General features: G+C 42.1%; 1 protein-coding gene across 1 annotated transcript; it reads right to left on the bottom strand.

The window, feature by feature from the left end:
* Window positions 1-32493: 32493 nt before the first annotated feature.
* On the bottom strand, window positions 32494-45305 carry LOC124712398 (chymotrypsinogen B-like). Its single transcript, XM_047242695.1, has 2 exons — window positions 45139-45305; window positions 32494-32881 (listed from the first exon to the last, which is right to left on the bottom strand). The coding sequence occupies exons 1-2, from the start codon at window positions 45303-45305 to the stop codon at window positions 32494-32496; spliced, it is 555 nt and encodes a 184-aa protein (XP_047098651.1).
* Window positions 45306-72089: the final 26784 nt, after the last annotated feature.

Genomic DNA, 72089 nt, shown 5'->3' with positions numbered 1-72089 from the left:
AGGAGACTCTGATGCAGGTGATGTATCTACAATTCCTGCACTTTCAAATACTGCTAGTGTAACTGATGGTTGTCTGGGTAGCTCAGTGCCAAGTGGGTCAGTGGCTGAAACGTATATATAAAAGGCGCAGCGAGAGCTTTCTCATTACAGTTGATGCTAGTAGCGTTGGAGGAAAACAGCACTTTGTTGAAACTATTCTTTCTATTTGGTCTATTGTTGAGTATTGTGTTTCTGAGGAACAGTTTGCTCAAGGTAATGCAACCCATTTGCACTGTTATATTAAGTTGAAGGACAAAAAGCTGTTGAATGAAGTTAGAAGTGGTTTAGAATTTATGTTTGGTAGTATTAACGGTGTGTTCGATATTCAAAATTGTAGGAGTCAAAAGTCGGCACTTATTTACATTACCAAATATGATTCTGTTCCTCTTTCCAATTGTAATGATTCGGCTTTGTCATTTAATGTTCGCTTGCGTAGGTGGGCCGAACGTACTAATGTTATAGATTACACGGATCCATTCTTAGTTAATAATTGGTCTCGTATACGTTTCATTGAGAAATATTTCGACTCTTTTCAGGCAAATCGTTTGGTCGTCAGGTCTCTAACTGAGTGTCATTTAAATTATAATGGCTGGGCGGACCGCGTTGTACGTTGGTATAACAAGGCCTTTCGGTCCACGGAGGTGCGTAAGAAACAGTTATATCTTTATGGTGATACAAATATTGGCAAGTCAACCATAATTGAGAAAATTCTGTCTCGTAAACAGCATGTATATCTACCGTTTTGTTCCGAATTTGGATTTGGTGGATATGATGCTCGTATTCATAATGTTATTGTTTTTGAGGAATTTGAGTGGTCTAGATGGAGGCAGTATGCATCAATTTTGAAGCGTCTAGTTGAAGGACGGCCTGTCTCTGTTAATGTAAAGAATAAACCTGGTATGGTTATTAAATGTAACATATAGGGTAGATTGTTTGCCTGTGCCTACAGATTCATTTCATGAAAGTCGTGAAACTGAATCTGGTACTGAAGTGATTGCAAGTATGGGAATATACAGATGGTCTTAAGTTGGTTATGAATCCCAGGCCTTTGGGAAACGTTGAGCGCATCTGGTTACGAAGTTGACATTGCTTATTTCCTACAGACTTTTTCAAACGTTTTTGTTATAGGTTTTGGGCTCCTGATTTATTAGTACGAATATGTACCACCCCGTAATTCATGATGGGCAGAAATACACTTGCATAAAAAATTAGTACCCCAGGAAAGACGATGTCGATTTTGATCCGATGATGGTACATGCCATCGGGGGGGACAGTAAGTGTACTGATAATGGTTTCAGCGTCATGTGCCAACAGACAGCGTGGTAGCATAGCTACCAGAGCGCCATATGTGTCAATTCTTTAATGGGGAATGCTCACAGGCAGAAAACTCAGTGTGGGACAAACGTGTGAAGCGATCAGGTTACCATACCATGGAGACGCACGCGTTCTTCCTGCAGATGAGCGAGTTTGTGAGGGGTCAAATTGTGGTCTTCCGAGTAGCAGGATGGTCCCTTCGGAGAATTGTTACATAAGTTGGACGTACTGCGTAAGTTGTGCGACGATGGGGGTATCACGTGAATGTTCTCGCACCAGTAGATGAGGTTCCGGATGTCCACGCAGCACAGACGCTCACAAGGATCGTCGTATTGCAAGGACAACAGTGTCATATAGCACAGATGAGAGGGTTTCTGAGCCCAGACGTGTCAACACAAAGTGTTTCGAACAGGTTATAATCAATGGGACTACAAGCACGCAGCACCTCTAGCCCGTCCACCACTGACGCCACAGTATCGACGTGTACGTCAGAGTATCACTTGGAAGATGGAACGAGTCGCCGTGGTCTTAAGCGATGAAAGCAAATTCAGCCTGCACGTGAGTGATGGTCGTCTGCGGGTACGACGTAGATCTGGTGAGCGCAGCATTGTAGAGCGTCCATGTCATACTGGTACCAGCCCAGGCCTTATGGTCTGTGATATGGTAGGCTACAAGTCTTGTTCATCTTCGGTGTTACTTTTGCAATAGGAAGGTGATGTTACGATGTGATGTGTTGCCTGTCAAACTGAACATCCTCTGCAAGACGTGCAGAAACTTCCCCGGCCAGCACAATCTCTGGACTTCTGTCCAATCCAGCAGATGTGGGATATGACAGGCTTAGAAGTGACTCGTGTGGCTCGTTAGCCAACAACTCTTACCGAACTACATGAACAGGCCGATCAGGCGTCCCATAACGTATCTCAGGACAGTATTCGGCATCTGCACGATCGACTGTATGCCAGAGTCAGCACCTGCATTGACGGAGGACACACTACGTACTAATATGGGTGTTTCAGAATGGGTCGATACCCGGTGCCTCAAAACCTCTTCTACTATTGAACTGTAAATGTAATCATTTCATATACTCTATATTCACTGTTGCAACAATAAATCTTGAGTGAAATGGAAACTTCTAACAGGGTGTAGGGGAAGGTGAAGTAAAGTGGCCACTCTAAGTGAAATTGAATTTTCATGAAACCATGGCTATTAACTGAAGTTTGTGGCATATACATCTCGAATCTACATACTGTAAAGTATCACACCAAATTTTTATACTTAAGGTAAGAATTATTTTACAGGATACATAAACGATTTTCTGAATGTTTGCACAGTAGCCACTTTTCCCTACCTAATGGGTTAAAGTGGCCAGACCTTTGCCACCAACTCCAAACAGACTATTTTCTTTTAAAAAATGGGTAGGCTTATAATTTTATTTCACCATTGATTATTATTAGAAGAACAATTATAAAAATGAGAAAGAAAGGTGTTTCAATACATTGTTGGCACAGTAAGGCCAACAAATCGTTATGATGTAAATAGAGAAGTAAGCGATTAATTATGGGTTACTATTTCAGTCTAATTCATTCACAGTTCATTCGCTCAGAAACAATATTAAGCCACGTACAAAATTCACTCTTGAAATTGTCATCGTCCTCATCACATCCAGAACACAGTTCATGAGCCCAGAGTTTACAGTTCCGACATCTTATCCACCCAGGCTTTGTCCGTCATTTCAGACTCTTTGTTGAAACGGTGTGGTGTTTTGTTGTGCTCTGTTAACTGGAATACTAATCGCCGCAGTTCATTCGCTGTAAGTCTATGAAACTGCTTTTCTATTTCAAAAATGTTCTTCACTGAAAACCGCCCTTAAGCTAACTATGACCGTTTTGCTGCCACGAAACCTCTATTTTTCCCCATAACTCTCTGTTTTAGCGTATTACCTGGAATACTGAATTGTTTAGCTGCTGCTGAAAAAGCCATGCTATCTTCACGTTTCGGCATGGTGGCGTGGTCAGCGACCATTTACAAAGTAAAATTAAAGCAATAATAGCAATGGGTCGCAAAAATTAAGCCCTTTGACCTGGTTTCGACACCACTGCGAGTGACTTCATCAGAAGTAAAACATTCATACTGGCCTATAACACAAGTGTTATCATTCTTTACTGCTTCAATTACCTTTTGCAGCTTAACATGGTCCCACGTATGTTGCTCTCTTTTCTGGATGTATTTCCTTGCCATCTTGAAGTTCAAGCAAACCCTTGGAGTAGAGCAGTACCACGGGTATTAGTTTGGCCACTTTTCCCGACGTTTAGCGAGGCCAGTTTTCACGAGCGAACGCCATGTCTGTATCAGTGGCTCACTCGCGAAACAATACAACCGAAGGAAACGACAGTGACTTATATTTGTAAGCTAAAAGGCATTGCGTGAACCGTGATATCGAAAAAAAACCTATTTCTTTAAATTAAAGTGAAGCAAGTAAAGTAATGTGAGTGACTAACCTTACTGCAAACGATTGAAAAACCTAAATGTTTTCATGGAAAGATAACGGAGAAAGCTTCCTTTGTCAACGTCACTGACAACATTAATGATGTCGATTACAACTAGTTTGGCCACTTCTCGGCAGGAAGGAGACGGCTGAAGGCGTCAAAGAATCAGTGACCACTTCTCCCAACCTGGCCACTGTATCCTTCTTTTCCCTACTAAATTTTCTCCGGTCGCCTATAAAAATTGGGCATTTTTATTGATCACTATTCTGAAAGAGGACATATTGACATATATTTCGTTGTTATGCTGTATGAAAATATATTGCCCCTTAAAGGGTCGAATGCCTGAAACCAAATTTTGTTAGCTATTTCCTCTGCTTATTATAGGAAAGTAAAATAATAGGCCTAAGTTTTAAAGAATTGCGCCATGTTGGATAATGCTGGCACCATGGCTGATAATTATTTTGTGCGCTACGCGATGTCAAACCTCACCATAGTAATTGCAGTCGCTTTTGAGTAAGATTATAGGCCCACTTCGCACTAATAGCAAGGGTTAATCAGTGTTACAGCTCTGCAATTACACAGTCGCAGACACGTCTGGAACAGTAACTTCTCAGAGAAGGCCAAAATTCAATACAAGGTGCGTAGCGATAACTGGTCGTTCACAACATCGAAGGCCCATCTGACGAAGGTCACCCATAACTCTAACTACATACAGAAAGTAGTGGTCCTGGTACTAGAAAGCTCTTCCCTGATGTGCTTTTGACTTCTCAGATACAATCCGTAGTGTCTCCTCGTTCGAAACAATAATTAATGATGAATTAACGGCTTTCTTGTACGTAAATCCACAGAGAGGCACTGCCATGATGCCGCTCATAAGTACACTACTGGCCATTAAAATTGCTACACCATGAAGATGACCTGCTACAAACGCGAAATTTAACCGACAGGAAGAAGATGCTGTGATATGCAAATGATTAGCTTTTCAGAGTATTCACACAAGGTTAGCGCCGGTGGCGACACATACAACGTGCTGACATGAGGAAAGTTTCCAACCGATTTCTCGTACATAAACAGCAGTTGACGGGCGTTGCCTGGCGAAACGTTGTTGTGATGCTTTGTGTAAGGAGGAGAAATGCGTACCATCGCGTTTCCGACTTTGATAAACGACGGATTGTAGCCTATCTTTAGCAGAATATGGAATCGGTGGATTCAGGAGGGTAATACGGAACGCCATGCTGGATCCCAGCGACCTCGTATCACTAGCAGTCGAGATGATAGGCATCTTATCCGCATGGCTGTAACGGATCGTGCAGCCACGTCTCGATCCCTGAGTCAACAGATGGGGACGTTTGGAAGACAACAACTATCTGCACGAACAGTTAGGCGACGTTTGCAGCAGCATGGACTATCAGCTCGGAAACCATGGCTGCGGTAACCCTTGACGCTGCATCACAGACAGGAGCACCTGCGATGGTGTACTCAACGACGAACCTGGGTGCACGAATGGCAAAACGTCATTTTTTCGGATGAATCCAGGTTCTGTTTACAGCATCGTGATGGTCGCATCCGTGTTTGGCGACATAGCGGTGAAAGCACATTGGAAGCATGTATTCGTCATCGCCATACTGGCGTATCACCCGGCGTGATGGTACGGGGTGCCATTGGTTACAAGTCTCGGTCACCTCTTGTTCGCATTGACGGCAATTTGAACAGTGGACGTTACATTTAAGATGTGTTACGACCCGTGCCTCTACCCTTCATTCGACACCTTTGAAAACCTACAATTCAGTAGGATAATACACGACCGCACGTTGCAGGTCTTGAACGGGCCTTTCTGGATACAGAAAATGTTCGAAATTTTCGACTGGTGCCCTGGGTAGCACATTCTCCAGATCTCTCAACAATTAAAAACGTCTGGTCAATGGTGGCCGAGCAACTGGCTCGCCACAACACGCCAGTCACTACACTTGTTGAACTGAGGTATCATGTTGAAGCTGCATGGGCAGCTGTACCTGTACATGCCATCCAAGCTCTGTTTGACACTTTCCCCAGGCGTATCAAGGCCGTTATTACGGCCAGAGGTGGTTGTTCTGGGTACTGATTTCTCAGGATCTATGCACCCAAATTGTGTGAAAATGTAATCACATGTCAGTTCTAGTATAATATATTTGTCCAATGAATACCCATTTATCATCTGCATTTCTTCTTGGTGTAGCAATTTTAATGGCCAGTAGTGTATGAAGTTACTGGACTCTCCGAGTACCTTAGTTCGACGTAAGAATTTCATTCTCGTCATTCTAAAGCGAGAAGTACTGAACTGTAGTTTTCTGCACGTTCAAAGTTTATGGCCGTCAAGTAATGAGAAAGTGCTGCGTATTTCAAAATAGTTACTTATTTGAAACACGTTGTTCACTAATTGTCGACATTCCTTTCATACAAGCGCGAACCTAGGATCTGAGGTAGCGGGAGGTGTAGTGGTAGCTTACCTTGAGACATGGTAAGGGGTGGTGTGGTGGAATAAAGTAATCGTCACGTCAAAGCTACAAGAAAATAATATTTTTATTACCAAATGTGTACATCTACAGCCATACTCTGAAAATCATTGTGAAGAGCATCGCAGGAGAAACTAATGCTGCCATTAAAAATAGATACCTTCTACGAATAACGCAACTAACCGACGTAATGTTTTAGATGAACAAAAATCTCGGTTTCAACAAATCTTTTTATTTGTAATAAGAACAGTGGCGAACCGTGAAATAATCTTGGAGTTCACGACAAGTGACTCTGGGTAATGAGAGGGGATTGACTTTTGCTGCGAGATGAGAGGAGCTTTGTGTTAACCGCATCCGTTTACGATGTAGCTGATATATAGTGGTACCTAGCGTATAACAGTAAGCCCCTACTACATCTACGGGCTGGAAATGGAAGTTCTTCAAAAATAATATGAACTTCTGAACAGGCGGGGTCCTTCTAGTGTGTATAACTGTAACTGTTCGTATATAACCGGAAGTAATCCAATGAATGAATAAGAGTTGAATGTGTTTGCCGTCTGAGCCAGTTTATGTGATCGCTCTTAGCTTGTTGACACCAGTGCCTACCAATTTAAATTGTATATTACAGCACTGAGGATGGTCACTAAGTGACCGAAAATCGATTTTGCTGTTAATAAAACAAAAAAATACGACCAATGCTGCCTCTCCTTCTAAGTATATTTAGACATGTTACTATACATGACGTTCTGTGTAATACACAAGCATAGAACACTCCATAACTAACACACATCACAATTACTCTTCATATCGCGTTTATTGCTAACCTCACATCATACAACAGAAGGCGAAACATATTTCGACATTAATCCGCATAATACCTCCTCCATAAATCATACTTCGTCAACAAAACTTCAAATACACTCACTTGGTCATCTATCGTACTCTCTGGACCCTACCTTTTGGAAAGACGACAAAGGGCATCTGCTATTATATTCTCCTTTCCACTTATATAAATGACGGTAAAATCATATTCTTGCAGCGATCTATCGAGTCTAGGATATAACTTTAGACATTCGAAGAAAGATCTGCAGTTGATGGTTTCAGTACGTTATGGTTTTGTTTCCACACAAATAGTAATGAAACTTCCAGAACGCCAATACACAATTCCAAATTCCACAGATATAGAAATTGAGAAACGCCTACCATGGACTTCATTGCTTCAAACGCCTTCTGTCAGTCAGCTGTCCACTGATAACAAACGCCTTTTCTTAATAATTGGAGCAGAGGCTCCTCATTCATAGACTGAATTTGGATAAATTGATGGAAAAGCCTAAGAACGCTTTCAGTTGGTTTTTAGTTCTAGCCATAAAAAAGTTCTTAATTACTCATATCTTCTCACTGATGGGCAGAATACGGTTTGAGTCGATACGATGAACAAGAAACTAAATTCATTCTAACCCAAAATGTGACTTTTGAAGATCAGCTGTGACTTCACTTTGCCTGATTGTCTCAAATACTCGTGCTAACAAGTTAATAGGCTGAAACTTCCTGGCAGATTAAAACTGTGTGCACGACTGAGACTCGAACTCGGGACCTTTGCCTTTCGCGGGCAAGTGCTCTACCATCTGAGCTACCGAAGCACGACTCACGCCCGGTACTCACAGCTTTACTTCTGCCAGCATCTCGTCTCCTACCTTCCAAACTTTACAGAAGCTCTCCTGCGAACCTTGCAGAACTAGCACTCCTGAAAGAAAGGATATAAGGGAGACATGTCTTAGCCACAGCCTGGGGGATGTTTCCAGAATCAGATTTCCACTCTGCAGCGGAGCGTGCGCTGATATGAAACTTCCTGGCAGATTAAAACTGTGTGCCCGACCGAGACTCGAACTCGGACCTTTGCCTTTCGCGGGCAACGCTCTACCATCTGAGCTACCGAAGCACGACGCACGCCCGGTATTCACAGCTTTACTTCTGCCAGTATCTCGTCTCCTACCTTCCAAACTTTACAGAAGCTCTCCTGCGAACCTTGCAGAACTAGCACTCCTGAAAGAAAGGAGTGCTAGTTCCGTTGTGTGCCATAACTTCAAAAACCAGTCGCCTGATCGTTGCTCTTCGAATGATTTCCATTCATTTTGTGTACCAGCTAATTATTATCTCTCAGATAGCCAGGTCCAACATCATTTAAATTATGTCTATTATTCGAGAACGAGCTCTCTCATCTTCTTCTATGAGTGAAGGGCCAAAATAAATTCCTCTAAATTACTGTCGGGCACATGCAACTGATTTGGCCACATAGAACAGCTTTTCCTTTACTTTCATCAGTAGCATCGTCTTTAGAATTCTCAAAATATCTGTGTGTGGCAACGGCTGAATCCAGTACTTTGACTTTCGAAAGTACTTTTGTAGACTATCACTTCAAACTGAAAATGGCTCCGGACTGTTCTTCCTTAGTTTCTCTTGTGTACGACGAGACCAGTACATGTTGAGGAATGCCGCCTGGATAGATTCGTACGTAGTATGTAACCCCGTCATTTTAGTAGTCGACAGAGCGCATTCCCCCAGCTTGTAGCCTGACATGCAACATTTGCTTCTCATCATTCCAGGACTATGGCAGGATATTTTTATACCCTTTATAAAGACTATTGGTTTCACGGTTTTCTTATCTGATACAAAGGACTGAAACTGCCTATGCTTCAGGCGTTTTTCTTTCATGAGCATACCATCCAGCAGTATTGTCATCCGCCTAGAACGTATTACTGTTGGTGCTGGTCGACAAGGATAGGTTTCTCCAAAAAATGATGCGGGGCTTGATGTCTGTGGCTGCACAGAAATGCATACCTCTGCTTGACTGTCATGTATAGCTTCCCGGACTTGCTCAGCTTCTTGCAAGACTTTCTCTACAACGGAAACTATTTGAGAGTTTTCCACTGTCAGAAGTTCGCACCGATTTATTGTTTAAACCTCTGTAGTTCCCTCCTTGCTTTTGAACTCATGTGACGTTAGAGTGAGGTAAGTTCGCTACTGCTAACTTAATCAGTTCTTCAAAATAATGCGTAACTTCAGCTACTTTTACAGCTGCCCAAGCATTTATCTCTTACAAAAATGCTGACAATGTTGATCGATCTAAATTTTCCTGTCGTTTTATCACTTCCAGAGTTAATTTTGAACCCTTGTACAACTAATTCAACAACGGTTCAATCTTTTTTTCCGGACGAGTTTTCATTCCTTGTAATTCATTAGTTAATGTCCGCAGCTCGTGGTCTTGCGGTAGCGTTCTCGTTTCCCGAGCACGGGGTCCCGGGTTCGATTTCCGGAGGGGTGAGGGATTTTCTCTGCCTCGTGATGACTGGGTGTTGTGTGTCATTCATCATCATTTCATCGTCATTGACTAGCAAGTCGCCGAAGTGGCGTCAGCTAAAAAGGACTTGCAATCCGGCGGCCGAACTTCCACACTTGGGGCCTCCCGGCCAACAATGCCATACCATCATTTCTTTCATTTCATTAGTTAATAATGGCACCTGCTGTAGAAATTTCTCCAATGCCTTCTGCAGTTTTGTAACGTCACTCGCTAATTCCGTGACTTGGGTAGCAAGGTTATCATATGGAGATTCGGTAAGCATTTTGACAGGCTTGTTTTATTCATTTCTAGGTTCCGAAGTTATGTGCAATTACAGACGGTTTCAACTTTTTTGGTTACGACTCGGATATACTTGTGAAGGTGTCAGCTGTTCGTACGGAAACGTCAGATACTGAGTCAAGCGAAAACCTCTCAATCCTCGCTGTGAGGTTATCTGCTAGTGGCGGAGTTACTTGTAAAGGTACAGCGCCTTGTTCCGGAGTGTGCATTTGTGTTGCGGGAGTGCGCAGTAGAATTGTATATCTTGAGCTGTTACCCAAGATTCCTTGTTCCGCGTCAGGACAAAAGCATATGTGTTATCTACACAGAAGTATTTATTTCCGATACATTTTTCATAGGTTATTTGCAGAACTGTTCCATAAGCGGCAAGTGTCTTCCGGAATTGAATCAACGTTACTTCAAATGGCACGTTGAATATTCTGACTGCCATAATCCCTAGACCTGGATATCAGGTACATATCATACTGACCACTGAGTTTGAGTGTGTAATGTCCGCAGTTCCTTGTACTCTATCCACGATCCTATCACAAGTTTCGTCAGTACACATTTTATCATATATGGAATTTGCTACAAAATCATACTGAAAACCTAGAATTTTATTGTCACGAAACTAGTCATTCAATTTGGATATTTTAGGATATTCGAAACCATATTAGAACGAAAATTTCAAACTGCATTTCCGAATATGTTCCTATCAGTCACTGTATTCGCAGTAACAGTTCCGGTGTGCTGTAAATATCTCTGCGATCGTGTTGCGGAGCTGCAAAAGAAGTCCTTCCTCGGTCGCGCCTGCGACGGAACTGACTACATAGCCATGCTGCGTGTCGATTAACAGACGTTAGTACAGGATATTTAAGAGACTGAGAGAACTTCTACTTGCCTTTCGTGGGAAATTTTGATAAACGGGGCGAATTGCAATTAATATTTGAATTATGAACGTCATTTTAAAAAATTTAAAAAATTGCAGAACTTAGATCGACGTGTGGTCTCGTGGTTAGTGTCTGTGGCGACCGACCGGCGGCCGAGTTTTATGTCAAAGACTGTATGTATTTTCCTTACATGACCCTTGTGATGTGCTTTTTAATCCAGCATACGTTATAGCCACAACGAGTGATAAAAGTTTGAAACTGTGTAGTTAAAGTGCACTGCAAGCTAGGTCTCCGAACAGAGAGTTTGAGTGCGATGATGAACATTGGCGTTTTCACTGTAGTGCGACTCACGCTGAGCAGCCATTTTAAAGTGCCTTAAATAAATATCAGATGGATTGTAACTAAACAGAACTTGCTTACTCACAAGGATATATTGGGCTTGGTATTCTGCTATATAATAAAGTACTAGCCGAAGTAAAAATTGATCAGTTTACAATAGGGGATAACACCATTACTAAATTGCATCACTTTAAAATTAACAACGTGACGTAAGTCCTACTTGGGTAGCTGTGACGTTACGTATCACTTATAATAGCGTACTGAATTAAAAATGTTGCAATAACTCACACGTGCAAAGGACAGACATTCGCTATGTGATCAAAAGTATCCGGACATCTGGCTGAAAATGACTTACAATTTCGTGGTGCCCTCCTTCGGTGATGCTGGAATTCAACAAGGTGTTGGCCCACCCTTAGCCTTGATGACAGCTTCCACTCTTGCAGGCATACGTTCAATCAGATCCTGGGAGGTTTCTTGGGGAATGGCAGCCCATTCTTCATGGAGTGCTGCAGTGAGGACAGGTATGGATGTCAGTCGGTGAGGCCTGGCACGACGTCGGCGTTCCAAAACGTCTCAAAGGCGTTCTACACCGTTCATGTCAGGACTCTGTGCAGGCCAGTCCATTACAGGGATGTTATTGTCGTGTAACCACTCCGCCACAGGCCGTGCATTATGAACAGGTGCTCGATTGTGCTGAAAGACGCAATCGCCATCCACTAATTGCTCTTCAACAGCGGGGAGCAAGAAGGTGTTTAAAACATCAGTGTAGGCTTGTGCTGTGATAGTGCCACGCAAAACAACAAGGCGTGCAAGCCCCCTCCATGAAAAACACGACCACACCATAACACCAGCGCCTCCGAATTTTACTGTTGGCACTACACACATTGGCAGATCACGTTCAGCGGGCATTCGCCATACCCACACCCTGCCATCAGATCGCCATATTGTGTACCGTGATTCGTCACTCCACACAACGTATTTCCACTGTTCTGTCGTCCAGTGTTTACTCTCCTTACACCAAGCCAGGCCTCATTTGGCGTTTGTGTGACTTACGAGCAGCCGATCGGCCATGAAATTTAAGTTTTCTCACCTACCGCCTAACTGCCATAGTACTTGCAGTGGATCCTGATGCAGTTCGGGATTCCTGTGTGATGGTCTGGATAGATGTCTGCTGATTACACATTACGACCCTCTTCAAGTGACGATGGTCTCTGTAAGTCAATAGACGTGGTCGGCCTGTACGCTTTTGTGCTGAACGTGTCCCTTCATGCTTCCACTACACTGTCACATCGGGAACAGTGGACCTAGCGATCTTTAGGGGGTGGAAACCTCGTGCACAGAAGTATGACACAAGTGGCACCCAATCACCTGACCACATTCGAAGTTCGTGAGTTCCGCGGAGCCCCCCATTCTGCTCTCTTACGATGTCTAATGACTACTGAGGTCGCTGATATGGAGTACATGGTAGTATTTGGCAGCACAATGCACCTAATATGAAAAACGTATGATTTTGGGGGTATCTGGATACTTTTGGTCACATAGTGCAGAAGGATGAGAGGTTACGTTTCATAGGTGATCATAAGTAATTTTAAATTGTCCTGTCGTCTTCACAACGCTGAGGGACGTAATGAATACAATTACAGGACGCAGAGAGAAAGTTTTCCGGTGACGACATATTTCTTACTAAATTATGTCACAAGATTTGTCTGCAGAGTTCAGTTCCACCATGAAACACATCTCATCAGTTGCTGATAGTACCAAGACCGTCTTTCTGCAGCACTAATACAAGGAAACTGATGTTCGATAAGTTGAATATGAGACGAAGTCGACCCATAGCTGCAAATTCTTTGAATATTGCTTAACAGTGAAATACAAATTACACCTAGGCAGTGTCATGTAACGCATAGTAACTGCGTTTAAAATTTAATGTAGGTTTGTGGCATTGTCATACGTTGTGATGCTACAGCGTACTTCCTCATCTTCGTGTGGACTTCGAATATGACTACAGTGCGTCAAAGACCTGATGTTCCGCAAATCCATTTAAATAATTAAAATTGCTTATAGTAAGGTCGCTAGTAAAATCAATTACATTCGATATTCGTGCATAAAACATATATTCGTTTGGATAAAATTCTTCTGTGTCCGTCATAAAATAGCCTCTATAGATAAAGTTCTAGAAAACCTCCCGATTCACAAATCTGTCCCTTCTTTAACAAAAATGTTTTCTTTGTATCTAATTTTGAATCGCTGATTTACGTCAGATGTGTTATAAATGTAAGTGGATTATTCTCACTCTGTCTTATATGTTAATTAAAATGTTTATTGAAATATCACCCGTTTTGGCTAATATAAAACTTGTCATGGTCTCCTCAATTTCAGAATGAGATTTTCACTCTGCAGTGGAGTGTGCGCTGATATGAAACTTCCTGGCAGATTAAAACTGTGTGCCGGGCCGAGACTCGAACTCGGACCTTTGCCTTTCGCGGACAAGTCCTCTAACAACCGAGCTACCGCAGCACGACTCACGACCCCTCCTCACAGCTTTACTTCCGCCAGTACCTCGCCTCCTACCTTCCAAACTTTACAGAAGCTCTCCTGCGAACCTTGCAGAACTAGCACTCCTGAAATATGTCATACACTGACAGAAAATAATGACAATACGAAGAAGGAGCTGGGCGAGATAAACGAATTTTGTAGACATGTATCGAAATACAAAAGATGACATGTGTTGGAATTTGGCACCAGTCAGTTAAGAGGGACGCTAGCGGTTCCCCTATGAGGATGAAAACCAGGTTACCTTTAAATACACGCTGTAACGGTCGTGACCGATAGCTACCTTAGAGATTAAGGTGAGCTGATGAAACTTCCTGGCAGATTAAAACTATGTGCTGGACCGAGACTCGACCTCGGCTTCTGTAATATTTGAAAGGTAGCAGACGAAGTGCTGGCAGAAGTAAGGCCGTGAGGAGTGGGCCTGAGTCGTGCTTGCGTAGCTCAGTTGGTAGAGCACTTACCGGCGCAAGGCAAAGGTCCCGAGTTCGAGTCTCGGGTCCGGCACATAGTTTAAATCTGCTATGAAGTTTCATGTCTCCTCAATTGCTTGAATGACTACCATTTCCGTGTTTATCGTCGTTGATGTTATTTATGACCTTATCGGTATGGAAACCAAACTGAGCGTTTCTCTTATGAAACTTGTGTGTCAGTTACCTGAAATCTTTCAAATGTGTGACATGACAGTGTATTTTGAATGTTCCTTTTTATTTGTGTAGCAAGCATGATTTGATCATTTCTTAGTGACTGTTTCAGCTCCAACTTCTGATATATGTAATTAATTATGCTTCAGTAGTAACCATCATTTATCAGTATGCTTCTAATACGCTTAGTTCCTTATCAGTTTCATCTTTAGTTAACAGCGGACTCAAAAGGCGGCTCAGCAGGCTCATTTTTGTTGGTGAAAAATTCGCGTGATCTTAAATGTTTTACCTCGTCTACATAACGTAGTTTCCTTTAAATTCCTACCTCGCTCACTGAATACGATCACAATACACGTCTGAATACCCAGTATACGGTTTAGATGGATATCTCACAACCATATGTTTAAGGAAACGACCTGTTTTTACATTTTGCTCACAAATAGTTTCATGTATAGCAAAACATACAGTATGTACGGAAAGACATCGCTTGAACATGAATTCCGAGTATACTAAGACCATCTACGAGGAGAAAATTTTTCAAGTACGTCGTAATTTTCATCCCATTGTTTGTTGCACAGTTAGGTCTTTAAGGAAGGAGTTACAGAATGCTATATATATGTCTAAGAAACAACACGTTCCAAAACAACAACAAAAAGATTAATTACAACAGAACAGGGCACTGAGAAAACAAAAATAGTTCTTGCAGAACTTAATACCAAACTCTCTCAGTCTTCTATCAGGCGCTCGTTGGAAAAAAGGCTGACCCAGAGCGCTGACGGAGAATTACCGATTTTTTTTTTTTTAAAGCCCCATCGCTTTTTCAGCGATGTCCGCCTCTCGGTGATGCCGATGAGTGCAGGTGCGCAGCTATAAATAGCCGGTGTGCGGAGATATACTTGTTGAACATATTTCCGTGCACGTGACTCGGCAGAGGGAAGTAGATCCCCAGCGAGCAGGATCTCTGGTGGTTCTTGCCCCGCCGTCAATCGGGTGCCGGAGGCCGAAGTGCTGGGTGGCGACGCCTAAGAGTTATGCATGCATGCGTTGCCTCTCTGTCTACCGGGTTGCAGATACGTCAGGCGAGTACTGCTTGTATACGACACATTCATACTTGATAGACTACATAAGTTTGTCGGAACAAACTGACAACAGGCATCAGACAACATGGTCGGAATTATCAAGAATACTGATTATGAAACAAAACCGTCTGCACATACACATGAATATATATTGCCCTTACAACGTAACGCTATGGGAATACCACAACGGAATTTACATACATGAGGACCACTACACGGTGGAGCACTGGGAAGCAATCCCATGAAGGTCAGATATGAAAAAGACAAGAAAGTGCTCCGATATATGAACTCAACCATCCAATACCATGCATTTTGTATCTCTCTCTGTAAATTCTCTATATCATGCATATTCGGATGTGTTCAACATGTTTTGAACATATGCTTAAATTTTCTGTTAGTTCAGAGCACAGAGTTCCGATGATCTGATGACAAGCACGTGGGATTTCGATAACATGGGAATCCAGTTTCAAGCAGTCTGCAGTAATATAAGCATTTCGTTATCTACATCTACACTCTGGCTCTCACCTTACGGATTGGGATATGAGGCACATGCGATACCTCTATCACTTTATTCCTTTTCTGCTGCATTCACGAGTGTAGCGCAGAAAGAACGACTGAAGTTAATAGTCCTAATGTGTTTGATTTCCTCTGATTTCCTCATCACAGCCATTTTTATATGAGTCTGGTAATAGCTGTACATATGTAAGAGCATATAGAAGTATATAAATACGACCTGAGCATTTGGGGTGGGTGGACGTTAGTGGAAAGGTCTGCCAGTTAACGTTTTTATGGTGTTTACTAGCTGATTTTGTAGTTTAAACAACGTTGATAAGGTTCACTTGATGGTCTATTTCTTGTGGTTACTTTGCGAATTTTATATTTCTCGTATAGTTGACGAGATTCATCCAACACACGTCACCTATCATTTCTATAAATCAGGGTAAAATTAATACAGCGAGAATTGTAAATAATTCCGACATGTAGGTGTCCTGACGACTGTCACAGGTCAGCTGGCAATTGTAACACTGTTTCCACTTTTACCTTACGCTTTGTGTCGTCAACTACCTGTATCTGTACACACTTATCCATGTCATTATTTCCGTATGTGTCATCACACTGCCATGACCGTCTTTCGAGTCTGCAGGCGTATTGAGAAAGCGGGAAGATGTAAATAGAATTAATATTTTGCTTGATCTTGTGCGTAAGCCGAACCGAAAGGAAATTTGGTGCAATACAATTGGTTTATCTGAAGTATTGCAAGGTATACCTATCAACAAGATTCACAGCCGTCAGTGATTAACAAGCTGTATTTCTCAACACCTGCATAGCATCAATGATTTCCAACGATAGAGTAAATAACATGGGCTCAGTCAGTTTCTTCAACAGTTGTAAGAAATAATGTTGTAGACATACAGCTTCTTTTTTGTGTGTATCTCATAATAACTGTACACATGTTATCGCCTGTTATAAGGGTATTAAGTAAGACTAACGTAGTTACTGTAAAGTAAATATTAGAAATAGATTGTCAATGATTTATTGAATACAATTATGTACGTACATAATATCAATCTTGGCTCGTGTTCATCCTCATAACTATGTTGACATTGACTGAGTAAATAGAACAATATAGAGTGTCCAAGTGGAGGCACTTCTGCGTGGAGTCTGGATAGCTGTTGGGAAACTGTGAAGGGTCTTAGATGCTGGTAAAACATTATAAGTGTTGAATCACTCATTCACAATGATGTGATTCTTCAGTTTTTCCCGGCGTATTTGTTGCTCGAAACAGTCCACGGGTATACTGCCGGTTCATAGTGCCCAACGGGCACAACATTTCGGCGATCAGACGCCGGCCACGGGGGGAGGGGATTTAAATCGGCGGCCCGCCCTCAGGAGCTCAGTTCGTCAGCGCACCTGACGATGGCGACATGTCTGATCGCCGAAATATTGTGCCCGTTGGACACTATGAACCGGCAGTATACCCGTGGACTGTTCGAGCACTCATTCACAATTTTTGCAAGTCGTCGTTCTTCTGCACCATCCTCGTCCGCAGTTCGTGGTCTAGTGGTTAGCGTTGCTGCCTTTGGATCATAGAGCCCTGGGTTCGCATCCCGGCCGGGTTGGGGATTTTCTCTGTCCGGGGACTGGGTGTTCATGTTGTCCTCATTTCATCATCGCCATCAACATCATCACTTGTCACGGTAGCTAGATTGAAATGTGAAAAATTTAACTGTGTAACAATTAGGACTTTGTATGGGAGCTGATGACCGCGCAGTTGAGCGCCCCACAAACCAAACATCATCATCATCTGCACCAGCCTCGGCTGATACTTCATATAGCCGTGTGTTGGTCTCTAGCTGACACCTCTCGATTCAGCTCAACATTTGCATGCCAAGGCGAGATGTTAGCGATGTCGGTACCATGGTGGGTTGCCAGTGAGTATATGTGGCTATTTCTCAGAGCAAAGTGATGTGCTGGTTGCTAGAGTGTCCTCAGTCCCATTACAAACTCTATGATGACCCCTGATGACCCATCAGCGGTGTACCTAGTGTCGGTATTCACGTGGTCGGTTGATTCCCTCCCGACTGGCCTGGTAGGTTTCGGAACATGGACGCTTCTGGATCTCGAATATGAATGTGGACCCCAAGATGTCCTGTTGCTCACTTCCACATTGAACTTCAGTACTGGCAGCACCGTGCGATGTGGTGTTGTCGGAAGACAGATACTTTCTAAATCAGTAGATGGTAGGCGGCGAGCAGCATGAAGTTCATCAGCTGGAGACCATCACCTCAGGTACATCTTTTGCTAGTTTTGTAATCATAGAATTGAGTGCTATTACTGCAATTACCATCGATTCCAATGGCCAACTGCTGGAAAGCCGGAATATTTAAAGGAGCTAGCTTGAGGCTATAACGTGATGCTCGGTTTGTAACGAGCGCATGTGGCCTCCCTATTCTCCCATATTCAATTAACAGGTTGTTAAATGCTGTGTCAATCCCACCATCATGTCCACATGTGTAAGAGAGAGTTTCTTCCACCATGTCTTCCAAGCTGACGAATATGCTTTGGATTTCTGCCACAGTCTTCTTTCTGTTGTATGTGTAATCGCACTTGCTAGAGGGTGTAGTAATATTTCGATGGCCTCACCCACTTGCGACATACCCGGTCACTTCCTACTTCCACCTCAGTCTCTAGCATGACCTGACATATTAATAAGTTTTGACAAAAATTTATAATTCCTGCACCTTATTATTCTGTGCCATTAAAACATCAATATTTGTTAATATTTAATCCAGCCAAACATTCAAACTCAGAACAATACTGATGTTGACTGACTACAAAGTACGAGTACATCAATGAATGTTAGAACAATTATTGCTATATTGTTGCGTTCTTATTTACTCAACTTTTCTCTCTCCTACCTTGTTCATGAAATCTTCATATCAACATTGTTTATGTAACACATCTTGCTGTACGGGAAGAACACATGCTGACACTGGTAGAGAAATGAGTACCAGTGTAAGCGTCCATTGACTCTCTCTTGATATGCACTACAACTTACTGACAGGCCTTAGCCGAAGAGTTCAGAACATTCAGGCCGGCCTTAAACACAGGAGTGCATCAGAGCTTTTGCTATCCCTTTCAAATAGGGTGGATCAATGAACCTCTGAATATTATTTGCAGAGTATCCATGTAGATGTAGATGTTGATCTACAGACAATTTCGACAGCTAGTCTATGACGTAAATCTAAGACTCCGTCTAAAGTGTGAAATCGCATACTTTCTAAACATTAACGTGCTCTGTTATAATGATGCATAATCGATTGGTTTTTCAGTGCTGTTAGCTTCGGTTCTTGTTACTAACATTCTACTGTACAGAGTGCAGGGTGTTAAATCAAGTGCAAATGATATACATTTAGCCAACCGCTGTCGACTGGTTTGTTAATTGTTTGTAATAATGCATGCATGTGAGCTCTAAGCTTGTGCACACATGCCACAGCAGCTTTCTTAAGTAGTACGCTGTCGCTCCAATTAGAATTTGATACACTGTAGATGTAATCTAACCAACTAGTACATATCATCAAGTACGTCGACTGGTTTGTTAATTGTTTATAATAATGCATGCATGTGAGCTCTAAGCTTGTGCACACATGCCACAGCAGCTTTCTTAAGTAGTACGCTGTCGCTCCAATTAGAATTTGATACACTGTAGATGTAATCTAACCAACTAGTACATATCATCAAGTACGTATGATACAATTCTCGATGTTTTAAGAGGTAAAGAATACATAGACGAGTGATACTTGAGGAACCATTCGCTTCGTTGTACATCGGAAAGATATTGTGGCTGGCGAAAATGCGAAAAACTGGTTTGTTAATTGTTTACAATAATGCATGCATGTGAGCTCTAAGCTTGTGCACACATGCCACAGCAGCTTTCTTAAGTAGTACGCTGTCGCTCCAATTAAAATTTGATACACTGTAGATGTAATCTAACCAACTAGTACATATCATCAAGTACGTCGACTGGTTTGATAATTGTTTATAATAATGGATGCATGTGAGCTCTAAGCTTGTGCACACATGCCACAGCAGCTTTCTTAAGTAGTACGCTGTCGCTCCAATTAGAATTTGATACACTGTAGATGTAATCTAACCAACTAGTACATATCATCAAGTACGTATGATACAATTCTCGATGTTTTGAGAGGTAAAGAATACATAGACGAGTGATACTTGAGGAACCATTCGCTTCGTTGTACATCGGAAAGATATTGTGGCTGGCGAAAATGCGAAAATGCGAAAAACTGTAGAATGAATAAGTCCTGTAGTGTGAATTGGCGACAACATGTTTTACATTTAGAGTAGAATTCATTACAGCCGTTCGCTTCCCAATTACCGTTATGTACCTCCATAATAAGAGCCTGAAGGCTTTCACAGGGCGATCGCTGTGTCAGATGCACGTGTGTCTACTATTTAAATTACAGAAAGTGCCATTTCGATGCACAAACTGACTATCGCCGAGCACTGTCACTTCAAGTGTTTAAATCGACCAGACCGTATTGGAAAAGTTGAACTGCATTCGCATATTTAGTTTATCAAACCAATGCGCTAAACAGCAGAAGTGGGGGTGACTACCGCCTTATTGCACTGAGTTTTGAGTTGACATCGCCGTCGGGGACCCAAGGACGATGGCGGAGATGGGATACAGGAATTGCAATTTTAGAACAAATTAATTATTGTTAAGAAATTTCGGATAAAATTTAAGAAAATTCTCTATGGCGAGAGCAGAACCTTCCGACTCCAACACCGATGATAATAGTAAATTGCGCTCTTTATACACTGAAGCGCAAAGGAAAGTGGTGTAGGCCTTGTGTATTCCAATACAGACATATATAAACAGGCAGAATACGGTGCTGCGGTCGGCAACGTCTATATGAGACAAGTGTATGGAGCAGTTGTTAGCTCGGGTACTGCTGCTACAATGGCAGGTTATTAAGCTTCAAGTGAGTTTGAACGGGGTGTTGTAGTCGGCGCACGTCCGATGGGACACAGTATCCCTGAGGTTGTGATGAAGTGGGGATTTTCCCGTATGATCATTTCACGAACGTACCGTGAATATCTGGAATCCAGTAAATCATCAAATCTACGATATCGCTGCGGCCGGAAAGAGATCCTACAAGAAAGGGACCAACGATTGAAGAGAACCATTTAACGTGACAGAAGAGCAATCCTTCTGCAAATTGCTGCAGATTTCAGTGATGCGTCATCAACCAATGTCAGCCTGCGAGCTATTCAACGAAACATCATCGATATGGGCTTTCGGAGCCGAAGGCCGACTCGTGTACCGTTGAGACTGCATGACATAAAACTTTACGCCGCCTCGCCTGTACCCGTCATTACCGACATTGGATTGTTGATGACTTGAAACATGTTGCCAGGTTGGACGAGTATCGTTTCAAATTGTAACGAGCGGATGGACGTATACGGTTATGGAGACATCATCATGAATCTATGGACCCTGCTTGCCAGCAGAGGACTGTGCAATCTAGTGGAGGCTCTGTAATGGTATGGGGCGTGTGCAGTTGGAGTGATATGTGATCCCTGATAGGTCTAGATCTCCCCAAACAACAACATTATTGAGCATATCTGAGATGCCTTGCAACGTGCTGTTCAGAAAAGATTTCCACCCTCTCGCACTTTATCGGATTTATGGACATCCCTGCTGTATTCATGGTGTCAGATCCCTCCAGCAATACTTCGGACATTATTCGAGTCCATGCCACGTCGTGTTGCGGCACTTCTCCATGTTCGCGGGGGAAGGTGTACCAGTTTCTTTGGCTCTTCAGTGTAAATTGCATGGGGGCTTGATTATATATGATGCAAATAATTTTAATTTTTTGATTTAGTAGCTGTCTGTTCGGTTACGATGTCTCGTAAACGGTTGGCGCTGACTAGTTTTAGTACGCAATCTGACTGCATAGAATAACAACAAAGAATGAAAGAAAATTTCCGTTAACACAATTGATTAATTAAGTCCCCAGCAACTATAAAACGTACGAAACCAAAGCACAAGTGTAACTGTTCTGTGTGTGGAAGTGTGATTCAACGTACACATCTGGCACGGTTCTTTGTCAATAAGACAAGATATTTTGAACACCATTTATACTGAAGCAATTAAAGTAAATAGAAATACTATAATTGCGTAAGGAAACTGGAATTACACTCTAATACAAGAACACAAGCCAGATGCTTTGTTGACTGAACCTGTAATGACGCATTATTTAAGACATTGAAATAATGAAAAAAAGGGAATTTTTTTACCTTCATATATATTGACGAAAAGCACTCTGATCATTACAATATCTACATTCGAACATCTGCTGTCTAGCCCATCAAATACCTGCATACAACTTGGCCACAAATAGCACAGCTATCAATATCCTCTCAGCAAGATCTGCACAAGCACTCACTACGACGACATCTCAACAACGACTTGACTCCTACTACCTCTCAACAAACACTGACTACTGCCACATCTCGACAAGCACTGCCAGTGGAATAAAACTCTTTGGCGCAATCTCTGGCGCTGTGGCTCAGAGTAGCCACCTTTCATATGCCCTTCCTCCACAGGCCAGAATTTGATGGTATTTTTGCAGCATTGGTGGTGAAAATACCACCAAATTCGTCCACAAAAATACAGACAAAAATAAAAGATAATATTAATACGTAAATATCACATAATTAGATAAAATTTTGGCTTTGCACTGACCTTTCAATAACCTAATATATAAAATATAGTAAGCAATACAAATTCTTTCATACATGTGACTTTACATAATAGTTTACACAATACACAAAAAATCAGTTTATACAAATGTTCACATAAAATGCTTTCAATGATTCAAAAAAACAAGTAGTTGATAGTTCCAGCAGTAGCACCCAGCAATGGTCAACAGGTGCAACAGCAAGAAGTAACATCATTTCAGTAGAAACAGTTCCAACAGTGGCACCCAGCAATGTTGAGTAGGTGCAGACACCGACAAGTGACATCATTTCAGTAGAAGCAGTTCCATCAGTGGCACCCAGTAATGTTGACAGGTGCAGACACCAACAAGTGACATCATTTCAGTAGAAACAGTTCCATCAGTGGCACCCAGTAATGTTGACAGGTGCAGACACCGACAAGTGACATCATTTCAGTAGAAGCAGTTCCATCAGTGGCACCCAGTAATGTTGACAGGTGCAGACACTAACAAGTGACATCATTTCAGTAGAAACAGTTCCATCAGTGGCACCCAGTAATGTTGACAGGTGCAGACACCAACACGTGACATTATGTCAGTAGAAGCAGTTCCATCTGTGGCACCCAATAATGTTGAGCAGGTGCAGACACCAACAAGTGAAATCATTTCAGTAGAAACAGTTCCATCAGTGGCACCCAGCAATGTTGAACAGGTGCAGACACCAACACATGACATTATTTCAGTAGACGCAGTTCCATCAGTGGCACCCAGTAATGTTGACAGGTGCAGACACCAACAAGTGACATCATTTCAGTAGAAGCAGTCCATCAGTGGCACCCAGTAATGTTGAATAGGTGCAGACACCAACAAGTGACATTATAGAAGCAGTCCATCAGTGGCACCCAGCAATGTTGAACAGGTGCAGACACCAACAAGTGACATTATGTCAGTAGAAACAGTTCCATCAGTGGCACCCAGTAATGTTGAGAGGTGCAGACACCAACAAGTGACATCATCTCAGTAGAAGCAGTTCCATCAATGGCACACAGCAATGTTGAGCAGATGCAGACAGCAAGAAGTAACATCATTTCAGTAGAAGCAGTTCCAATAGTGGCACCCAGCAATGTTGAGCAAGTGCAGACAGCAACAAGTGCCATTATGTCAGTAGAAACAGTTTCATCAGTGGCACCCAGCAATGTTGAGCAGGTGCAGACAGCAGTCCATAATATTCACTATCACTAATCACACTGTTCATCAGAGTTTATCAGCAGAAATTAAACATTTCCAAGTGGCACACATCAATGTTGAACAGGTGCAAGCACGAACAACAGTTTGAATGCACACACAATTGCTTTTACAAAATTATTATCAATGCTCTTACACTGAACATACAAATTATAAGAAACACACAAATGATATCAGATAATTGTCATATTAACTATTACAATACACAAATATCAGTAAACCTATAATATTTATGGGTGCCAGTGCAAGCCACAACAAACAAATAAAATAATATTTAGGAGGTAGGTCGGTACCAATTATCTGGGATTAGGAAGGGAAAACACACAAAACACACTCACTCATCTTTCGTCCACATTAGTGCTACTGTGTAATTGAATAGTGTTAACTGTGTAAATGCAATTCTGTCAAAATTTGATGTTCATCATGTGTATCAAGTAGTAGTGGCAGCAATGTATAACAGTCAATAATAGTTAATCAACGTCATAGTCATCATGTCAAGACCAATGTTTGCCAAGCCAAATCAAAATGAACGGTTGCTGAACAACTGTCAGTGTGCCGAGATATGCAAATACTTCCTCTCTTGAAAGAAAAGTATATACTGCTTATTGATTAAACAAAGTGTGTGTGTAGACAATCTTCCTTCTACTTGAGTGTTCTAGTCTGCCATCTTCATCCTCCTTGTTCCATATAAACCAACAAAAAAAAAAAAAAAGCTCCTCACTTACTTCACCTCTTATCCACCAAAACTCCAATAATCATCACATAATCTTAATACTTCAATAATACCTCTTACGTCGATACATATAAACCTTATCATCAATAGCATTTACCTTACCTCTTGTCCACCAAAACTGCAATAATCATCAACTTCACATAATCTCAATACCTAAATAATACCTCTTCAATACGTCGATACATATAAACCTTATTACCAATATCATTTCACTTCCGTAACAACTCTTTCCTCTAGTCAGTCTCTTCGAACAAGTACAGATAAAATCCTAGTGCAAACTTCAATTCATCATCCCATGCAATCCAAAAAAACAACGTCAACACACAACCTCTGTGTAATCCATCTGATCCAAATCTTCTACTCATTATGAATTATAAAGTACATTTTGGTTACCTTGTCCATCATTAAATAAAAGAAATGCATACATGACCTCTAACAGACTTTAGTTCGAATAACTCTCAGTAATTAAGTACGATTACGGAGTGTGAATGATCATAATATTTCACAGTGTGTACACCACTTCAAGAATCATGGCAGAAGCAAACATGTGGAGTATTTCTTGTGTCAAGTGTCACTTACTATTTCAATTGCTCACGAAGAATGCAGTGTAATAACTGTCAATGGTCTAACCCTTGTGTTGGTATGTCATGTCGTTAGCTTCCTTCCTATTAGCATAAATTTATACAGCTTCCATAAAACCTCCAGCTCATGTGACTTCTATGAAGTTTCTTGTACTAATGTCGTTCGTCGAATTATAGCAGTTCATTTTCTTATCTTAAAAATATAAGGCACTGAGCGTAAGCAAAACATGCAACAGCGAGTAAATATACCAGTAGAGAACAGAATGTCAACAAGTGGATGCAGCACAATTCCTACGACGAGGCTCTGCCAAGCGAACAATCTATAATTAATACCATAGTGTGACCTAAACTCTATGTTTGTACACGGTATATCAGCATTTCTATATACCAAATTAAAGAGTAGTTATGACAACAAAACAGAAATGTGTAAATATGCAATCCATACGCAAAGCAGCAAATATATATCTTACATAATAAACAGGTCACTAGCATCATATCAGCATAAGCAAATAAATGTTCATATGTCATCTTAATAAGTAAACATGAAGGCGCAAGCAGATACATCACAAAGTATAACCTGCATACATAACCACATCAGCACAACTAATCAGGTGACAATTATAATTTAAATAAATAAGCACAGCTGGCACATAATAAAAAATATGACATCAGTGAAAAAGCATAGCAGCCAAGCGATGCATACTATACACAAGTAACAACCCTGTTCATTAATAAAACATTGTCAAATTCAGCAAATGTACGCAAATGAAATTTAGCACAAAGTATGAATCACGTAATCGCGAACAGCAAATTACGTCTAAAGTACGTACCGAAGTGGAAATATGTTACCTAAAAAATAAACTCAATTAATAGTTACCTTTTTAGATTATTACTTTCTTCTTCGAAATGACATTCTTCCTGAAAATTTCTCGATAGCAAGTCCTCTTAACGTCGGACACACACAGAAATTACCTGAAGTTCTTAAATATTTTATACAACCGTATCCTGAAAAATACTGAACGTTAATAACGTAATTTATCAAGTCACTATAGCTTTATACTGAATTTAATCGGAGACTTGAGACTGTGTATTTGTTTACGGCTGTCAGTGCATTCGCACCGAGCGCTCGATCAGCTGTAGGTACGCGTGACGTAAGAAGTAATTGTTTGCGGTCAACGACTGCCTTGTGCGGCGCGCAGACTTGACTGTTGCTTTGAGTATATGCCACCGCCGGAACACGGCGCGGTATCCTTGCATTCTCTGCGTGTTTACATGTAACTGTTAGTTTCTCAAAAGTATGTCATTCCACAAAAATTTTAACGTTCGATATATGATGTATTCCCTTAGAGCGCCGAGATTTAAGAGTTTCTACTTCGACAGTGTTATCATGAATAATTTTGCGAATTCTATATGGACCGCTATAAAGCAGAAAAAATTTGCGACACAAGCCCTTTCCTTTGTGAGACAAACGATGAGACTTAATTAACACCTTTTGACCAACTGACAAGGTCTTTAAATGACCAGGACGCTTAGCTGATTTCTCTCTTCTAGCAGCCGCAGATGCAATATTTTGTAGAGCCAGGTTGACAACTTCAGAATTGCCACAGTTTTCGTGAAGGCGGAAAAGGAACGATTTCAGAAATGCGATTTGTCGGTACTTTATTTTTTAATATCAGTATAGGCGGTAAAGAAGTTGAATCATTAGGGAGTTCATTCAGAATGTTTTGAAAAATATGAAGATACTGATCCCAAGTTCTGTGATTCTGATGACAATAAAGTCGACACAATTTATTGATTTCCTTCATCCATCTCTCTGAAGCGTTAGATTGAGGGTGAAAAAGTGAAATGAAAATTGGTTTAATCTTACGACGCCATAGAGTACGAAGCCAAATTTTAGAGCGAAACTGTGATCCATTATCTGATATAACCTTATCAACATGACCCACTTCTTTAAGAAAATGTTTGATGAAGCATTAGATACTGAACGAGCTGTTGCTTTGCGTAAAGGTGTAAAACACACATATTTTGATGTCAATTCCACTGCTTCGAAAATGTACGCAAAACCATTAGTAGAACGAACCACTGGACCGAACAAATCGACTGCAGCCATGTCCTTTAATTTCGCTGGAATGATAGGAAACAACGGTGCTCTGTGAGAAATAGTTGGCGGCTTAGCCTTTTGACATAATTTGCATTTGGCAAGAACAGATCGGCAATGTTTTCTGCACTACAACGCCGTTTTCTTCCATCTCTTGAAATAAGTGTGCACCTAGGCTTTTGTATAATGAGTCCGTCGCCAAACAAAAATCTTTAGATAAATCCGGATGTGAAAGAAGTGGAGCAGCAACTAAAGCATCACGAAGTTGATCAAATTCTGATTGAGCTTCCTCATCCCAACACCAATAAGAATTCTTTCCAGATAGGTCACATAAACGAGGTGTGGCCAAATTGTCCAATCTAACAAAGTGTCTAAGAAAATTAGAGACACCAAGGAAACTACGAACATAACGTTTTGTGGTAGGAACAGCATAATTACGAATAGCATCTAGTTTCTCTGGATCAGGGAGAATACCTTCTGTAGAAATAATATGACCAAGAAATTTCACCTGAGAACGACCAAATTCAGATTTTTCCAAGTTCACTGTAATGCCAACTCTTGCAAAATTACGTAATAATGAATCCAAAATTTTGTTGTGCTCACTCCAAGAACGTTTAGCAATAAGAATATCGTCAACATAAGAAGTAATATTGTCACGAAGATAAACAGGTAAAATTTCGTTTAAACTACGAATGAATGCTGCTGAAGGTAAAGTAAGTCCAAACGGTAATTTCTGAAATCACTTTTGGGTAAAATAGTCATATCCAGTTAATCTTTACCGACTCTCTAGATAGATTGATAGTCGTAGAGTTGTTTTGACAGATGCAAAGAATAGTAAAAGAGTAGGCAGCGGTGCAGAAAACTAAAAGGGAAATAGCACCACTACAGCTCGGGGCCCTATGCACGCTACGGCACATATTCACTTAGTGTAGTGAATCCCCTGAGGACGTTAATAGCCGCACATAATTTCCAGTTTGAGACTTAGTGGCCAATTTGGTGGAAGTGCGTACATAAATTGATCTAACCATGAACATGGATGTATGTCGTTCTTAGAATTGCGAAAGATCTTAAATTTCCGAACAGTTAAGAAGTGTTTATAGTCAAAGTTTTCTCCTCGTGGCGACAAAGACCTACCGCGTCTGTCCCAGTCCGAATGTCGATTACTGTCAAGTTCGCGCGCCTGGCGCTCTCTTGTTGCATCCCATAAATGAAATAAATTATTGTCTTCAAAGCCCTCTGCTATCTGTGATTCTAAATTTCTTCTGCTGTCTTTTCCTACGATTTCGCCTTCAATTTGTTTGACTTGCTTTTGTAATGCCTCAAATTCCTTTTTAACGCGTTCATTAAATTTTCCCTGATTTTCAACATGTTTTATTTATGTTCTGATACTCTTCAGTTTCTGCAAATGGTAGTGGAGCTGTATCATCCAAATCTCTGTCCCCATTTAAGCTAAGACTTGTCAATTTATCTGAAATCTCCTCAACTCTTTCCGATAAGTCACTTAATTGTTCTTTCTGTTTATTTACGTCTTCCGTAAGTGTCGCGACTCGGGTTTCAGTATTAACACATTTAGTAGTTAACTGTTCATACTGTTGTGTTAGGTTATTTAATCTGTCATTTGGTACGGAATCCTCGATTCTCTCAAATATTTCTTCCTTATCGTGTGCACGTTGTAAATTTAGCTCTGAAAATTTCTGTACTATCATGCGATCTCTTTCTTCCTGTTCTCTATCCTGTTCCCTTTGTCTAATCTCTACTGCAATTAATCTATTATTGTGAGAATTCAAAATCGGTTGAACTACTTCTCTAATTTCTTTCTTTAATTCATCTTTCATGTTTTTGAAACATGTCCCTATTCGCGAATCTAACCGTGTTTCCATTGTTTCCATCTCTGTTTTAATTGTTCCTATTTGTGATCCCACTGTTTTTAATTCAGATCCCAACTGTGATCCCAGTGAGTCTAACCGTGTTTCCACTGTTCCCATCTCTGTTTTAATTGTTCCTATTTGTGATCCCACTGTTTTTAATTCAGATCTTAACTGTGATCCCAGTGAGTGTAACCGTGTTTCCATTGTTCCTATTTGTGAGTCTAACCGTGTTTTTAATTCAGATCCCAAATTTAATATTACACCCAGCAACTGCTCCATCTGAACTGGCTCAAAATTCCTTTCGCCCCTAACATTTCCCACAAAACCAGTTTCCTTCGTCATAGCTGTAAAGCTATCTGTGTTTGATACTATTCCAGATAAACACCCTATTTACATGAGTAGTCTAGTATTTCAACTATTTCCGGTTGCTGAGTAGTTTTTTTTTTTTTTTTTTTTTTTTTGGTAAGGAAGTGTTCGAAAATTTCCAGTAGTGTCCTAAACATTATGACTACGAGGAAGACTGCTGTGTACTGAAATAGTGTTCTTTGCGTATAATAACGGTCATACGTGTCACCTACTTCACCCCCACCCTCCCCCCACCCTTAACAGCAGTGCATATTGTCTGATTTTCTTATGAACTTCAACTATTTTAAAGTTGGGTTATGCGAGTATCAACAACCCCACCGTCGAGCACTTATGTGTAAACAGCTTCAATGTTTACGACGTGACATTATCTGAAAAATGTGTCACACTACAACCTCATTTTTCAGTAAAATCAGTGGTGTACGTAGACAATCCCTGCAATATGTGTTGCAAACGGAGTTAGTAGTAAAGAAGTAACTAATTAATACAGAACCCCAGGTGATAAAATTGCACTGCGTGAAAAGTGAAAACGTAGTAATCTGTATACTATTTCCCCTTCATTTTTTTGTGGAAGGTGTCAACGAGATAAAGTTTCTAAGTAGTGAAATTATGCGTCAAGTTTATTGGAAGTCGCTAACTACTCTCATTCTCAGTACTGCATGAATATAGTCTGAGTAATGTACAAACCATGAGTTATGCTACCTCAAGATATGTACACTGTTCCGAACTTTGCTACCTGACTTATTGTATTAAACCTTTGACGTTAACTTAAAGAGTAGATTATGAAAGCATTTCAATTTTTTAAATTCGGTCAATAAGTATATCTTACACAGACGGAAAATAATGACAATACGAAGAAGAAGCTGTGAGAGATAAACGAAATTTGATAGACATGTTTTGCAATACTAAAGATGACATGTGTTGGAATTTGGCGCCAGTCAGTTAAGAGGGACGGTATCGGTGCCCCTACAAGGATGAAAATCAGGTTTTCTTTAAATATACGCTGTAACGGTAGTGACCGATAGCTACCTTAGAGAATAAGGTGAGATGATGAAACTTCCTGGCAGATTAAAACTGTGTGCCGGACCGAGACTCGACCTCGGCTTCTGCAAAGTTTGGAACGTAGGAGACGAAGTGCTGGCAGAAGTAAGGCTGTGAGGACGGGGCGTGAGTCGAGCTTGGGTAGCTCAGATGGTAGAGCACTTGCCCGCGAAAGGCATAGGTCTCGAGTTTGAGTCTCAGTCCGGCACACAGTTTAAATGTGCCAGGAACTTTCATATCAGCACACACTCCGCTGCAGAGTGAAAATCTCATTCAAGGTGAGTAGATGTCAGTGAAGAATGACTAAGACAACGGCAAAACAATTATCAACAGCTCGCTGACTGCGAACGAGGTTATGTAATAAGGCTACAAGAAGCTCGGTCTTTCTTCTGCGATGTTGCAGAAAAACCTGGCAACAGTGCAGCCACTGTACAGGACTGATGGCAGTGGTAGTCACGAGAAGGGATGGCAGCAAGAAGATATCGGGCTCCGATAGGAAAAACCGTCGTTTTCAGCTATGGGTCTGGCACATCGTATTGCATTTGCAGCAGGTATTCGAATAGCAGTCGGCACCACAGTAACACAACAAACTTTCACAAATCGGTTACTTCAAGGACAGTTCCGAGCCCTGTAGCGTGCGTTCAACTGACCCCGAACCATCGCCATTTGCGACGTCAGTTGTGTCATGCGAGAGCTCATTGGAGTGTTTAGTGGAGATCTGTTGTATTTTATGGCGAAAGCTGGTTCTGCCTCGTTGCCATTGATAGCCGTGTGTTGGTAATGAGGATACCAGGTGAGCACCTTGAAACAACGTGTCTGCGGCGTAGACACACTAGATATGCGCCTGGCGTGATGGTATAGCGTGCGACTTTGAATGACAGCAGGAGCACTCTCATGGTTATCCCATGCACCCTGACTGCAAATTTGTACATGAGTCTGCTGATTCGACCTATTTTGTTGCCTGCATGAAGAACATTTTACGAGGTGTTTTCCAACAACATAACGCTTGCCCACATACCACTGCTGTAACCAACATGTTCTACAGAGTATCGTCATTTTGCTTTGGCCCGCTCGATCACCATATCTGTCTCCAATCGAGCAGATAGGGGACATCATTGGAAGGCAGCATCATCCAGAAACTCCATTAACCGTCCATGTATTTACTGAGTAAATGCAACAGGCATGGAACTCCATCCCATAAAATGACATTCGGCACCTGTACGACACAGTGAATGCGCTTTTGCTAACATTTGGGCAGTTATAACCGTTATTAATGTGGCGGTATTTCACATTTTCAATGGCTTATCACTCGCTTACTTTAAGCTGATATCTTGCAACGTTGATCGCTTAAAAATGTTACCTACACAAATGTATTCTCCGAATTTCTTTATCTCGTAGATTAGTTGTTTCTTGGTGTTGCTATTTTTTCCGTCAGTGTATACTGAGAATCATATTTTTGTTGTCCCTGAAAGCCACTACGTAGGCTACCTACTGCTCAGACCGTGTGATTTTAGACCATCTACAAAAAAGCAAAATTTGGGACAAATTTTTTGAGATTTACTTTTTATTATTGACTCAAGCAGAACGTGGACAAAATAAAATTGACCCGGAGATATATCATGTACCATAAGATTGACAACCCAGATACGTTATCTGCAACCCAGGCAGATGATCGAAGCTGGGTTACTTTTTAAGATGTGGGTCAGTTTTATTTCGCCCACTTCGTATATTCTGCCGTATAGTCGTCATAGGGTTAATCGAGATCCTAAATACAAATTAAAAATTGTCTGTAGAAACAGAAAGTTACGTAACAAATCTCGATATCGATCTGAACAGGAACGTGCCACGAGGAAGACTGCAGAAGCAGGGGGCTAGGCCTCGGTAGTGTTCCTGATCCAGGAGCCGACGCTGGCGACGTTGCCGTAGACGGCAGCTGGGCCGACGCAGGTGGGCTGCCCCCAGGACACGGTGCCGAGCTGGGTGCCGTTGTGCACCAGCGGGCTTCCAGAGTCGCCGTGGCCCTCCTGCCCAGCGCACAGCATGCTCGCCGTCACTGTGTGGATGGAGCCCAGGTGCTCCTCGCACACCGACCGGTCCAACACCTCGACGTCGACCCTCTGCAGCACGTCAGGGTACCAGACCTCTTCGGTCGCGCCCCAGCCGGTGGCGGTGACGGGCAGCCCAGCTGGGGCCTCGTACCCATCTGGGGGGGAGGCCGACGGGCTGGACGTTGGGGCCCAATGGGAAGGGCTCGGAAACCTGTGCACAGTAAATGAGGAAGGCTCTATTCTGGGGGCTGAAACTAATGTTAAGACTTACATGCAGCTGTGTGTTTTACCCATTAATTCAGTTACTGTGAATCTTCCAAATTCGTTATACCTACATCTAAATCTACATCTACATACATACTCCGCAATCCACCATACGGTGCGTGGCGGAGGGTAGCTCGTACCACAATTAGCTTCTTCTCCCCCTGTTCCATTCCCAAACAGAAGGAGGGAAAAATGACTGCCTATATGCCTCTGTACGAGCCCTAATCTCTCTTATCTTATCTTTGTGGTCTTTCCGCGAAATGTAAGTTGGGGGCAGTAAAATTGTACTGCAGTCGGCCTCAAATGCTGGTTCTCAGTAGCGTTTCACGAAAAGAATGCCTCCTTTCCTCTAGAGACTCCCACCCGAGTTCCTGAAGCATTTCGGTAACACTCGCGTGATGATCAAACCTACCAGTAACAAATCTAGCAGCCCGCCTCTGAATTGCTTCTATGTTCTCCCTCAATCCGACATGATAGGGATCCCAAACGCTCGAACAGTACTTAAGAATAGGTTGTATTACTGTTTTATAAGAGGTCTCCTGTACAGATGAACCACATCTTCCCAGAATTCTACCAAGGAACCGAAGACGACTATCCGCCTTCCCCACAACTGCCATTACACGTTCAGGTAGCATATGTGGCATGTGGCATTCAGGTTTCCTTCTCAGTCTCCATACTTGTGCACTTCAGTGGACTAAGGTGGCCTCATTGCATCCGCCCAGCCTATGGAAGCATAGATAGCACAAATTGTCGCATCTTGTGCCCGCTGCAAGCACACCTGAACGCTCTGCCCTTCCCTCACTCCTGTATATCCTCTGTACTGCAGGTATGATTAAAACTTCTCCTTCTGCCTAACTCCTCCAGTACGCCAACGACTTAGTTTTCCTACTCTAGATACCTGACCTTCAGTGATACCAATGAGCCCTTCAACTCCATGTGAATCAGTTTATTTCCTGTTGGAATCAATGGCTTCTCAGTAGCAACCCACATACGTTTCCGTGTCCATAACTTTTACCACTCCATTTACAAGAGTCCTATACAATTAACTAACACACCAAAATAATCAGTACTAACCCTCGAATGTCCCTCTAAATGATACAGCCTTGTTGAAGTCTCTTTCTTCACGGTAAGACCTGTGTGCTTCCAGGAACATGGGGCTACGCTGGCATTATGTGAGTACATCACAACAGATACGGGCTGTGAGCATTAGTGCCAAATAGAAGCCGAGTAAATGACTGGAAATAGTTGCACTGCAATAAATGGAGATGTACACACACAAGTGGAAATTCTCCTGTATTACGAAAGGGGAGAGACAGGGAGAGCATTAGGCTTATGGTGCACAAAAGCAACTTTAAATCTGGTATCGCTTTTACTCCACATAATGGAAGAATATGTACCTTGCCTATCAAAGGAAACAACATTATGACGCTTTGGTGAATCAGAAGCATCAGATGAAGACGCGGCTGAATTTTTATGATCAATTCCAGATGATATGTGGAAAACCACCTGACATGACCTCGAAATAGTCGTTGGTCACTACTATGCCAGTATGGACAAACATAGACAGTATCAGAAGCGTGTTTGGTAAGGAAAATCTGCAAGATTAAACTAGTGATAATGGTTTGACCAACGTTTCCTTCCATGAAAAACTTAAGGTCAGTAGAAATCCGTTTCCAAACACAAAATATCAACAAAGGGACCTAGAAAATTCCAAGGCTGAATGAATCATACCAAATAGATCAAGCAATGGTATCGAGAAGATGGATATCTGATATGGAAAACGTGTGTATTTATAAGGGCGGAAATTTTGATTCTGGCAGTTACATAGAAGGAGAAAAAATCAGGGAGGAATTCGTCGTGGTTTCTAAGGAAAGTGTTGGAAAAGAAACGGAATGCAGAACAACTTAAAAATATATCTATGGTTCAACAGTTTCAAATCAGATTGGGGTAGAGGCTACACATAGAGAATGGTGGAGACCATATAGATAGAGACTGGAACTCTGTTAATGTTACTATTCGGATAATGGCATATTAAATACTGGGTGATCAAGGAGGCTCGGAAATCCTACAAAGAGATTAATAGGATGTCCTGAATAGACTGAAGAGTATTTTACTGCGGATTCGGATACCAAGCCCACAAGAAGCGGACAGCTATCGTGTTATACAGAACACCAGAGATAGAGGAACTCAACTTAGCGTAAGTAGTTGGAAGAAGCTTTAAAAAAACGGGTAGAACCGAGGGAGAAATCGCTGTCCGTAAACGAATCCTCGAACGTGTCAAGCGTATACGAAATCAAAAAATAATCCCAGATGTGATTTAACCAGTACTCAAGACAGCGGACAAGACTTGCTGTTCTAATAACTGAGAAATTATCCTCTTGAATACAGAGGAATTACCCTATTGAATGTACCGTATAAATGTATTACCTGCAACAAACTTACTCCATTTGCAGACGACATTTTTTAAGAATATGAGTGTGGCTTTAGAGTTAACAGGTCGACAACAGACCGTATTTGCCCTGAGCTGTAGATACAGGGAAAGGAATGCGAATGTAATATTGAGCTTCACAACCTCTACCTAGAATTCAGTCTGATTTTTTATAATCTTAACAGTGAAGAGATGCGAAATGATGTGCTATTACTGCGTGTATCATCTAAGTATGTATCACCCATTCAAGCAAAAATCGCTGATTCAAAGTTTGTAGTGCGAGTTTAAAATGTCACTTACCACCAGTATATTAAACATACATAGTAATTTCCCGTGAAATATAGACATAGAACATTGAGAATTTTTTTCTTTGTCCATGTTGTCGACCACGCTATCATCCCTCTCCTTTTTTAACTTCACCACCATAATCATTAATCACGCTAATATCTTCTGAAAGTTGGTTCTCGAAATGTTCGCTTGTCATGTGCTCGCTGAGCAGACTTACGTTGAAAGCTGCACGTTCTGACACTAGCGCAAGGGAAAGCATACTCCCACAAAAACTGAGCTAATCGTCCCCATCCGCACCACTGATACTCAGTCTATCCAAACAATTCCTTGCGACCCGCACTAGCCACCTAAAATAGAATTCATTTTGAAACCTTTATTCTCCCAAATATCCACCTCCTTCAGCCCCCATGTCCTCCAACAAATCACACGAGCAGGAGCAAAATACATATTTCTAAAACCGCTTCCATTACATCTTCTCCCATGCCTTGCACTGCATCCCCAAACCAGACCACAATTCCAGCTAGAACATGCCAGTCTGGCCTAATCATCGAGTTAAGTGGCGTAGTGGAAAGACAATGCACTCATATATGGAACCTCTTCCTTCCACCTTTGCAATAACGCGTCTTAGGTCGGTTTCCAATCCACAACCCTTCATCAGCTCTACATCTACATTCCACATTCACACTTGCTCTCACAGACCTATTCATTTTCCATAGGCTACCCAGAACTGTCCACCGTGGTAAGGACAGATCACCACCAGTATAATCAGAGTAGCTCTAACAGCAACATACGTACGTCACCAGTTTTATTTAGGTAATTTTATTGTATATGCAACAGCTGCACTTGTTATTTATTTCTTATTCACCAATTTATTTCGGTCCATATTGGATAATCACCAGACTTCATAAAACAATCAGCTGAGAAATATACGAAAGCGATCTTTAAAATTCGACTATAGTGTACAATATTTGCCAAAAGTCACATATAAAATGTCATACGTCGTTACAACAATAGTACAGCAGACAAACAACGTTATCAGAATGTTGCATTAAAGGAAACGAAGCAATGTATGTTAAGGTCCTGAACGTGCTGGACAATTATTGCAACAACATGTAACAATCTACATACGACTTGGCAAATACCAGATAGGTTTTTGGCGAACATTTCGAGAACGACTTTCAAGAGATATTAGCGTCATTAGTGGTTCTGGTGGTGAAGCTATAAAAAGAAAAGGATGCTAGCGTGGTCGACAGCATGGATAACGAAGAAACGAAGACAATTCTCGATGTTCTGTTATTGCTGGCAGCCAGGACGTCGGAAGTCGGTAGTCGTCTTCTCTGTTAATGTTGGCCGGTCACTTGGCTGTTTCTATTGCCTCTCAACATTTCTCCTGAAAGTAAGAGGCTATTTCGCCAGTAAGCGAGCTTCACCAAATTCAATCTGTTTGCCGCACTCATCCTGGTGTTCTGCCACCGCTGACTTGATGTGCTGTCTCAGTCAGATGTATCTTTTGTTTTCAGATATCCGTGTGCTGATACGTACCCTAGTCCACATTCGCACCTGTTTTCGTAAACTCCAGTAGCATGCAGTTTGTCAATTGTATCTTTCGTTGTGTGAAAAACATGTTTTATTCTGTTGCTGCTTCGGAAAATCGGTTTGATGCCGGCTAGGCGAAGAATTTTGACCACCCGTTCAGTGACACCGTGAACATGTGGTAACAGAACGATGTTTCTTTGTGCTCCCTTTTGCTCTCCTCTACTGCATTCATTCTTTCTCGCCACAGTTTTATGTATTAATTTCATTCCATAACCATTGGCACAAAAAATGGACTTGAGGTTTTGTAGTTCACACTTTAGATGTTCCTCATCGCTGATCCTGTGGGCCCTCTTGGTTAAAGTGCGCAGGGCGTATTTCTTCTGCGTAGGGTGATGGTGGGAGGAGGCACCTAGGTGCCTGTCACTACTGGTTGGCTTCTTAAATATTCTATGGCAATGTTTACCATCAGGCTTTGTGTAAACTTCCCGGCTGGAGTGGTCGAACGGTTCTAGGGGCTACAGCCTGGAACCTCGCGACCGCTACGGTCGCAGGTTCGAATCCTGCCTCGGGAATGGATGTGTGTGCAGTGCTTAGGTTAGTTAGGTTTAAGTAGTTCTAAGTTCTAGGGGACTGATGACCTCAGCAGTTCGCCGGCCGAAGCGGCCGTGCGGTTAAAGGCGCTGCAGTCTGGAACCGCAAGACCGCTACGGTCGCAGGTTCGAATCCTGCCTCGGGCATGGATGTTTGTAATGTCCTTAGGTTAGTTAGGTTTAACTAGTTCTAAGTTCTAGGGGACTAATGACCTCAACAGTTGAGTCCCATAGTGCTCAGAGCCATTTGAACCATTTTGAACCTCAGCAGTTCAGTCCCATAGTGCTCAGAGCCATTTGAACCATTTTTTTTTCTGTAAACGTCCACATCGAGGAAAGGCAGCACCGCATTCTTTTCCATCTCCATTGTGAATTGGATTCCGCTGTACTGGTGCTTGACGTGTTGGTGGAAATTTCGTAGCTCTTCCTCTCCATGTATCGAGGTAACGAAAGTATATTCAACAAATCGGAGCCAACATTCTGGGCGTAACGAGTGGGCAAATTCTTCACACATTTAGCGCAGCTACGTCTGGACCAGAACGTACTGTTAAAGAAGCTGCTATCGTTGTTTCTTCCGACAACACTGGACACAGCAGTTGTTTTCCATATGAGTACCGCTGCTGGGTACAGCATTACGATGGTTGTATTCATGTGTGGCGGATCCAGCGAGATTCGAAATCGTCATTTGGGTATTTTGGTGTGATGTGCAATTGAGAAGGTAACACGTTTACCTCTCGTTCGTATAGCCAATAATTTGGCCACCATCCGGTACATTTCTGACGTGTTAAAACCGGCGGGTTTGCCCCGTCTTTGAGCTCTCCGTGACTTTATCTTTCAGAAAGACGACTCATGGTCTAATGTTGCCCATGCTGTGCTGAGATATCTCAATAAAGAAGATCTTACATTGTTCCCTTGATCAGCAGTTACGGGGCTATGACCCACGTTTTGGAAACATTTCGTCTTCGGTTATCGAGAGACAGACACGCCCCACTTGCCATCCACTGCAGTTTATGTGTTGTGGTATACAGTTAAAACTGTATGGGATGCGGTACCTGTAGCATCCACAAAATGGCACCTTACGAACCAGCCACCAACCATACAGCAAAGAGCCGCTAGTTGCCGCCCTAGTAAGGCGCCCGCGACTGAACCGCAGCTTACCTAGCTTGCGACAGCCCGTGTTACTTATGAGCGCCACAAAGCCACAGTTGCAGGCAATAGCTCGCCCGCCGCAGGCCGTATGACACATCTGTTCGATAGCCTTATAAGATGCTGCACAGCAGGTCGCTAGTCAGTATGTGAATGTGCAAGTCCCAGCCACAGTTCGCGACTTCGACATCGACCATCACTTGTCATAGTGCAGCACCTATTAGTCAGAACAGAGACATCAATAGCGTAGAAGATACGGATTTTTCCTAGGGCTGTCCTTTCTGTGACAGCCTGTGCACTCAAACTGTACCTTGCAGAATCGTTATCGAGGTGTTCCGTTTCTCATCAGTGAGCATTGGCAAAAATTTGCTGTTTTGAAGAGCGCGCCGCAGCGCGTAGCGTGAAGCAGTCGCACTCAGTTTCTGGCGGTGGCACCGCTCTTTCAATCGCAGCTTTGGTGTCTCCCTCTCGTTGAAAAGGGGAAAGGTTGCCTGTTCTCGTGCATTTAAGAGGCGCTATAAGCTCGCCAGTGGGAGTTGGCCAGTCGGAATGAGGCTGGGTCAGTCTCGCGGCACCAGTTGCTGGTCTGTCTCTCGTTCGCATTTGTGAGGCAGTTAGTGTCTGTCTGTCGTCGCAGTGCTAGTATGTCTGTCGTTTGGATCAAACTTTAAAGCCAGAAAATGAGAGTCTGGCCACTTCGCCAGAAACAGAACTCAGCTAGTGGTCCCCCGGTCGGGGCTAAATTCCTACATCTGAGTCTGCGCGTTAGGCCGCCAGTCTGCTCGAGTTGCTCCGGCAACGGTCATTGGCGGTTGGATCGATCGGTTGGTCGGTCGCGCACTGAGAATAAAATGACTTGTCCGCCTTGAGCGTCAGCGCATGTGAGGTCGCCACGTGAGTCCAGTGGGCCGCGCCGTATAGCGAGGGGTAGTGGCTTCGCGGCCGACACGAGAGCAACAGGAGTCAACCCACGACATCAGTCTGGCCGGTGCGAGTTGTGACGCCGTGAGACGGAAGATCGGCGCGCCTTCCTGCGTCCGTTGAAGCGGCTGTCAGCGGACGGTTCGGGAGAGCGATTTGGGGGTGCTGCGCCAGGTCTTCTCCAGAAATCGCACTTTATTAGAAGTGATTGGTGATATGTTGTTTCATTTACGTGTTAAATTCTACTTGTTTTTTTTGGTGACGTCACCAGTGACTTTGTTTTGCGGTCGTCCCAACATTCTTCTCCGTTTGCCCACCCGCGGGAAGTTGGTTATTTATGAATTGGGTGTTCCGTTTTTCCCTTGTGGAGTAGGGGCGGGTTAGAGCAATCTGCGCTTCGGGTTGTTCAGTAATCCCCCTGTCAATCTGCCATACGTCAATAGCTGCCTCTGTCATGTTTGTCGGATTCGGTGTTAACGAATTTATTGCTTAAGGTGTAAAGGCCAAATTCCTAAAATGTGTTTTTATCATGCCTATCATCTTGAGAGGCGGTATATGTGTAATGTAGAGCATGTTTGTACATTTTATGTAAGACAGCATTTCATGGGTTTTTATTTAAATGGTCATTTTAGTATATATAGTTGCCACCCTTCCACCGTAAGAGTTTTCTTTTGAAAACAAGTTGCACGTTCGGAGGCAAGTAATTTTTTTAATGCGAGTGTTTGTACCATTTCCATCCCTCCTACGGGGTGCACAGTTTATGTGTTTGTGTGAGTTGTTAAAATTTTTAGTTTAAAGTAATCTGGTGTGTTGCACCAGTGTAGTCTTTCAGAGGTTGATGTGAGCGGTCGTGACTACGGCCGTGTTAAAAGGGATCGGCAAGGTTCTCAGTCCGAAAGCTCACATTGTCAAAAAAAATTGTTATTTCTTCCTCTGAATAAATTGTAACTTGATATTTAGAGGATGCTTTCCGACTATAAATTTTAATTTTTTTTTCTTTTAAGGAAGGGTTCCCAGGAATAAAATTTCCATTTTTTGAAAGAAATTTGTTTTCATTAGTTACCCACTGGCAACTACTTCCACGCTCACATAGTGTGATTAAATGTGTTAATGTTCTTCATGAATCACTAGTAAATAAAGTAAATTCCTTAAGAAAAGATTTTTAAAGTAAATCCACGGTTCAATCACATCGGATTATTGAGACCCAAACTTAACGATGTCTTCTCTATGTCAGAAATAATGTTCTGGGTACAACTATTTCCTTGCTGGGTGGATCACCCACATGACCGTATCCTAATGTACCCGTGCCAAACATTCGAGTTCAGTCGAACTTGATGCACAGATGGGTTAGAACTATTGTGCTGCCAGAGATGGCAGCTCCGTGCATAAAATTTTCCACTCTGTATGCACCCAAATTACTAACATACACTGACAGAAAAAATCAAACGCCAAAAGTTTACAGTAGTGAAATTGTGGGAATACATTTATCTGGGTAGCATATTTAGGCGATTAACATTGCAAGATCCTAGGTTAAAGTAAGCACCAGGTAAGCCATTACAATGGTGAAATATTGGTACATTTGTAGTACCAGAAAGCTGAATTCAAACGTGCAAACGAGCTTGCATTCTATTGGTCAGGTGCCGCGTGTCAGTTTTCGGGATGGAGTTCCATGCCTGATGCACTTGGTCGATCAATATGGGGTCGGTTAATGCTGTTAGGGGATGACGCTGGGGTATCGACCGATTGTGTCCTATATGTGCTCGATTGAAGATAGATTTGGTGATCGAGCACTCCAAGGCAACATGTCGAGACTCTGCAGAGCATGTTTGGTTACAACACCGGTATGTGAGCAAGCTTTATGCTGTTGGAAAACACCTCCTGCAATGCTGTTCGTGAATGGCAGCACAACAGGCCAGATCACCAGACTGACGCACAGATTTGCAGTCAGGGTGCGTGAGATAACCACGAGAGTGCTCGTGCTGTTATTCGAAGTCGCACTCCAGATCACAACTCCAGGTGTAGGTCCAGTGCGTCAAGCACGCAGGCAGGTTGTTTGTGGGCCCTCAACTGGCCTCTTCCTACCCGACAAACAGCCAACACTGGCGCCCAGTTTGTTGTGTCATTTTGGTGCCAACTGCTTCTCTGACTGCTGCTGCAGATGCGGTACGATGCGCCAGGCCCATAAGCGGTAAACGATGGTCTTCCCTCTCTGCAGTGCCACGTGGCCGTGCAGAGCCCGATTTTCTTGTGCCTGTACATTCTGGTGACCGCCACTGCCAGCAATCATGTAGAGTGGCTACATTCCTGCTAAGTATTTCTGCAATATCGCAGATGGACATCCAGCTTTTCGTAGCCCTATTACACGACCTCGTTCAACCTAAGTGAGGAGTCGATAATGGCACCTTTGTCGTCTTAAAGGCGTTCTTGACTAAGATCAACGTCCACTCTCACAGGTGTCGGCAGTTCCATGCGGCTTCTCGTGGATGATGCTGTAGTATACAGAGAAGTTGAAGCATTAGAAAATTGTAGCGAAATGCAGAAAGATCTGCAGCGAATAGGCACTTGGTGCAGGGAGTGGCAATTGACCATTAACATAGACAAATGTAACGTATTGCGAATACATAGAAAGAAGGACCCGTTATTGTATGATTATATGATAGAGGAACAAACACTGGTAGCAGTTACTTGTGTAAAATATCTGGGAGTATGCGTGCGGAACGATTTGAAGTGGAATGATCATATAAAATTAATTGTTGGTAAGGCGTGTACCAGGTTGAGATTCATTGGGAGAGTCCTTAGAAAATGTAGTCCATCAACAAAGGACGTGGCTTACAAAACACTCGTTCGACCTACACTTGAGTATTGCTCATCAGTGTGGGATCCGTACCAGATCGGGTTGACGGAGGAGATAGAGAAGATCCAAAGAAGAGCGGCGCGTTTCGTCACAGGGTTATTTGGTAAGCGTGATAGCTTTACGGAGATGTTCAGCAAACTCAAGTGGCACACTCTGCAAGAGAGGCGCTCTGCATCGCGGTGAAGCTTGCTGTCCAGGTTTCGAGAGGGTGCGTTTCTGGATGAGATATCGAATATATTGTTTCCCCCTACTTTTACCTCCCGAGGAGATCACGAATGTAAAATTAGAGAGATTCGAGCGCTCACGGAGACTTTCCGGCAGTCGTTCTTCCCGCGAACCATACGCGACTGGAACAGACAAAGGAGGTGATGGAAGTGGCACGTAAAGTGCACTCCGCCACACGCTGTTGGGTGGCTTGCGGAGTATAAATGTAGATGTAGATATAACCAACGCTCACGACCATTACAGCGCGTATTTAAAAGAAACCTGCTACACATCGCTATAGTGGTGCTATTTCAATAGACATCATTTTCGAGATGTAGAAAAACTCCTCCCAACTTTCGTTTGTGTCGCACAACTCCTTCTTGGTGTTTTAATTTTTTCCCGTCAGTGTATTTAAGGAGATATTGTTCGTAGGTCACTATGTATGCGCAACAAGAAAAACTTGTTATTTTCAGTCCTCATATTAACTCCTCCCGAACAGACCATGATAGCACAAGGTATCGACTGGCCGCCGTGTCATCCTCACCCCACAAGCGTCACTGGACGCGGATATGGAGGGGCATGTGGTCAGCACACCGCTCTCCCGGCCGTATGTCAGTTTCCGAGACCGGAGCCGCTATTTCTCAATCAAGTAGCTCCTCAGTTTGCCTTACAAGGGCTGAGTGCACCCTGCTTGCCAACAGCGCTCAGCAGACCGGATGGTCACCCATCCAAGTGCTAGCCCAGCCCGACAGCACTTAACTTCGGTGATTTGACGGTGTAAGTAGGCTGTTTAGGTTGTTATGTTGGTAACGTCACCTAGCGCTCTGTGGGAAAATCACTGGCTGTGCTGTGTGCAGTCCGTGGCTGGTTGGCATTGTTGGAATATTCGCTATTGTAGTGTTGGGCAGTTGGATGTGAACAGCGCGTAGCGTTGCGCAGTTGGAGGTGAGCCGCCAGCAGTGGTGGATGTTGGGAGAGAGATGGCAGAATTTTGAGAGCGGACGATCTGGACGTGTGTCCATCAGAAAGAGTAAATTTGTAATATTGGATATCATGAACTGATATATATATATATATATATATATATATATATATATATATATATATATATCATGAACTGATATATATATATATATATATATATATATATATATATATATATATATATATATATATATATATGACTTTGGAACTTTATTAAGGTATATTGTTTCTAGAATGAAATTTTCACTCTATAGCGGAGTGTGCGATGGTATGAAACTTCCTGGCGGATTAAAACTGTGTGCCGGACCGAGACTCGAAAACCCAAGGCTGTGGCTAAGCCATGTCTCCGCAATATCCTTTCTTCCAGGAGTGCTAGTTCTGCAAGGTTCGCAGGAGAGCTTCAGTGAAGTCTGGAAGGTAGGAGACGAGGTACTGGCGGAATTAAAGCTGTGAGGACGGGGCGTGAGTCGTGCTTAGTAGCTCAGTTGGTAGAGCACTTGCCCGCGAAAGGCAAAGGTCCCGAGTTCGAGCCTCGGTCCGGCACACAGTTTTAATCTGCAAGTAAGTTTCAAATATATTGTTTGTTCTCCATCAAAATCTTTCATTTACTGACTTTGCCTATCAGTAATTAGTGCCTTCAGTAGTTATAATTTTTTATTTAGCTGGCAGTAGTGGCGCTCGCCGTATTGCAGTAGTTCGAGTAACGAAGATTTTTGTGAGGTAAGTGATTCATGAAAGTTATAGGTTATTGTTAGTCAGGGCCATTCTTTTGTAGGGATTTTTGAAAGTCAGATTGCGTTGCGCTAAAAATCTTGTGTCAGTTTAGTGTTGATCAGAATAAGTAAAAAGAGAAATGTCCGAGTACGTTCAGTTTTGCTCAGCTGTTTGAAAATCAAGTAATGTAAGAGGTTTATCAGTACAGTCATTCATAAATTTTTCTAAGGGAACGTTTCAACTGGAACTGCGGCAAGGCCGTTGGCAATCCTCATATAGTGCTGCCATTATAACGGCCAGCGGCGTACAAAAATTGTAATTTGAAACGGTAAACGTAGTGGCCCACCTGCAGAACAGCGAAGTCGTACGTCATAGCGTAATAGTCGAAGTCTTCGTGGATGATGGTCTGCGAGACGTCGAGAACTACCCCGCCGCTGCCCCACGTGGAAGAGCCCGCCCTGAGGGTGAGGTAGGGCGCGGAGACGCAGTGCGCGGCCGTCAGCGCCCAGCTGCCGCCCACCACGGAGGCGTCGCACTACTGCTCGCCCGCCGCTTCCATCGACAGCATCCACGGGAAGTCGGCGACGCTGGCGTCGGTGCCGTTGATGATGCGCCCGCGGACCCTCCGGGGCGACGGCGTCCCAGCTCTGGGCGCCGCCAGCGCGCACGCCTGCAGGCAGAGTAGGGCGACCACAGCACGAACCATGGCGGCCAAGCGGGGGAGCACTACACCACACTCCAGTTGGCACATCGTCTTATAACGCCGAACCGCAGGAAATGCGACATGGCCTTCAACAATGGCCATGAGAAGCTGCTATCAGATAACAGAGATGTCAATGACAGCCCTCGTACATAGACGCTTACAGAGCTCAAGTTATTATCGCCAAAAATTGAGCAATGATAAATATAAGCATGTGGACGATAATGAAGAGTTCGCACTTATCTACCTCCCGCTCGATCTTTTATATTTCGTATCCAGATTCAAAAAGACTACGATCAGATAAACAACAAGAAGGAGTTGAGCGATACGAAAGTTGGGAGGAGTTTTTATACATCTCGAAAATGATGTCTATTGAAATAGCACCACTATGACGATGTCAATTGATGAAAGGAGAAAATATAAAAACGCAGAAAATGAAACACGCAAAAACGAATACAAACGTCTCAAAAATGAGATCGACAGGAAGTGCAAACTGGCTAAGCAGGGATGGCTAGAGGACACATGTAAGGATGTAGAGGCTTATCTCACTAGGGGTAAGATAGATACTGCCTACAGGAAAATTAAAGAGACCTTTGGAGGAAAGAGCACCACTTGTATGAATATCAAGAACTCAGATCGAAACCCAGTTCTAAGCAAAGAAGGGAAAGCGGAAAGGTGGAAGGAGTATATAGAGGGTCTATACAAGGGCGATGTACTTGAGGACAATATTATGGAAATGGAAGAGGATGTAGATGAATATGAAATGGGAGATATAATACTGCGTGAAGAGTTTGACAGAGCACTGAAAGACCTCAGTCGAAACACGGCCCCAGGAGTAGACAACATTCCATTAGAACTACTGACAGCCTTGGGAGAGCCACTCCTGACAAAACTCTACCATCTGGTGAGCAAGATGTATGAGACAGGCGAAATACCCTCAGACTTCAAGAAGAATATAATAATTCCAATCCCAAAGAAAGCAGGTGTCGACAGATGTGAAAATTACCGAACTATCAGTTTAATAGGTCACAGATGCAAAATACTAACACCAATTCTTTACAGACGATTGGAAAAACTGGTAGAATCCGACCTCGGGGATGATCAGTTTGGATTCCGTAGAAATATTGGAACACGTGAGGCAATACTGACCTTACGACTTATCTTAGTAGAAACGTTAAGGAAAGGCAAACTTATGTTTGTAGCATTTGTAGATTTAGAGAAAGCTTTTGACAATGTTGACTGGAATACTCTCTTTAAAATTCTAAAGGTGGCAGGGGTAAAATACAGTGAGCGAAAGGCTATTTACAATTTGTACAGAAACCAGATGGCAGTTGTAAGAGTCGAGGGACATGAAAGCGAAGCAGTGGTTGGGAAGCGAGTGAGACATGGTTGTAGCCTCTCCCCGATGTTATTCAATCTGTATATTGAGCCAGCAGTAAAGGAAACAAAAGAAAAATTCGGAGTAGGTATTAAAACCATGGAGAACAAATAAAAACTTTTAGGTTTGCCGATGACATTGTAATTCTGTCAGAGACAGCAAAGGACTTGGAAGAGCAGTTGAACGGAATGGATAGTGTCTTGAAAGGAGGATATAAGATGAAGATCAACAAAAGCAAAACGAGGATAATGGAATGTAGCCGAATTAATTTGGGTGTTGCTGAGGGAACTACACTGCTGGCCACCGTAAATGCAACACCAAGAAAGACAAGAGGTAACACAACAAAATTTATTTTGTAGATAACATGTTGACCAAGTATCAAATGATTACGTTTACAGACGTCTGTGACATGTGGTTCCTGCCAGAATCAGTAGCCAGAGTAGCCGCCATTGTTGGAGATCGCCGCTGCCACACGTCTCGGCATTGAGTCAAAGAGACGTTGGATGTGTTCCTGGGGTACAGCAGCCCAAGCAGCTTCCACACGTTGCCAAAGATCATCTGGTGTGGCAGCTGGGGATGTAATCTGGGTCACTCGTTGAGCAACCATGGACCACATGTTTTCTATCGGCGAAAGATCCGGAGAGCGATCCGGCCAGGAAAGCAATTAAATCTGGTTATTGACGAAGAACCTTTGGACAATGCGTGCCGCGTGTGGTCGCGCATTATCCTGTTGAAATATGGCTGTGGCCGAGCCCTGAAGGTAAGGAAGGACAACTGGCTCCAGCACCTCGGATGTGTAGCGCCGGCTATTTAAAGTACCGGCAATGCGTACTAGAGGCGTGCGAGAGTAATATCCAATACCGCCCCATACCATAATACCCGGTGCAAGACCAGTGTGGCGGTGCATAATGCAGCTGTCCAGCATCCTCTCTCCACGGTGTCTCCACACTCGAATCCGACCATCGTGGTGCTGCAGACAGAAGCGTGCCTCGTCAGTAAAGACAACGTCATTCCATTCTGCCGTCCACATCCGTCTGTCATCACACCATTGGCGACGGAGACGTCTGTTGTTCTGCGTCAATGGTAGACGAAGCAATGGACGTCTTGCGGACAGACCACTCTGCTGTAAACGGCGTCGAATGGAACGCGCAGACACTGGATGATGCGTTACAGACGCAATGTGCTGTGCTATGGTTCGGGATGTCACTGAGCGATCCGTCACTGCCATGCGCACAATTTGCCTATCAGCACGTGCAGTGGTGCACCGAGGTGAATGCGATCGACCACGTCGGTCCGTCGTACCCTCCTGCATCCAACGGTCACATATCCGCATTACAGTTGTTTGGTTTCGTCCAACACGACTAGCGATTTCTCTGTATGATAATCCACAATCTCGGTAAGCCACAATCCTTCCTCTGTCGAACTCGGATACTTGATCAAAAGATGTTCGCTGTTGTCTACGAGGCATAACTGATCGTCTTGTGAAACAACCACAAGGTAAACACACGTGCCGAACGTACACTCGTCGAAATCGCCAAGCCTTAAATGGCGCTATGAGGTGGCGCCACAGGCGCGCGTGATGTGCGTCTGCGCTGAAATTCTAATCAGTTGCATATCTCATCGTTGCAAACTCATGGTGTAAATTTCACTTGATTCGGATGCTTCCTTCAGGGAGTTGCATTTACGGTGGCCAGCAGTGTAGATTAGGAAATGAGACACTTAAAGTAGTAAAGGAATTTTGCTATTTGGGGAGCAAAATAACCGATGATGGTCGAAGTAGAGAAGATATAAAATGTAGACTGGCAATGGCAAGGAAAGTGTTTCTGAAGAAGAGAAATTTGTTAACATCGATTATAGATTTTAGTGACAGGAAGTCGCTTCTGAAAGTATTTGTATGGAGTGTAGCCATGTATGGAAGTGAAGCATGGACGATAAATAGTTTGGACAAGAAGAGAATAGAAGCTTTCGAAATGTGGTGCTATAGAAGAATGCTGGAGATTAGATGGGTAGATCACATAACTAATGATGAAGTAATGAATAGAATTGGGGAGAAGAGGAGTTTGTGGCACAACTTGACAAAAAGAAGGGACCGGTTGCTAGGACATGTCCTGAGGCATCAAGGGAGCACAAATTTAGCTTTGGAGGGAGCGTGGAGGGAGAAAATCGTAGAGGGAGACCGAAAGATGAATACACTAAGCAGATTCAGAAGGATATAGGTTGCAGTAAGTACTGGGAGATGAAGAAGCTTGCACAGGATAGAGTAGCATGGAGAGCTGCATCAAACCAGTCTCAGGACTGAAGACCACAACAACAACATGACGATGTGTAGCAGGTTTCTTTTAAATACGCGCTGTAATGGTTGAGAGCGTTGGTTACCAGTGAGATTGGACGTTGGTCTTAGTCAAGAACGCCTTTAAGATTACAAAGATGCCATTATCTACTCCTCACTCGGTTTGAGCGAGATCGTGTAATAGGGCTACGAGAAACTGGATGACCCTTTGTGATACTGGAGAAAGACTTAGCAGGAATGTAGCCACTCTACATGATTGCTGGCAGCGGCGGTCACCAGAATGTACAGTCACAAGAAAATCGGGCTCTGTACGGCCACGTGGCACTGCAGAGAGGGAAGGCCATCGTTTCCAGCTTATGGGCCTGGCGCATCGTACCGCATCTGCAGCAGCAATCAGAGAAGCAGTAGGCACCAAAGTAGACCGTGCCAGTAATCACTCGGTGAAAAAACTGGCTGCTGCTACTGATCAGGGGTGACGTTCTGAAAGCATAGGTGATAGATTTAGCAATGAACATCATTGCTGATTTCAAGGCTTCATCAGGATAGTTAGAAGAAATTATATATCCTCATGAAATCACAAGGAGAACCACTTCTCTATAGTCTAAAACGGTAGAGGAGGTCACAGTGCAACACTGGACTGATGACGCTCTTCTGGTTACCTTAACTGATTATAAACGTGAAAACATCTACAACAGTGACGAACCGCTCTATTCTACTGCAGTAAAACATTTACTGGAAAGGGTGACTTATTCAGGGAAGGAAAAAGAGTAAAATTCGTGCGACAGTTCTTCTCGCCACGATTTCAGATGCGTCTGATAAATTTCCCCCTCTTGTGGTACTAAAATCTAAGAATTCGGAGTGTTTAAAAGACATAAAAACGATACTTTCTAGCAGACTTAGAGAAAGCTTTTGACAATGTTGACTGCAATACTCTCTTTCAAATTCTAAAGGTGGCAGGTACAAAATACAGAGAGCGAAAGGCTATTTACAATTTCTACAGGAACCAGATGGCAGTTATAAGAGCCCAGTGATATGAAAGGGAAGCAGTGGTTGGGAGGGGAGTGAGAAAGGTTTGTAGCCTCTCCCCGATGTTATTCAATCTGTATGTTGAGCAAGCAGTAAAGGAAACAAAATAAAAATTCGGAGTAGTTATTAAAAACCACAGAGAAGAAATAAAATCTTTGAGGTTTGCCGATGACATTATAATTCTGTCAGAGATAGCAAAGGATTTGTAAGAGCAGATGAACGGAATGGACAGTGTCTTGAAAGGAGGATATAAGATGAACATCAACAAAAGCAAAACGAGGATAATGGAATGTAGTCGAATTAAGTCGGGTGATGCTGAGGGAATTAAATTAGTAAATGAGTCACTTAACGTAGTAAAGGATTTTTGCTATTTGGGGAGCAAAATAACTGATAATGGTCGAAGTAGAGAGGATATAAAATGTAGACTGGTAATGGCAAGGAAAGCGTTTCTGAGGAAGAGAAATTTGTTAACATCGAATATAGATTTAAGTGTTAGGAAGTCGATTCTGAAAGTATTTGTATGGAGTGTAGCCATGTATGGAAGTGAAACATTGACGATAAATAGTTTCAACAAGGAGGAGGTGATACAGAAGAATGCTGAAGATTAGATGGGTAGATCACATAACTAATGAGGAGGTATTGAACAGCATTGGGGAGAAGAGGAGTTTGTGGCACAACGTGACTAGTAGAAGTGATCGGTTGGTAGGACATGTTATGAGGCGTCAAAGGATCACCAGTTTTGTATTGGAGCGCAGTGTGGAGGGTAAAAATCGTAGAGGGAGTGTGAGAGATGAATACACTAAGCAGATTCAGAAGGATGTAGGTTGCAGTAGGTACTGGGAGATGAAGAAGCTTGCACAGAATAGAGTAGCATGGAGAGCTGCATCAAACCAGTCTCAGAAGTGAAGATCACACCAACAACAACATGGTTCAAATGGCTCTGAGCACTATGCGACTTAACTTCTGAGGTCATCAGTCGCCTAGAACTTAGAACTAATTAAACCTAACTAACCTAAGGACATCACACACATCCATGCCCGAGGCAGGGTTGGAACCTGCGACCGTAGCTGTCCCCAACAACAACATGATTTTAATACATTTTCATCTACATCTATATACATACTTCGCAATCCACCATACGGTGCGTGGTGGAGGGTACCTCGTACCACAACTAGCATCTTCTCTCCCTGTTCCACTCCCAAACAGAACGAGGGAAAAATGACTGCGTATATGCCTCTCTACGAGCCCTAATCTCTCTTATCTTTGTGGTCAATGTAAGTTAGTGGCAGTAAAATTGTACTGCAGTCAGCCTCAAATGCTGGTTCTCTAAATTTCCTCAGTAGCGATTCACGAAAAGAACGCCTCCTTTCCTCTAGAGACTCCTACCCGAGTTCCTGAAGCATTTCCGTAACACTCGCGTGATGATCAAACCTACCAGTAACAAATCTAGCAGCCCGCCTCTGAATTGCTTCTATGTCCTCCCTCAATCCGACATGATAGGGATCCCATGCCATGTAAGCAAGAAATGTTGGGTTCGAATCCTGGTCGTGGCACACATTTTCAGCTGTCCCTGTTGATATTTATCAGTTTCTGTAAGCAGCTAATGGTCTTGATTTCATTGTAATTTCATTCTTCGAGAGCTGCAAGATCACGAATGGCATCTGTTCTTTCTGCATCCGAGATAACAGATACTGTCTTCATATATATTCATATATTCTTATTACATAGGATGGTTCTATCCACATTTGAAAGAAATTTGAAACTTAAGCGGCGCCACTGGGGATGTTCCAAATCATGAGATTTCAAAAAACTTATCTTTTAATCCTGTAGTGCAGTGTATACACAAGCACACACGTAAAGGTTGTATGGTATAAGATTATTGCAGAGAAATTGTTTGCGGCGGTAACTGGGAGTTTTCGCAATAGTGTTTCGTTAAAGCATGGTCTTCTTCCTTCCAAGGATTGCCCTCTAAGTGCATGGAGAAGTTTCATGACTCTATCCATAACTTCACAACCAACCAGCATTGACGCATCGTCAGTTGTAATTGAACATGTTTGGCGTATTTAAGACGTTAGAAATACGTTTACGAGTGGTGGTTGAAGAACCATTCGTTTCTTTATATGTTGAAAATATATATCTGCTGCCGAAAATGCAACAAACTGTACAATGAATAAGATTTCTAGCGTAAATTTCCGACAAAACATCTTACAATTAGTGTAAACTTTGCTACCGCTCTCGAACTACAAACGTTGGATTTCTATTTCATGTTGTGTCTCTCCTTAATAACAACCAGCACGCTTTCAAAGTGCGACCACTAGTCAGCTGCACGTTGTTCAAATTCCAGAAGCTGCTATTTCGATACTCAAAGTTTCATTCTCGCTGTCATCGCAAATATTTCAATATAATCTACTATATCTTTCATTACAGTCACTCATTTAGTTGAATTACAAAATGCTGAAAGACATACGTAACAAAAGTGAAAATTTTCAGTAGACGCAAAAAAACTGCGTAGAAATATAAAGATTAGACATGAAACTTTTCTGCAGCTTTTCAGTTATATTTTGTCACAATACTGAATGGATAACTACTAAGACATGTGACGTATTAGACGATTATTGCACATTAAATGTATCGTACATATGCCCTTTTTGCAAAGTATGACTTTTAAAATCATTGGATTTTAAAAGTTGCAGTAAAGTTAACAATTTAATGCCATCGAAACTTTTATAAAATTATTTTTTATGATAGAGTTAGGAAGTGAGTAAAGCTAATAATAGTCCTCAGAGAAATGTACGAATAGAGTAATTACAGGCAATTTTTCTTATCTTTCATTGTTCTCGTCTTCTGAGTACGTTGTGCATTGCACCTAGCGGGGATGTGCTATGCAAGCTTTTTCAGCTACTTTCTTTTCATTACTGGATACTGTCAGTCATGTATGCTTTCTAATGAGGTAGCTCAATATCCGATTTATGTTCAATACGCTTCAGCTTGGGCAACTGAAAAGTATTTTTGTTATCATTAGGATACCTTCCCGTGCTGTCTCATCTGACAGACACAACTTTTTTTTCGTGACTGGGGCACCACTTCTTGAAAGCTGGAGTATTCACCACCCTGTTGAAGAAACGTCCAGACACACTGCTCTTTTCCAGACACACTGCTCAGAGATGGCATACATTTATTCAAGCCTACCCCAACAAATTATCAACATTCCCTACTTTGCATAATGGGAACAACTATGCTTTATTTGTGTGTTCTGTATCTTTAATGATAACCGACACCCAGTGGCATCATGTTCCATTGGGTATATGTGTGAATTTTCTGTGTAGAGTGCATATGTATTTACACCCCAGCTGTCGGTTCATGCGAGCAAACGAAAATTTCAAATTTTGTTAGGTGTGCCCTTCCTGCATCTTGAAGTTAAGTTAATCTTTCCAGTTGTTTAAAAGATGGAGGTGAGGGACACTACTGTCTAAGTGCCCCGAGTCTGAGATCACATTCCTGTCAGGGTCACGGTGATGGTAGCTGGCTCCGAGGTATACCAATTGCAATCTTATTACGTACTAAGATTTGTTTCGAAATTTCGGATTAGTTTAAGAAAATTTAAAATGGCGAGAGGAGATCGCAGAGCCTTCGGATCCGACGTCATGGGAAATTAGGCTGTTTGTGAGTGTATCATCGTGGATCGCGCTAGGAGAATTGGTTGGCTATGAAAGCAGGGTGAAAATAGTTCAGTGTGTGGGGGAGAGGAGGGGTCAGGGGGTAATTATGAAATGACAGACTGTGCAAACTACGTGGTTGGTCTAATATTTCCATTTTTCTCATTAGTTGAAAAGGTTTTTTGTGCGAAGTGTTCGAAAGTTTATAGCGGTATTCTAAACGTAGCTATTATGAAGTAGACTGGTGTGTCGTAACAATGTTTTTTGCGCATATTATAGTTCTCAATTATTCCATTCATTTCCCCCTCCCTAAAATTCAGTAGACAGTGTGTAAGTTTGCTGTGAATATCAGCTATTGCCTGCGCAGGTCCGTTAATGAGAAGCAGCAACCTCCGTCCGGAATCTTTAATGAATCGAGATCCCAATTATACAACAGTGTCAATGTTTATGATGTCATATTTCCTGAAGAGTCACACAAATCTGAAGGCTGTAAATTCAACTAAATACTTAGGGATTACAATAACACATAACCTAAATTGGAGCGATCATATAGTTAATGTTGTGGGTAGAGCAAACCAAAGACTGCGATTCATTGGCAGAACACTTAGAAGGTGCAACAGATCTACTAAAGAGATTGATTACACTTTTCACTTGTCCGCCGTATTCTGGAGTATTTCTGTGCGGCGTGGGATCCGTATCAAGTGGGACTGAGGGATGATATTGAAAAAGTTCAAAAAAGGGCGGCTCGTTTTGTATTATCGCGAAATAGGGGAGATAGTGCCACAGACACGATACGTGAATTGGAGTGGCAATCATTAAAACAAAGGCTTTTTTCGTTGCGACGGGGTCTTCTCAGGAAATTTCAAACACCAGTTTTCTCCTCCGATTGCGAAAACATTCTGTTGGCACCCACCTACATAGGGAGAAATGATCATCACGATCAAATAAAAGAAATCAGGTCTCGCACAGAAAAATTTAAGTGCTCGTTTTCCCCGCTCGCCGTTCGAGAGTGGAACGGTAGAGAGACAGCTTGAAGGTGGTTCATTGAACTCTCTGCCAGGCACTTAATTGTGAATAGCAGATTAATCACGTAGATGTAGCTGTAGATATAATTTTTCGGGGACATTCAGTGACATATGCGGATACTGTCTGAAAAATGTGTTACAGAGTTAGTAGAAAAGAAATAATAAATTAAAACGTGTTGCCCGATGCTGAAGTTATATTGCATGAATAGCAAAAATGTAGTTATTGATAAACTATTTTCCATTCATTATCCTGTGGAGTTTATCAGCGGAAAAGTTTCGAAATGGTTTGAAACTATGTGTAAAGTCAATTTGAAGTCGCTAAGTCTTCTCATTCTCAGATTCTGGATGAATGTAATCTGCGTAACGTGTGCACTGTGAATTATGCTGCCTCAATACATACACACAGTTTCTTACTTTGATATTTGACTTGCGTGTTGCTCGAACCTACAGGTAACAAGTCAAATAGCCCGCCCCTGAATTACTTCGATGTCTTCCCTTAATCCTACTTGGTACAGATCAGAAACACTCCTTAGCAGATAAACAACACTTTCCTAAAATCCTCCTAATAAACTGAAGTTGATTAGTCGCCTTCCATACAACAAGCCTTATATGCGAGTTCCATTTCATATCGCTTTGTAGAACTACACGTAGACAGTTAACGGACGACTGTGTCAAACAGCACACTACTACTCTTGTATTCGAATATTACGGTTTTGTTTTTACTACTTATCTGCATTAACTTACAATTTCTTTTTACATTTAGAGGTAGCTGCCGTTCATCACATTAACTAGAAATTTTGTGTAACCATCTTTTATCCGCCTACATTGACTCAACGATGACACCTTCCAGTACACCAGAGCATCACAGGCAAACAGCTGCAGATTGCTGTTCACTCTATCCACCAGATCATTTATCATCATCATCATCATCATCATTTAAGACTGATTATGCCTTTCAGCGTTCAGTCTGGAGCATAGCCCCCCTTATAAAATTCCTCCATGATCCCCTATTCAGTGCTAACATTGGTGCCTTTTCTGATGTTAAACCTATTACTTCAAAATCATTCTTAACCGAATCCAGGTACCTTCTCCTTGGTCTGCCCCGACTCCTCCTACCCTCTACTGCTGAACCCATGAGTCTCTTGGGTAACCTTGCTTCTCCCATGCGTGTAACATGACCCCAGCATCTAAGCCTGTTCGCCCTGTCTGCTACATCTATAGAGTTCATTTCCAGTTTTTCTTTGATTTCCTCATTGTGGACACCCTCCTGCCATTGTTCCCATCTACTAGTACCTGCAATCATCCTAGCTACTTTCATATCCGTAACTTCAACCTTGTTGATAAAGTAACCTGAATCCACCCAGATTTTGCTCCCACACAACAAAGTTGGTCGAAAGATTGAACGGTGCACAGATAAATTAGTCTTGGTACTGACTTCCTTCTTGCAGAAGAGAGTAGATCGTAGCTGAGCGCTCACTGCATTAGCTTTGCTACACCTCGCTTCCAGTTCTTTCACTATGTTGCCATCCTGTGAGAATATGCATCCTAAGTACTTGAAACCGTCCACCTGTTCTAACTTTGTTCCTCCTATTTGGCACTCAATCCGTTTATATTTCTTTCCCACTGACATTACTTTCGTTTTGGAGATGCTAATCTTCATACCATAGTACTTACATTTCTGATTTAGCTCTGAAATATTACTTTTCAAACTTTCAATCGAATCTGCCATCACAACTAAGTCATCCGCATATGCAAGACTGCTTATTTTGTGTTCACATATCTTAATCTCACCCAGCCAGTCTATTGTTTTCAACATATGATCCATAAATAATATGAACAACAGTGGAGCCAGGTTGCAGCCTTGTCTTACCCCTGAAACTACTCTGAACCATGAACTCAATTTACCTTCAACTCTAACTGCTGCCTGACTATCCATGTAAAGACCTTTAATTGCTTGCAAAAGTTTGCCTCCTATTCCATAATCTCGTAGAACAGACAATAACTTCCTCCTAGGAACCCGGTCATATGCCTTTTCTAGATCTATAAAGCATAGATACAATTCCCTGTCCCACTCATAACACTTCTCCATTATTTGCCGTAAGCTAAAGATCTGGTTCTGAGCCGGCCGCGGTGGCCGTGCGGTTCTAGGCGCTCCAGTCCGGAGCCGCGCTGCTGCTACTGTCGCAGGTTCGAATCCTGCCTAGGTGGGTGTGATGTCCTTAGGTTAGTTAGGTTTACGTAGTTCTAAGTTCTAGGGGACTAATGACCACAGCAGTTGAGTCCCATAGTGCTCAGAGCCATTTGAACAATTTAAAAAATCTGGTCCTGACAACCTCTAAGAGGCCTACACCCACACTGGTTTTCATCCAATTGGTCCTCAACTAATACTCGTACTTTCCTTTCAACAATACCTGAGAAGATTTTACCCACAACGCTGATTAAAGAGATACCTCTGTAGTTGTTACAATCTTTTCTGTTTCCATGTTTAAAGATTGGTGTGAATACTGCTTTTGTCCAGTTTGATGGAACCTGTCCCGACTCCCAGGCCAGTTCAATTATCCTGTGTAGCCATTTAAGACCTGACATTCCACTGTATTTGATGCGTTCCGACTTAATTTCATCCACCCCAGCTGCTTTATTGCACTGCAATCTATTGACCATTTTCTCCACTTCCTCAAATGTGATCCTATTTCCATCATCATTCCTATCTCATTCTACCTCGAAATCTGAAGCATTACTGATTGTATTTTCACCTACATTGAGCAACTCTTCAGAATATTCCCTCCATCTGCCCAAGGCATCCACGGGATTCACCAACAGTTTTCCTGACCTGTCCAAAATACTTGTCATTTCCTTCTTACCTCCCTTTCGAAGAGTGCTAATTACGCTCCAGATTGGTTTTCCAGCAGCTTGACCCATGGTCTCCAACCTGTTTCCAAAGTCTTCCCAGGATTTCTTCTTGGATGCTACAATTATCTGTTTGGCTTCCTTTCTTTCTTCAACATAACTTTCTCTGTCTGTCTGAGTTCTAGTATGTAGCCATTTTTGATACTCCTTCTTTTTCCTTTTACAGGCTGCCTTGACTGTGTCATTCCACCAAGCTGTTTGCTTCATCCTACTTTTACACACCACTGTTCCAAGACATTCTTTAGCCACTTCTAGTACTGCGTCCCTGTACCTTGTCCATTCCTTTTCCAATGACTGTAAATGACTACATTCAACTGACTGGTACCTTTCTGAAATCGCTGTTATGTACTTGTGCCTGATTTCCTTATCCTGAAGTTTCTCCACTCTTATCCTCCTACGAGTGGAGAAACTTCAGGATAAGGAAATCAGGCACAAGTACATAACAGCGATTTCAGAAAGGTACCAGTTAGTTGAATGTAGTCAATTACAGTCATTGGAAAGGGAATGGACAAGCTTAAAACATTCTTTAGCCACTTCTAGTAGTGCGTCCCTGTACCTTGTCCAGATCATTCATATATACAGAAAATAACAGAGATCTTGTAACACTTTCCTGGAGCACACCTGGCGATATTCAAGTCTCTGACGAACACTCGCCGTCAAGGACAACGCACTGGGTTCTGGTACTTAAGAGGTCTTCGAGCCATTGTGATACCTCGGAACCTACAACGAATGCTCGTACCTTGGTTAAGTCTATGGTGGGACACCGTTTCAAATACTTTCCGGAAATCCAGGAATATGGATTCCGCCTTTTACCCTTAATCCATAGTTCAAGGGAAATCATGTGAGAAAAGCGTAAGCTGAGTTTAGCTCGAGCAATGTTTTCTAAAACCGAGCTGATTCGTCGACAGAAGTTCTACGCCTTCAAGAAAATTTATTATATACGAACTGAGAACATGTTCAAGATTTCGGGAGGAAACTGACGTTAAGGACGTTGCAAAGGGGCCCGGGTTCTATTCCCGGCTGGGTCGGAGATTTTCTCCGCTCAGGGACTGGGTGTTGTGTTGTCTTCCTCATCCCCATCGGCACGCAAGTCGCCGAAGCGGCGTCAATTAAAAAGACTTGCACCAGGTGACTGGTCTACCCGACGGGAGGCCCTTGCCACACAACATTTCACTCATTTCGTACACAATCCTAGAGAAACCGTGCCTACTATATTCGAAGTAATTCACAACCCAGTCGATAGCGGCTGGTTAACTGTGTATCATTTACACCTGATTTCACACATTTGTCTCTCTGCTGTAGAATATTAGTTACAAGAATCGAAGTTCCCAACACTGCGAAAACAAACGAGGAAAACAAATGATCAGCACAACAGGGCACAGGAAATACCCTTCCAGGTCTGATAGATACGAGATTTCGCTGTCAGGGACACATTGTACCTTACAGCCGCCGGTCTTTCATATTCGAATCAAATATTAGCTATTAAAACTATCAAACGATTGGAAAGTGATAACAAGATTTTGATGAACAGTTGTGAAAGCGGCCCTGTATGCTGTAAACACTTCAGTCAAGGTCTAATAGCGCTTGCCAATACATATCAAGAGCGCATTAGCAACGTTTATGTGTCTCATTTACTTCGTTCTTGTAATATCTGTTCACGCTTGCGATTCCAAGAGTAGATTAAAATGATGTCCCTGTCTTATTCCATAGGTGTTTACACTGATGCTAGTTGCTCTACTTGATCCAGTGTGTGTTCTTCTGTAAAGGAAGACGTGTTACGCAGTCGCTGTTAACATGAAGATATCATGCAAAAGATAGGAAAGAGCTAAGTACTGAAAATAAGAAAAAAACATTAGTGCAATGAATGTTCAGCTAACATTCTTCGATGTACTTTAAATTATTGTATTGTATGTATGTTAACCGGGGACCTAGAAACAACGGAGAGACTCCGTCCCCGCCGCAGCCGCAGTGGTCCACAACCCCACGACGACTACCGCAGTCCACTTCCCCCCTCCGCCGCCCCACACCGAACCCAGGGTTATTGTACGGTTCGGCCCCCGGTGGACCCCCCAGGGAACGTCTCACACCAGACGAGTGTAACCCCTATGTTTGCGTGGTAGAGTAATGGTGGTGTACGCGTACGTGGAGAACTGTTTGCACAGCAATCGCCGACATAGTGTAACTGAGGCGGAATGAGGGGAACCAGCCCGCAATCGCCGAGGCAGATGGAAAACCGCCTAAAAACGATCCACAGACTGGCCGGCTCACCGGACCGCGACACAAGTCCACCGGGCGGATTCGTGTCGGGGACCAGGCGCTTCTTCCCGCTCCGGATACTTTGTATTAAGTCAGTTATTGGCTTGAGTGCGACGCAGGATTAATTATTAATAGTTTATATATTTTTACGCGATATGTATTATTTACATTATAGTGACCACGTTAATCTAACAGAATATCCTTAGAATATGGGTTAACATGCACACAGTTAATATTAGATACGTACACAAAAAAGAAATTGTACGTTTACAACGTTAGATCTTACGGCTATTGTCGAAACTGAATTAAAAAACTATACTCCTCCCGAACAGGAGGAAGGCCCAACGGTGCCGACCGGTCGCCATGTCATTCTCAGCTCATAGACTTCACTGGATGCCGATATGGAGGGGCATGTGGTCAACACACCACTCTCCCGGCCGTATGTCACTTTCTGAGACCGGAAACTACTTCTCAATCAAGTAGCTCTTCATTTTGCCTCACAATGGCTGAGTGCACCCCGCTTGCCTACAGTGCTCGGCAGACCGGGTGGTCACCCATCCAGGTGCTAAACCAGTCCGACAGCGCTTAACTTCGCTGATCTGACGGGAACCGGTGTTACCACTGCAGCAAGGGTGTTGGCGTCGAAGCTGAATACTTCCCTGTTATTTACTCTGTCGTAAATCGTTCATAGTATGCAAGTGTTGACAAACTCAATTATCTCATCACTGGTGGCTGCGAATATTGCTGGTAGATACACCTTGCAGTTCTTCAGAGAAACCGGTATTGTGTTGAGCAAACCTACCTTCGTGTCAGTACGTCTTGCCCTCGAGATCAGGTAAAACACCAAGTTTATTTCTATCTTCGCGCTTTCTCAACACGCCTGAAGCCTCGCAAGTCACTGAAGTATGATAACATACACGGAAATATCGACAAGGCTACGTGTGCGCAGTCACAGCCAGCCCACACCGCGAGGTGTCAGGCGAGAGCGAAAACAGTGTTATGGTCGTCTCCTAACCCACTACAGTCGTCTAAACAGCTGTTTGTCGACATTATTTACATTTTTAACGTTATTAATTTTAATCTGATTTCTATGTATGATACACTTAGGTTGGATAAATCAGAAACGAAAATAGGTCAACTAAACAAAAACAAAAAAACAAAAAAAAACATAAAGTCCACAACAGAATCCCATGAAATAGACGATCAGACAAACAATAGCAACGCTATTTAAGCTAGTGAAACACTAGTAACAATCATAAAAATGTTATCAGGCCTACTTATCCACTCACGACCACCCGTCCTCAACCTCATCTCTTAGTTTATGTCCTCAAAATATGCGTTTACACGTCATAGTTATTAATAGTCACACATACAAAAAGATGACTATGACGAGAAAAATCGGAAAAATTGAAACCTAAAAGAATTATTAATGAAAGTCGCTATTTCCGCGCTACATTCTCGAATGAAACATTGAAACCACAAAATGATAGTGGTTTCATTGTGCCTCCCACCACACTCCGTTAGGTGGGTTGCGGAGCATAGATGTAGATGAGGAAGATCTTATATTCCTACAGACCGTTTGAAACTGCATTTACATTTTAATCAGAATACCACGTGATTGTTTTGCTATTCATCGAAACACTATCTTCAGGTTTCAGCGGCTGTCTCGAAACCAACAGAAAATTTAGGCGTGTGTTCAATTCGTGTCAGCCACATCTGACTAGGCTTGATACAAACTGTTAACATCTAGGGATACAATAACGCGTGCCTCTTGATTGTTAGGTTTGTACAGTGGCCGACCGGTGTGGCCGAGCGGTTCTAGGCGCTACAGCCTTGAACCGCGCGACCGCTACTGTCGCAGGTTCGAATACTGTCTCGGGAATGGATGTGTCTGATGTCCTTAGGTTAGTTAGGTTTAAGTAGTTCTAAATTCTAGGGGACTGATGAACTCAGAAGTTAAATCTCATAGTGCTCAGAGCCATTTGAACGTGTGTGCGTGTGTGTGTGTATAACAGTTTTGTTTCTAACACTCCCGCACAGTGTTCTTGCTAATGCCACCTACGTGGTGTGACTTCTCAGGTCTGCGTGTTTCGACGAGCTTCTCTAGCGTGATAATTATGAATTTTATGTAACTTCTTAATTAACGATCTAACTCTGCAACGAACCTTCCGATATATCTACAAAAACCTCTACGATTTGTGTATGTTGTCATATTCAAGGGACACCTCTAGGTGAATACTTTATGTTTTGCTATATTTGGAACCACTTGGGAGCAAAATGTCATAGTAGATCGATTACTTAAAAATTTCAAATATGATTGTGATATATCCCTGTAAACTGCATTCTGCGTATTGCGGCGCGTAATTTGAGCATGTTCAGTGGGTGAGTCATGAATTTAAGTGAAGGGACATGATTTCGAGACTTCAAAATAGATAGCTCACGAAGGTGCGAATTGTTCATCAATAAAAAAGTCCACGATTAATTGCATTAACATGAAATCGCTAAAGAACTCCTATTAGGAGCGATAAATTAAGTTTAGTATTTAAATATGATTAATGAAATGTGTTATAAGATGAAGACGAAACAGTCAGTAAGGAAAGACGAAATCACGCTAGGTACAGAAATAGAAAAAGAAATTTCAAAACACTGTCATCCCATATATCTGAAAGCTATCACATAAAACGGCATACCAGTTTCATTAGATAAACGTTCATTCTAGTTTCCAAACTGATAATTCGATAAATAGTATCAACAGCCATAAAACTCATAAAGTGTCGTCTTTAAATGAGTCAGGCATCTATAAATTAATTGCAGTGACTGTGAGAAGTTTTACATTAGCCAAAAGCGGAGAAATTTTAATTCCCATTTTAACGAGCATGTAAGACTGAGTGATATGAAACAGCCACTCCAGTTGAAATACAAATAAAACATTAAAACCTTTTACAATTTTTATTAATGGAGTAAACATAGTTGTAAATTAGGATTTCTTGACGGCTTTAGTGACAGAGACGAATTTTATCGTTGATGCAGAACAATTTTAACATAACGAGCGTATATTTTATGCAACAGTTACGAATGTAATTGATTGTCAGTGACGTTATTGCAAATCAATTTTAACGATTTAAATGATTTGCGGAACATTTGATGAAGCGTAGTCATATTTTGAGTTCCACATAGTCATGAGGGACTGCTTTGTACTTTCGCGCCAAAAACCGACATTATGCTGTAAACTCAGCAACTACGTTTGATTCGTAATTCACTGTTAATGAACGTTAAACAATTTACAGCGATAGGTTGATGTCCTCCTGCATTTAATTAATAAAACGTCATGATCCTTGTATGGATGCTGCAGAAACACCGTCTTGGTTTCATCAGCAGTAGATCTTACACGAATCGTGATGAAAACGAACTCTGTAGACGGGCGTTGTGATGTAGTTTGACCACAAACACATCGTCAATGGTAAAGCCTTCTCTCTGCACGCTGTTATATTATTCATTCCGCGTCTCAGCGTTGGGAAGACAACAGGGAAATTTAAAGTGTTGTTGAATCGTCTATGAAACCCTTATCCTCCTATGTTTTTCGCCTGTGAGGTATTGCAATTTTTCTTAGACCCGCACGCTGTTATAAGCGATATGCTACGTCGCAGCTCTCCAAGTCGGACTTGATGTCATTTTGCTAATTTTAAAGTGATTTAATGTAACGCGTGTGGTTTGAGTTTACAGAGGCTCAACAGAGAGGTTATTAGTGCCCTGACCTAATATAATAAAATACTTTTCAATTCTACTAGTACTTTATTACGTATCTGACTACCTGCCCATATATACCCGTGTGAGTAAGCAAACTCGCTTTATTTTTTGTTCTCTCAAGTAAACAAGTAATTATCGTTTTATATAACGATGACTTATCTGATATCTATATTTAAGGCATTTTAAAATGGCGACACAAACGACTCTGTGGAGCAGTGTGAACCCGCATTGTAATTAAATCATCACCCTGGAACACACTTAACTCAAATTCTCTGTTCGGATACCTACCATACTGCATACATCAGGACAGCCGCGTCTTCCAAATTTTATTACTTGTGGTTGCCACAACGAATGCTAGATTAAAGAAACTCATCACAAGAATCGTGCAACTGAATGTACGTACAGTATTACACATGAAACTTGGGCGCTGACTGAGTCGTTCACTTAATACGTCTGCTACCCTTCAGAATTCTAAGCCCAGCCATCTGCACGATCGGGCAATACTGCAGGGTGCGGAAGAATCTGGAAGTAGTGTTATCTTCCGCTCGAGAAGTTACAGAATGCTACCTGCTCGTGGTCTGCTGTGTAAACGTGGCGCAGTGTGAACACTAAGTCGCGAGTGCGAGTCCACTTTCTCCTTAAGCCACTTTTCGGCTATCTGCTCAGAGATAATATGCGTCACTTTTTTACTCACTAGCTATAACAAAATCTTCCAGATAAATTTCCGCACGCAGCTCGTGGCTGCGTCACTATCAGAACGCTTTACTCTCAAGAGTTTCCCTGCACTACAACCGCAACTTGCCAACCTTCACAGAGCACCTTTATGCGAGCCGTTGTTCGATTACGTTATAGTGGCGTAGTGCACTTCATCATGTCTCTGTTTTCGCATTTTTAGCATAATATTCTATCCTATTGTAGTCTGATTTTTCTTGTCTGATAAATTCGAAGAAAGGGTGAACACTATGTAGTTACGTAAGACGTAAGTTGCTTAGACATTCATAATCTGCAAATGTAGTGCTGGGGGTCTGGGGGTTCCGAGCTGATGCAGTTTTTTTTTCTTTTTTTTGAGTTATTTTTGCTTTTAAGCGACAGTTTCATTTTTATTATTACTTTTATTTCACAAGTTAATCTGCACCTGAACTGAACTTTGAGGTCGCATAATGCTCTGTGTTTGACAGATCAGGGTATTGTCCAGGCCAGCCAAGGAGCCTTATGACGTCTGAGGTGTGGACTGCAGAACTAGTTCTTGTATTATCCTGGTGGACCATATGACATTTGCCATCTTGGTCATGAAGGATATGACACCAACGATAATCGCCATTCTTGTCACATACTGGCGAGAATTCATTTTCTTTTCAACAATTACGAATTCAGTATCATCATTTTTTGCAGTGATGTGGTGGACAACGTAATTCTGTGGTATCAGAATACATTCGCAATCAGTTACGTGCAAAAAGGTATACGTTATATTTTTCGTTCTCTAGACAAATGTCAGATGTCACACCTGGAAAGTTTCCCATTTCTGCTCATGATAAGTACGCGGCAGGCCCCTATACAGCTCATGGCGGACGGTACATCGAATCAATATTATCGATTTTCTACCTATTCCATTTGCGTATTGAGGCAGGAAAAAATCATTATCTATAGGCCTCTGCCCTTATCTCTTTTACCTTTTCTCATGATATGAAATATACGTTGGTGGCAGCATAATGGGATCACAGTCTCCTTCGAATAATGGTTCTGTAAATTTACCCAGCAGGATTTCGCGAGGAATTTGTGGGTGGTCACGTGTGTTGCCACGGTTGTTTAGACTACGATGGAGAAGTTCCGCTGCGAAACCTTTACACATCATCTATAGTGTTCCGATCTGTGCCCGTGTGATTTCCATGTTTTTCGAGCCCTCAAAAAAGATGTTTGTGACCCTCCATCTGCTTCGGACTAAGAGGTGGGCGCCTGGGCACAGCCATGTTTCTCTAGGCAACAGCAAACACAACCATGAAGGCATTGACGCTTGTTTCACTGTGGCAAAAATATATTAATACTTATGTCGATTACTTTTGAAGTAATAAAAAGTTTACTTACTTTTCTTCCATCTGTCTAGTTTTCACGTGTCTGTTCCTAATGAAAATGATGCTGTTGATTGTAACAAACAGCCTTAAACGCTGACACTGTTATGCAATTCAATGAATATTGACACCGAGATCGTTCTTTTGTTTTCGCCAAGGAGTTCTGAAGAGGAGTGAGGTAGCCAGAAACATTTGTGCCGTATACATCACCCTCCACGTTCAGAAAGAAATTCGGGGTTTGATAAAGATCGTTTAAACGCATTAATCCACGCTGATCCACATCATTGTACTCGAGAACTGCGAAATGTGATGAACTATCACCCCATCATCGTGCGACATTTGCGTGCTATGGGGACGGTTCAAAAATCGGGTGCTCTAAGCCAAAATTACAAAAATCAGTGGGTGGCCATATGTACTTTTCTACTTGCTCGACATCAATAGGCTCGTGAACAACACCGACCGTTTCCATCCCGTATCGTTACTAGTGACGAGAAATGGTGTCTGTACGCTAACATAAGGAAAAGAAATCAGTGGCTGAGTCCAAACAAACCAGCAACTTCTCGTACAAAGATCTGCGCTCATGCACAAAAGATAATGTTATACGTCTGGTGAAACAACGACGGTGTTGTGGACTAAGAATTGCTTCCCCGAGGTGTAACAATCACTGCTGACATATATTGTCAAGAGCTGAGACATCTTGCAGACGCATTCCAAGAACAACGACCAGGGCTTCGTGAAGTGATGCTACTCTACGACAAAACCCATGATGGGTTTTATCGTGGAGTACCCACAAGCCAATCTTGGCTCGACGAGTTCTTCGCCTCAAACCCATGTGATTTCTGCAACTGTGGAATCGAAAAGTTGCCTCAGCTGTGGTAAACAGTTGTAACTAGTGAAGGAGAATACATTATTGATGACTAACGTCTCTGTTATGTGTATCTGTTGTGCTTATTAAACTTATGGGAAAAACGCTACGAACTTATGCATTAACCTACTATATCGTCTACACCACAATTTCTTCATTAGTTGCCGCTTACATTTTCTGTCACACCTTCGGGTCAAAACATCCCATTAACCCTTCACAATGTAGTATCATTCACCAGGTCTCTAAACCCCACGTTAATTCTGTAGGTAGCAAAACCTTTGTAAAGTTGACACGTTGTTCTCCTGGACAGATTTCTGGATTGAGGGGCCAGCCCATAACATTATTCATTAACTAAGTGAATGCGGCACTTCATTTCACACTAATTATTGTGTGTTCATTATTGTGTCTACTGTAAAACGTAGTATACTGCTTCTGTTGGAAGTTAACCGTCCTGTTCATATTATCTCTTGCAGGACTATAATATCCACATTGTAGGTTGTCACCTTTCCGATAATGCTTCCTAGGGCTCAGTTCCATATAATACCTGTACATTCCATGTTTCAGTTCTGATGTTCCTTGTTAGTATACCGTGTCTTTGCCTTAGGGTTCTTCTGAGTATATTTCCTAGATCTTTAGTAACAAGACTTTTTCTGTATATGGGTTATCAGCAAACAGACCAACCCTTAGTCTTCGCCGACGCATACACAGACCTTTTTGCGTGAATTAATTGGGTGACATTTGATCAACCTCGGTACTAGGTGTAAGTCCACAATGGTTGACATAATCTGTCATTCACATTCAAATAGCACGTCTACTATATCTGGGTGGTTTGACACTCTTTATTTTCACTTCTCATTTTCTCACTTTCGTTTATTTACACACAAACTACTAATCTAGGAGCAAACCTATATTAATATAAAGTTCCACTTTGAACACTCTTCTTGAGAAAAAGAAATGACGTATCCAGAGGGAGAGAAGGAAATGAAATGAAACTTCCTGGGTTCAGAAGATATGTGATGTTTCAGTGATTACCATACTGAGTCTTATTGACAAAGAACTTGACAGTATGACCCCACTCAGCAGTGGGACACTGCAACCGCTCTGGTCTGGTTTCGTGCACTTATTCGGTTGGTAAGTGTGTCACAAAGCTGTTCTATCCTCTCCTCAGACAAGTAGGTTGACAACTGTTGTAACTGGTACTTGGTGTTCTGCATATCGGCACTGACACTTCGTTGACGTCTGGCCTGGTCCCACACTTCTTCTTTCGCCGGAAGTACCCATTCATCGCGCAGAAAGATAATAGACAAACGTACTATGTGTCGACGACCGTTGTTATAAGATAAAGACCAACCGCCTTTAGTCACAGTAGTGATTTTGTTTCAATACACGATGATTTCGAGCTCTGGGAGCTCATCTTCAGGAGCTTTAACAATCTACATCGACTATTTTTCCAATTTAGGTTAATGCTGGTCCTGGTGACATTACAATATTATATTACAAAGCGGGCATATTGTGGAAATAAATTTACAAAATCAATAGAAATCGAAAGCTGTTCTATCCTCTCCTCAGACAGAAGTGGACGCATGGTTTTTGAAACACAGTATGAGTAAACATGTTTATGCACATACATACACTTTTCCTTCTACGGCACATATTGTAAACACAAGTCAAAGAGTTTCAACCACTTCGCATACTCACAACTATTTGTTATGTAAATGATATTGGTTCAAATGGCTCTGAGCACTATGGGACTTAACATCTGAGGTCATCGCTCCCCTAGAACTTAGAACTACTTAAACCTAACTAACCTAAGGACACCACACACATCCTTGCCCAAGGCAGGATTCGAACCTGCGACCATAGCAGTCGCGCGGTTCCGGACTGAAGCGCCTAGAACCGCTCGGTCACCGCCTCGGTCTAAATGATATTCTGTATAACTAATAATATAAAGTCTTTGTATCTCCTTTGAAATAATAATACCTGAGCATTTGTAGAAATGAAATATCTTCATGTTTGAGTCATAAACATGAGTATACAAACGTGCCTCTTGAATGAAGTAATGTGTATGAGAACGACGGAGAAAAGAATGTATGTGGGTGATAAAGTGATTGAAAAGCTTTTCTTGGATTATGTGGTAAGTTTACACTGTTTATGTTTTCGACTATTTCGCACATATTTACGAAATTCATAACCAAACGCCAAACCTTTTCATGACAGGAATATGTATTTCACCTCATTCAGGAGAAAAACAAAGCATGTATTAAGGCAAATATTACCTGATGACGGACCCACAGGGTCCGAAATGCATCGTGTACTTAATAAAACACGAAAAGTTGTTGCTGAACGCGTTTGTTAATTCATATTTCCAATGTATTGAATACAGTCAAGTTTGAAGCATCGAAATATGGATGAAATTAAATAAATTACAACAATCTCTGCCATCGTATGTCTAGTGCCTCGTATTAAAAGGTCCAGTTATATGAAAACTTGGCAATCAATGTTATTTTCTCACATTTTTCTAAACGTTATGTCTTGGCCATTTGACATAAACAAACATAACCGCTGTTGTTTCTCTACATTTGAAAACTTTTGAGTAATTATTTTGTGTTAAACAATGTATTTAAAGTTTTTTAGTTTCATTACTTTCACGTAAAAATGTTAGCAGATGTATAACTTTGGTCAAAATAACCAAATTCACTTCAAATTATCATTGCATTAATATTACCTAAATGTGAAAATGTAAGTCTGTAATTATGTACAACGCGTTATCATACGTTCATAAGCTCAAGAGTGTCTCCTTTTGAACTGACTTCATGAGCAATGTCAAATATTGTTGACATTGTGTGAGAAACACATATGTGTTCGTTTTGATGTGTATACCAATCTTGTGACTTTGATAAGGTTGACAGCAGTGTATAATTTTTATTTACTTGGAAGGAGGTATACTTAAAAACAGAAACGAAAATGAACAAACTGTAATGGTATAAATGGTTTATTTATCAAAGACGTTAGAATTTCTAGACCCAGACATGCACAAGAAACTTCATAACCCTAGACAACGAAATATGTAAACAATTAGAGAAGAATATTATTTTATAATTTATTTCGACTATTTTGTACGAGTCTTTAAGTTTCTTACAATAAAAAGCAGGAAAATGCTAAGATCCAGTCATATTCTGCAGAGAACCATTATTATGCAGCCAGAAAAAAATTACGATTCCAATAATTATATTTTATTTGTAATTAAAGAAAAATTATAGGAAGGGAGCAGTATGAGCCCGCTACCAACGTCGACTGTCTTGAGTTTAGCCTCATTATAAAGATGAAAGAACATCGCACTGCTGCTCGCTTTGCAGATGATGAACATCTTAAGTCACGAATTAATTAAGATGTTGACAGCTTCGTATCGGAAACGGCGCTCTTAGTCAGCTCGACAACCATGGGTGAGAGGGGGAGAGGAGAGTAGCCTGTGACCTACTCTAATGAGCAATTCCTGGCTTAAATAAAATGTCGGAACACGTAAACCTGGACGGAATGAACAGGATTTGCACCCGCATCAGACCTTTGCGTGCTGTGTGCTGTGAGAATCAGCGGAGCGCGGTGGGGGCAGAGGGAGGGGAACCATGCACTTTAACTGCGTCGGTGATTGTTCCACATTGTATAGTAATGTGTGCGGGAAGCAATTACCAGTTACGTACTGATACGCGCTGAAATGATTACCGTTATCTTTGTCACCTTGTAACCATACCAGTTATTACGTCACAGGGTTGCGAAGTTCCAGTACACGAAATGCGGCTGTTAGCAATGCGAACGAAGCAAGCATTGCGCTGGGTCACATTTATGGAGTAGCCCTCTGAGTTTTGATTTGTTCAGCCGACTACTCATGGTTGTATTACTGGAAATAACGTTTAGTGTGACCAAAGAACTCGATACTTATTCAATTCTTTCTTTCCCTATTATGTAACATAAATGTACATTCTAACTCTGATTTGATAAGCAGCATTAACTGACAGATAAAGTGCGGTTACAAAAGTATTGGATTGAAAACTGATGAAGAGCTGAAATCTTAAGTGGTCACATCGGCCATTACGTAAAATGATATTTGACGGCATAGACGAGAAAGTAAGTACATTGCAAACGACAATAGGAGAGATCTGTCGCTTATTTTGTCAAATTACACTTTTCTGTGTAACATCTTATTCCGATTCTTGCGAACTCTGGAATTGATGGTTTTTACAAGCGAGTAATCTTTGCTTAGTTTGTAACGATATTTGTTGGAACTCTCTGCAACTCTTTTGAGTGCGTAATCTTCGGTATATCGAATTATAAAGGAACTTTTATTTATTTGGAAGTTGAAACTATGTAATTATGAAAATATGAATCAGAATACATGCTATGCTTTTCTTTGACTGGGATAATTATGTATAAGTTAGCGCATTCTGGAGGGACTAACTTCACACCGTCTGTGATTTTAATTTCACCTATTGTTTTACCATGTTCATGCCTATTCTTTATGCTAAAGGACGGTTGCAAAACCGGCCTCGGTGGCCTAGCGGTTCTAGGCGCTGTAGTCTGGAACCGCGCGATTGCTACGGTCGCAGGTTCGAATCCTGCCTCGGGCATGAATGTGTGTGATGTCCTTAGGTTAGTTAGGTTTAAGTAGTTCTAAGTTCTAGGTGACTGATGACCTCAGATGTTAAGTCCCATAGTGCTCAGGGCCATTTGAACCATTTGACTGTTGCAAAGTGTAAATTTCTTTCAATTTTTCATTCATCACATGTATTTAACTCATGGTTACGACAAGTAATGTTGTTAACAATAAGTAAGATGGATTTCTCTTCTGTGTGTATTTTAATTTGAGGTCTTAGCTGTCGGATATTGGGAGTCATCGTTTCAACAGACTCCTTGTTGCTTTCTATAAATAATACGGTGGCAATAACTATTTTTCTTTGTTCTGTTACGAAAAAATTGAGTAGGATATTTTTAACCTAGATAACGATATCTGACCAGGGAGTCTACGACGTTCGGATTTACTTCAAACTCTGGACCCTTCTAGTAGTCCATTAGCACACCATACTGTGCAAGTAGTAAGGCGTACCCAATTTCGAGCAAATCGGAAGAGAAGTTTTACGCGCCGAATATGTTCCAGTGTGCTGCTGCTATCAGCGTGTGATGGTGTCGGTCAATTGGCGAGTCTGCCTTCGACGGTGGTGAGACGAGCGCACGTTGTTTGCGTCTCGCCTGCTGTGTGTTTGCAAGCGAGCGCATGTTTGTTTGCTTCCGCGCAGCGTCTTGTCTTCGTGTCCGAATTCATAGACCATCGTGGCGTATTCCTATTGCCAAGCCACGATCAAATTAACTTTTCAATCGCATAATGAATGAACAGAATCGTGTGATTGAATTTCCTCATTTTAAGACCTGAAGATGGCAGCATAGAACGTTGAAACCAGTTGTCTTGAATAAAGAAATATTTTATTCGATATAGGCTGTTGAATGGTTTTTAAATAATCAAATGAAATAGAACGGTCTATGTGGGACTAAATGGTTTTTCCTCCCCAAAGTGTTCTATCCTTA

This window comes from Schistocerca piceifrons, chromosome 8 (assembly GCF_021461385.2).
Source record: "Schistocerca piceifrons isolate TAMUIC-IGC-003096 chromosome 8, iqSchPice1.1, whole genome shotgun sequence".
Lineage (NCBI taxonomy): Eukaryota > Metazoa > Arthropoda > Insecta > Orthoptera > Acrididae > Schistocerca > Schistocerca piceifrons.
The sequence above is the reverse complement of the archived record's forward strand: the minus strand, read 5'-3'. Positions and strand labels throughout refer to the sequence as shown.

Excerpts from the sequence above, each read along its gene's own strand:
- LOC124712398 (XM_047242695.1), bottom strand. The coding sequence starts at position 45,305 with ATGGTTCGTGCTGTGGTCGCCCTACTCTGCCTGCAGGCGTGCGCGCTG. Across the intron at positions 32,882-45,138 it reads ATGGAAGCGGCGGGCGAGCA|GTTTCCGAGCCCTTCCCATT; the intron begins GTAGTGCGACGC and ends TACTGTGCACAG.